The sequence below is a fragment of the Euphorbia lathyris genome, chromosome 6 (assembly GCF_963576675.1).
Source record: "Euphorbia lathyris chromosome 6, ddEupLath1.1, whole genome shotgun sequence".
In the NCBI taxonomy this organism is placed as follows: domain Eukaryota; kingdom Viridiplantae; phylum Streptophyta; class Magnoliopsida; order Malpighiales; family Euphorbiaceae; genus Euphorbia; species Euphorbia lathyris.
The window spans coordinates 17,285,532-17,354,945 of record NC_088915.1 but is presented as its reverse complement, the minus strand read 5'-3'; the positions used below and the strand labels follow the sequence as shown (position 1 = coordinate 17,354,945).

Genomic DNA, 69,414 nt, shown 5'->3' with positions numbered 1-69,414 from the left:
CTTTCACTCGCTCCTGCAACATCCATTAGTTCTCTGTAGTTCCTGACATGAGCCTCAGGATCAGAATTTGGATCCCCATAGTATTTAGGTATCGCGGGCGCTTTGATTCTGTGATCTGGAATGAATTCCCGCAACGAAGGGGCAAAAGGTGAATCGCAGTGGACCTCTGCTCTCGGCCTAGGCGAGTACCCCATTCGCTCCATCATGCTTCGTAATTGATCCTCTAAGTCAATATCGGGTATTCGCCGGACTTCTTCCATCCGCTGCTGGTGAATTCTGGGTGGCATCCATCCGCCCATCGGTGTTGAGACGTGTGCCTGTTGGGGGACTAACCGCTGTCCCGTTATAGGATCAAAGTTCCATGTGTGCTCTCGCCCAGGAGTCATCAACTCCGAATGTCTGTGAGGAAAAGGTTCCACTTGCTGTAGCGAAAGAGTGCCTTGCACTCCTGGCAACGGTTGGGATGGCTGCCAGGTCGGATGTATCGTCGTAATGAGATCTGGGTGCGAGTAGTTGCTCGGGTGGCTGTGTGGGTTTGTGCGACTACTCTGGCCCACTTGATTTGGCGCCTGAGATGGCTGCGGGAGGGCCGATATGACAGGGATAATCGATGATTGTGTTGAGATAACCACAGGTTCTTGAGGAGCAGCTGCCACGGCGGTATTGTGTTCGGCGAGGGCAGTTAGTAAATTAATCATTCGATCTCCAGCCGCCTGGCTCATGTTCGAAGCCAAGACTTGTCCTGCCATCTGCACGAAATCACTATTGGACATTTCCATCTCAGTTTGCACTTGGAATTCCAATAAGGGACTCAATTGTCCCGAAGGACCCGATGAGCTAGGCACCACAGGCTGTGTACTTGCAGGTTGCGAATTCGCAATCCGTGGTCCCCTGGAGTTCATACTGGTTGATCTAGTGGTACCGCCGGTCGTTCGTGATGGTTCTGACATGTTCTTCGCGTACCTTTAACCAAATGTTGGTAAAAAAAGGTCCACCTTCACCGCACCAATGATAACTTGCCGTATCCGATTTGATATTCTCTGCCAGAGTTACCTGCAAAACAGAACCGGAGACAGGATCTACGGAAAAACTCTCCGACGATCAAGTCAGTTTTTGTAAGAAGGTTGGTAATTTGACAATAGTATTGCGAGGAAAATTGTGAGCGCACCTTTTTCCCTCGTTCTTAAGGCCTTTTATAGGTGTTTTTTAGGTAACCGCCGAGGGCGGTTACTCCTTAGTGGGCCACGTTCTGAGGACGGTTCCCCCTTTTTAGGCCATGTCCCTTTCGTGGCTTTCATGGCAACGAACGTGGTTCTGAGTGGGAGTCTTGATGCTCCGTTTAGGAATTCGGGGCGGTTACTCGCTTCGCCCGTTTCCGCTTATTCGGGTCCCATTCGGGGCGGTTACTCGCTGCGCCCGCTTCCTTTATTCGGGTCCCATCCGATCTTAGACCATAGGTCTAAGTATGGGCTGGGCCTGCGAAATGAATATGACCCGGTTTAGCCTCGCAGGTCATCACCGTTCTATAGGATTCTTATCGGTGATTTCTCATCCCCGTCGGGGCGGATCACCGACGGAGACGGGGACGCTCCACTTGCATCCCTAGTATTTGTAAACCTTATCTCCACTTTTAATATTTTATAGATAAAAGTTGAAAAATTAAGAGCCCTTTAAAATTTTCAATTTGTAAATTAAACATTATGATCTTTCAACTTTAACATATTTAGTCATGTATCAATTATAAGTTCATATGAAATTGTCATGTATCAATTATCATATGTGTAGTTTATCTAATTTAACGTCTGAAATTGTATTATTTTTCTTACAATTTAAAATTTATGCTTTACAATTTATTTGTGATCTATAAAAAATGCAATTTGAAATGTGGTTGAATCTTTTATTTTTAGAGTTAATTTTAAATAAAACCTGGTGGCTTTTGTTTTTAGATTGATATCTGTAGTTGGTAAAAAATTTATATTTTCAAATTTGACCGATAACGATCTCAAAATGAAATTTTTTAAGAATGAAATTATATTTTAAGCAATTTTAATTCTTCAACTTTTTAGTTTTGATGTCATTTATGTGTTGTTGTTTTATGAGAGAGAAAATTAATGTTTAGAGAGAGAAAACTCCAAAAATAATGATTTTGAAAAATAAAAAATGTGGTTCCATAGTAAATATAATACTAAACAACTTTAATTCTTAAAAATTTTCATTTTAAGATCGTAATCGGCCAAATTTGAAAAAATAAAAATTTTACCAACCAGAGATATCGATCTAAAAAATGTAAAACCACCGGATATTTATTTGAAATTAACTATTTTTTATTAAAGGAAAATCCAAACCTACGGAGGATTTTTTGAATGAAACATCAAACATGTGAATTCTAAATTAAACTATTTCATAAAGGTTGGATTGAAAAGTAAATTGTAATAGTAGCTTCCAATTTGAAGTATGTGATGGTCGAAAAGGACAAAATCAACGAAATTCTAATTAATTTCATAAAAACTATGAGAATTAATTAATGGATGCGTTAAGACGTAAAATATTGAAATTGAAAAATATCATAAGCTTTGATGGTGTTTGAAATTGAAAATACTTAGTCGTGTTTCTCTTGATTTAATTTCAATATAAGTAAATTAAGTTAAGTTAAGTTCAGTAGCATTCAGTTCAATTACGAGTTTATAAAGCGTTTGATGTAAAGTTTAACTCGTTATCAGATCGATGTTAATGAGAGCTAAACCTAACTAAACTGAGTATATGAGGGTTAAATATTATTGAAACCTATCGTTGAGTTGGATTTTTATGTTTATTTGAGTGTTTTAATGGTCAAGTGAGGTTTAAAAGTACTATTAAATGATCTATTAATAGTTGTAGAAATTAGGCTTAATGCATTATTTGATTCATGAACTTGTCTAAAAAAATTCAATTGACCGTCTGAACTTTCAAAGTGTCTCGACAGCTTACTGAACCTGTATAAAATGTTCAGTTAATCCCATAAACTTGCGTAAAATGTAATCAATTGATAACTCGGTTGCAAAAAAATAAGTTAAATATGAAAGATGTATTACACGCGTCTTAAAAAAATAAAACAACCAAGATTAGAGTAATGCGGTTGTAATATTAAAGAAGACAAATTTTATAATTGAGCTAGTAATCACTTCATTTTTAATCTATTCTTGAATTATGTAATAACATTATAAGACGCGTGGAATACATCTTCCGAGTGATCAATTAATTAGATTTTACACAAGTTTCGGAAACTAACTGAACATTTTATGCAAGTTCAGAGGACAGTCGAGACAATTTGAAAGTTCAGATGATGAATTTTTCCCACTCCACTTCTCTGTAACTTCCCAAGCCATTGAAAGATAAGGAGCTAAAATATATAAACATGGAAAGAAATCAAAATTCCCTAGATTTTAAAGAGAGAAATTGATGTGATTGATTGGTAGAATGAATTGATTAGAAAATGGTGGAATTGAGAAGTAAAAGTGGAGTTTGTATCCACACAGTTATAAGAACAGGAGACAGCCGCTCCTTAATGTTTGAGAAGCACAAAGGAGACACTTTCCACTTCTACCGCCTTTTTTCTTGCTTCTTATTTTATGGGATGTCATCAATTTTCACTTCTCTTTAATTTCAAAATTCAAACTTCCATTACATTTATAACAAATTATTTGGGTTTTGCTAATTAACAGTTTTTTTTTGTCTTAGCAATTGAATTTTTTTTATATATATATTTATGAGATCATGTGTAAAAATACTTTCAACGTTGATACTTAAGAGTAATTTTATCTTTAACGTTTAAAATAGTGCAATTTTATCTATATTGTTAGCAGCAAAGAACAAATTTACCTGAAATAGGTAAGTTTGAGTCAATTTAACAAATAATTTATCAAATTTTTCAATCATTAATATTTTCATCTGCACTTCACATATGAGTCATTTTCTCACTCATTATAGTAATAGATCAAAAACATATTAAATAGATGTGAAAACTTTAAAAAATAGTAAATTATACTATATTTTGTACGAGTTGTACAAAAAAAAATTCAAATATTTCATCGAATTTAAAAAATATTAATCTCTAATTCTACTATTAAGAGCTTGTTTGGTTCAACTGTTAGCTAATAGCGGTTGCGGTTGCTGTTAGCTGTTTGCAGTTGCAGTAAACTGTTAGCTGTTGCTGTTAACTGTTTGTTATTAGTTGTTTAATTACTAGTGTTTGGTAAAATTATATTGAACTGTTGCTGTTTGGATTTAAAATGTCAAAAATGGGCATGTTTTAAATTAATCAACGATGAAATTATAAAAGAAAAAATATGAAAAAATGCTCATAACGTTTAGAACTATGAATAACTTTACTCTTAACGTCTAAAATTGTACAATTTTACTCATAACGCTAGCAGCTAAGAGCAATTTTACGCCTAACATTGGCAAGTTGGGTCGATTTCAGATATTATTAGAAAACATAGATATTTTATTTCATATTCTACATAAATTGTACATACCAGTAGTTCTAAAAAAGAGATTTCATATTTTGTTGTGATTTAATAATAAAATTAAAAATTAATATTTATAAATTTGACGAAATAGTTGAATTTTTTTGTCCAACCCATACGAAAGACAATATATTTTTTTAATTTTCTTAAAAAAATATTTCACGTCTAATTATATCTGAAATTGACCCAACTTGTCAATGTTAGGGGTAAAATTGCTTTTGGTTGCCAACATTAAGGGTATAATTACACCATTTTAGACGTTAAGGGTAGAATTGCTCCTAGCTATAAATGTTAGGGGTATTTTTACACCTTATCCTATTATAAAATAAAATAAAGTGTTACACAAATTAATAAAAATAATCTGTATAAAAAATTTATTGAACTAAACAAAACCTTATTGTTCCGGTAATTATGTTGTAGAAATATAAATAATATTAAAGAATAAACATATTTTGTGGAATAAGAAGAATAATGTTGTCAATAACAAATAACTACAAACAACTGTTTATGAAAAGTTCCAAATATGAGTTTTTCGTGAAACGCTACAGAACGCTGCAGTTTCCAGAAAAAATGCTAAACACTGCGGTTATATAAACCTAACCAAACGCTATATTTCATACGGTTTGGAGTGAAACGCTAAACGTTCATCCGAAAAACTGAAACAAACACCCTCTAAATCATAAAAATTTGAAATGTTTTAGAACCAACTGATATGCAATTGGTGTTGAATCAGAAACAAAATACTTGTGTTTTATAATAGGGAAAAGTACAAAAATAAACCTTGTGGTTTGGTCCATTTTCGAACTGCACCCCTGTGGTTTAAAAGTTTGCAAGTTGGTGCCATGAACTTCATTCTGTTAGCAAAGAGGGGTATTTCAAGGAAACGGCGTTAGAAGTGATGAGCTGGTAAAAAAAAGGCATGTGACTGCTGGGGGCATTTTCGGAAGACAAAAGATGGCTAACTCTTATAAATACACGAGATTACAATAATAAACCCCCAATTTATGAAAATCGAATCCCTAAATCCAAGTCTGTGAAATCCCTAAATTGAAAAGCAAGAAAGCACGAAACAACGGAGTCGATTCTACTGCTGAAATCATCTGGAGAAGTTGGGACGAACTGGTATGTTTGCTAAACCCTAATTTAACTGCTTCGTAATTTCTTCTCAACCCTAATTTAACTTCTTGGTGATTTCTTCTCAACTTCTTCTGGGTTACGATTGATACGTTCTTTGAATTGGTGCGTGTAATCGGTAGTCTGAAATGGCTTCAAGCGTTGACTCGTCTTTGGGTAGCAGAACAGACACTGAGACTTTAATGAAATGTCGATGTGGCTTGATATCCCCTGTTCGAACAGCTTCAACTAATGCTAATTTTGGTCGAAGATTTGTTGGTTGTGGCAGATACAGGAAACAAGCGAAATGTGATTATTTCGTATAGTTAGATCATCCAATATGTGACAGAGGGAGGGAGGTTATTCAGCAGCTGAAGCAAAAAATGAAGGAATGTGAGGAACAGATGGAAGAAGCTTACGCAAGGGTGGTGGAGATGGAGGTGGAACTCAATAGGTGTAAGGTTCTAAATCATAAAATGGAGAAAGAGTTGCAGGCGAAGATTGAGGAAACAGAGGCACTGAAGTTGGAGTTTACAAGGAAAAGAAAATTTGATGTAGTCAACAGCTTGAAGTTTAGTGGATATTTCATTTTAGTAATTTTTGTAGTAGCAATTGTGTTAGGTGTTAATATTTAAAGGGTGGAGGTGATGAAGAAGTTGTCAGGCTAAAAGTTTAGTGTTTTAAACAATATGCAATTACATTTGTGTTTTGAATCTGAATTTTTATAATGGTTATGTTCAGCTTTGTGTAATTACATTTGTGACTATTGGCTTTTGTTGGTAATGGTTAATGTCCACCTCGTGGTCATGGCTTTGTGCATAGGTTTATTTTTGTGCAATTACATTTGTGACTAATGGCTTTTGTTGGTAATGGTTAATGTCCACCTTGTGGTCATGGCTTTGTGCATAGGTTTATTTTTGTGCAAGCGGTGTGTTAATGTCCAGCTTATGCGCATGGTTATTGTTGTGCAATTTATCTGCTTTGTGCATAGGTTTATTTTTGTGCAATTACAATTCGGACAAGTAGCTTTGTGCATAGCTTTGTGCAATTTAGCCTCGTCCAAAAAACAGAGCAAATATCCATCACAATTAAGATACGAAATGACCATTTGCATTACTCCAACATAACAAAAAATGGGTACTACGCAATACATGCGACTTTGTCCAAAATTCAAGCATGCTAAACATAGCAAAGTATGCAGTTGGGTTACAAAACAAAAAACTGTCTACATTGGAACCAAAATAGCTAGAAACTAGCTACAAAATCTAACAAAACATCATATCCTATAACGGTCTAATTTTTCTTGGTCTTTTGTTTCTTCTGTCCGCTAGCATTGGCAATGCCCAGTAATTCACTTGCCCTTCTGAAGTTTCTGAACACACTTGTCGTTTGCTGCGAGGAATGCCTTGTGGTAGGAGTTGGCTGTGAGGAATGCCTTATGGTACGTGCTGGATGTGAAGACTGCCATGCGTTTGGAGCTGGCTGTGAAGCTTGGCCTGTTGCAGTTGGAGCTGGCTGCGAAGCTTGGCCTGTTGCAGTTGGAGTTGCATGTGAAGCTTGGCCTATTGTAGTTTGTGATGGCTGTGAAGCATGGCCTGTTGCAGTTGGATTTGGCTGTGAAGCATGGTCTGTTGCAGTTGGAGCTGCCTGTGAAGATTGGCCAGTTGCAGTTGGGTTCCTCCTAGGTCTGCCTCTCCTCCTTAATGGAGATACCTTGTAAATATACATATCAATCAACTCATAAATTCACCATATAAACCACTTAGCAATGAACTCATAAATTCACCAATTAAACCACATTTCAGATGAACTCCTAAATTCACCATTTAAATCATATAAGCAATGAACTCATAAATACACCATATAAACCACTTATCAATGAACTCATAAATTCACCAATTAAACCACATAACAGATGAACTCATAAATTCACCATTTAAACCATATAAGCAATGAACTCATAAATACATCATATAAACCACACAAACACATTTATATGCACATACCTCTCCGGTATTACCCAAACGTTTATTTCTCTCTTTTCGGAGTCGTCTCTGCCAAGCTGTCTCTCCGGTAATGGCTGCCTTACATCCCCTAGAATTATGCCCTTCCATCTAGCATCTACCACATAGAATTTTACCACGAGCCCTTGTAACTTCGAATGGGTTGCGTGGCTCATCTGCTTGCCTGTTCCTCTTCTTTTTGGGTCGCCCTGATGGTTTCTTAACAACCCATGGATGTATGTCTGGTAATTTAGTTCTCACCCACTCTTCAGGACTAGGGATAGGATTAATTACATGACTATACACTCCTAAGTAGACATCCTTGGAGAAGTATCTATCAACATAAGCTTCAGGCTTCTCTCTATTAGTATATATGGCAGAGATAGCATGTTTGCAAGGCACTCCTGACAATTGCCACAACCTACAACTGCACGTCCTAGCTCCCAAATCCACAACAGATGTGGTGTCATAACAATCCATAGAGTATTTATCTTGACCCGCTGCAGTACAGAAACAGTTCCTAGCCTGAATCTTCAACTTTTCCAATTGCTCTTGATATGCAGGGCAAATATCCCCCTTGTACCTTTTCATCCCTTCTGACTTAATATGGTATCTCTTCATAATCCTTTTTCTTATCCACTCAAACATAGCAAGAACAGGTAAGTTCCTAGCTAACTTGATATATGCATTGAATGACTCACATATGTTATTCTGCAACGCATCCGATTTCGTGTGAATAGAGAAATGACATCATGCCCATGTCTTTGGATCATGCTTCATAACCCAATTGTAAGCAGACTCGTCAAGATTCTTGATTGCTTGCATATGGAATTCCCATGAACGTTCAGTTCCAGCTCCTGCTGCCCTCCACAATAGATTCTTGTATTCTGTCCCTTTGAATTGCAACTTCATGTTCTCCCACATATGCCTTACACAAAACTTGTGCTCTATACTTGGCATGACTGTGTTCATTGCCTCTACCAACCCCTAATATTGACCAAACAGCACACAAACAAAAGTAATCAGATTCAATAAATGACATTAAACACTAACAGTGGCGAATCCAGGATTTGAGGAAGCGGGGGGCAAAATTCTACGTAAAAAATTTTTAGACAAAAAATATAAATTTGTTCAATTTTTGGTGACGAAAAATGCAAAATCGTTCATCTATTTCCGGGATTCTCGGGTTGTTACGCATCAAATATCCTTAACGTTTTGGGTCAGCTGCAATTTTACCCCTAACATCTAAAGTGGTGCAAGTTTACCTCTAATTTTTGTAGTCAAGAGCAATTTTATCCCTAACGTTGATAAATTGGATCAATTTCAGACACTATTATAAAATATAGTTATTTTTTTCTTTATTTTCCACCAATTGCATATCAATTTTGCAATTTTGCATCAATTTTACCCCTAACATTGATATCAATTAAGAATAAACTAAAATTAAGAACAATCTATCAACCAATATACATTAACCTAAAATTAAGAACAAACTAACCATCAAACTAACTAACAATTAAGAATAACAAATTAAGAACAAACTAACTAATTGACAATATCCATAACCTAAAATTAATTTAACCTAACATTTAATTTAACCAAAAATTTAAATTAAAGGATAAAAAAAAATAAACTAACCTGTTTTTGGAGATGGCGGCCGCTGGTCGGACAGAGAGGAGGAGAGGAGGAGGCGTCGAGACGCTGCCGCCGGCGCTGCTGCTGCTGCTGCTGGATGGATGGAGGAGGGTTGCGCTGGAGTCTCTCGCTAGAAGGAAGGAAAGGAAAGAACGTGAGGAAGAGAAGAGGCGAAATCCTTGGGAGTAGGCGATGTCTTTTTTTGTGATGTTTATAAAATCATGCGCTGCGTTTTAGTGGTGTTTGTGAAATAAACAATAAACCAAAACGACGTCGTTTTGGTAATTTTTTTTTTCAGATGAAGGGGGGGCAAATGCCCCCTTTGACCCCCCCTAAATCCGCCCCTGAACACTAATATCTAATTAATTGCAATAGTGAATCAAATTTAAAGACGTACCTTTTGCTGGTCTGACATGAAGACCCATTTGGTCTCCTGTGGTGTACCAAAATCAGAAACCAATAACTCCAAAAACCATTGCCAAGAGGCTTTGCACTCTATGTCCACACATGCAATAGCTATTGGGAACATGTTCTCATTACCATCTCTAGCAACAGCACACAACAGTTGGCCACCCATTGGTGATTTGAGAAAGCATCCATCCAGACCAATTAATGGCCTCATTCCAGCAAAATACCCTTGTTTTTGAGTTGTAAACCGCACATACATGTACTGAAAAACAACAATCTCCCTAGGTATAGCATTTGATGAACTTGCTTCACCTGTGTGTTTCAAAAACTGCAGCTCTGTCTGAATTTTGATCAAGCTTTACAGCCGCTTATACTGCAATGTAAGGTCACCTTCAAAGTGTTTTGCGGCCCTTCTCCTTGCCCTATAGCATTTAGAAGGTCTAACTTTAGTTCCTAACTCCCTCTGGATCTTCATCTGCATTGCCTCCATGCTCCAGTCTTTATTTTCCCGCAAATCTGACATATACTTTTCAGCAATGTAAGCTGACCCAACCAATCGATTGACATTGTCCCTTGGACACTCGTGTTTTGGCTTGAAAGTTTTTATCTAGAATGTCCTTATCCTTCTCATTGAAGATGCATGTACCTTAAAACCACATTTCTACTTGCGTATGGCAGTCACAGTTGTTTTAATATTCCTGCTCAACTTATAATCAAATCCTTGCTTCACTGCCCACTCCTTCAGTGCCTTCCTAAACACATAAACATTCGAGAACCTCATACCCAAAGATAACTTAGGATCTGCCATCCCTGTGACTTCATTAAATTCTTCAAAGTTAGGGTTACCATCATCAGAAGAGTCACTCAAGCTATGCAAGTCATCTTCATCACACGGGCTCTCATTGAATTCTCTAAAGTCTTCTTCATTCAGGGCAGGTTCAGCTCCAGTTTGACTATCACCTTCTTGTCGATCTCCCTCTGCTCTATCAACATTTGTTGTGTAGTTTTGGAATATGTCATCATCACTCCCCTCCAGATCCACAAACTCTTCACTCAAGTCCAATTCAACATCAGTGTTGTCACTATCAAACTCATCCCTCGTATAGTCATAGTTGTCATCATCGGAATCATCTTCCCTAGTGCTAGCATCATTGTTTGATTGCTCAGATTGATCTTCATGTGGCTCATCAAAAGGTGGTGGTGATTGATGAGTCCCAATTGGTGATTGTGGTTCAGTTTGAGTCTGGATTGGTGTTTATGGCTCTTCATATTGTGTCTGTTGATGAAATGGTGATTGCTGTTCAGTTTGCATAGGTGATTGTGGTTCAGTTTGCATAGGTGGGGGTGATTGTGGCTCAGTTTGCATTGGTGGGGGCGATTGTGGTTCAGTTTCAAAAGGTGGTGGTGATTGTGGTTCAGTTTGCATAGGTGGGGGTGATTGTGGCTCAGTTTGCATTGGTGGGGGTGATTGTGGTTCAGTTTGCATAGGTGGTGGTGATTGTGGCTCTGGATTGTTTGGCTGTGGGGCTGGTTGGTTTTCATTGACAACTGCAACAGGCACTACTTCTTGGTAGAACAGATCGTACGTCTTAAGCGGCTTATTGTAATCAAATATGTTGAATATGTCTTTGTCCGATGTTATTTCCTCATACGCTATCTCACCTCGCAGTCCCCATATCTTAAACCATATCTGACAACAATTTGCATAACCCAGCTCAAACCCAATACTTTGTAGTTCAAATAATGACAAGTAGTCCACGTCCGTCTCCTCTATTATCTTAATACTACACCCATTGTAGACCATATCATCCTCTGTAATGTCCCATTTGCCTCCATGATGTATGACTAACTTGACATACTCAAACATTATCACCACCTATACGAAATAAACATGATTTTTAAACCACAATTGCAATTATCCATAAAGACATTAACCAAGACCAACATTAACCAAATAACTCAGCAACAGGCAAACAAGCAGTTGGTCAAAATGAGTAAACATAAACAAATAATCACATATCCAAACAGAGCTATACAAACATAAACTAACATTAAACAGCAATTGCTTGTTAACAGAGTGAAATAGAAAGATCAAAGAAGCACTTATTCAATAAGACATTAAACATGGTAAACGATAAACATGATATACGATAAGCAAAAGTATTGAAACGATAATCAAACGTATTGAAATGATAAACACATGTTCAATCGATTAAGCAACAGTATAGAAACGATCAACGCGGTAAAAGATAAACAAAACAACATCGCGTTTGAAACGAAAAACAAAAATAAGCGATTAATCGATTGAAACGGTAAACATAGGTTCAATCGATAGTTAAAAACAACATTTAGCAAAAGGAGTTCAAACGACAATAATTTTACATTGCGTAACCTACTTAATCACTGTTCAAAACCCATTATATCACTCTGCAAAACCCATTTCCCCCCCTTTTGAAACCCATTTGTATCTATAACACCGAACATGCAAAACAATCATTACGAAGTAGAAAGAATAAAAAATAAACAGAGTAAGCGTTCGAACCTGGTAAAACAGAGTAAGCTGAACCAGTATCCTCGCTTTTCTTACACAACCACCATGTTCTTCTTCGTAAAGATGGTTCGTCTGCGATGTGGAGGTTGAAAGAATTACGTTTTTCAAATTCGTTTGGTTCTTTAAATGTGATGGAAGCTTGAAGATGAAAGGTTTCAGAATAAGAAAAGGTTAGGGATGACAGTTAAGATGGAAATGCCCGAGGAATTAAAGACTTTTCATTTACCACTCCATCTCTTGTTTTCCGAAAATGCCCCCAGCATGTCACGTGCCTTTTTTGCTAACTCATCACTTCTAACGCCGTTTCCTTGAAATACCCCTCTTTGCTAACGGAATGAAGTTTATGGCACCAACTTGCAAACTTTTAAACCACAGGGGTGCAGTTCGAAAATGGGCCAAACCACAAGGTTTATTTTTGTACTTTTTCCTTTATAATAATACCTTAAATTGACTCAACTTGTCAACGTTAGGAGAAAAATTGCTATTGACTACCAATGTTACGGATAAAACTGCACAATTTTAAACGTTAGAGGTAAAAGTGCTTCTGACTATCAAAGTTAGGTGTATATTTGAACCTTATTTCTATATTTATTTGTTAGTATGCACATATTAGTAATTTTATATACTAACAGCAACAATTAATCACAATTTTACCAAACGCTACTAATCAACCAGTTAATGACAAACAACAACAACAAACCATTTATGTAAGAGTGGACAGTCGTATTGTCAATAAAAAGGGTTTGTATTCCCCGAGTACACGATACAACATGTGTCACAGTTCGAGAGGATGTATAACATTCTTAAAGAAGACGGTCTTTCTTGAAAACTGAAAGAGTCTGTATTAGTTTTAAAATAACAGATTAGGTTTATAAGGGACTTCTGACGATGAATGCAGATATTTTGAGACTGGATTATGAAGATTCGACTTAGACAATGATTAGTTGGATCATCCTCACCAAGATTGGATATTTGGTCCATCCTTCTAAAAGCACATTCCTTTTTTTATTAGGTATCCAATAGATATTCAATTTATAAACGTTCAGTATATAAACGTTCGATTTTTAATTCTCTATAAATCTTTGGTGGTTTTGTAAGAACTCTATTTAGAAATTCCATAGTCTGAACAATATGGATTTTGGGTGTTTCTTATCCTTTATACTCTTCATCGATATTATGTTCCAATTGTCACAATTGTCCGCTTTGTTCTTGTGCTGAAAAAGATTCGTTTCATGCTTTCGTTGGTTGTATTAATACTCGTCAAGTTTGGAGTTTTTGAGAGATTGAAGATGTTAGTGACTCATTCAGTTTCTTTTACGATTTATGGGCTTATATTATTAGTTCTAAAAACTCGAGAGATTGAAGATGTTAGTGACTCATTCAGTTTCTTTTACGATTTATGGGCTTATATTATTAGTTCTAAAAACTCCAACCTCATTTGCTTAGCAACTATGATTTTATGGAACATCTGGTCTTAACGAAACAATATGATTTGGAACGATAAGAACGTCTCAGTTGGTCTGATTTTCAGTCAAGCTACTGCTCTGTTTTCGAGCTGGAACCAAGCTCAGTTATGTTCGACGCCTGCTAGTCCATCTTCTCTGACTGCTCGTGCAGCTGCAAAGTGGTGTCTGCCTTCACCTGGTAGTTTGAAGTGTAATACAATGCTGTGATTTTCCTTACTCGATGCACTACTAGTTTTGGTTTTGTTATTGTAGATAATTCTAGTAATCTGATCGCTGCGCCAGCTGGGCTTTTATCCTGTTCCATAGACCCCCTTATTAGCGAGTCTCTTAATGTGCGAAAAACATTGAGTTGATTGAAAAAAAAAACACAATTATAAAAATATTATCCTGAAATCCGATTCTCAAACATTTACCAATGATTTTCATAATATAGATGGGATATATTTTATATTTTATCTCTGATTATTAATCTTTTTATACAATTATCATTAACTATTGTATCAATTCTGTTAATCGATCAACAAATCGTATATTGCATACTCTAATGAGAGCTACCGATTCTAAGTGATTATAAAGTGTGCGATCATGTTACCCACATATTTTTTTTATAACGTTTTGGGTGAGAATTCTTTAGTAAAATTCCATTTTTCTCTAGAAATACTATGCCCTAAATCGGCGGACCCACTTTCGTTAGGATTTGGAAGCAATTACAAAGCGCCTGATTACTGTAATGGAGCCTAGAAAAAATGCTTTAACTTTTCTCATTTCTCTCCTTTTGTCCTCTATATAAACTTTTTACTACTTACTACTATTTATTTCCCCTATAAATAAAATATCACTTTTCCTGCGTTTTTCTCATTTCTCTACTTCTTCTCCCTTTGCTGTTCAACTGATACTGGTGCGTTTCTCTCCATTCTTCTTCTTCCCCTCCTTTCGCATTTATTTCTATATGTTTTCTGATAATTTTCCTTCTCTATTCGTCAATCTCAGCATCTCGTTGCAATTTTTTCCCTCAATGATTTTTGGTTAATGCGAGTGGATTTTCTAGTTGATCTAGAGTAGTGTTTCTTCGTTAGAGGACATGATCTGATTTGATTCATTTTCTAATTCTTAGTTTCAAAATCTAATTTGGATTTGAATTTGAATTTTGTACCTTCAAACAGATGAATTTAGTTTGCGTATTTAATTTTCAGCTTGATTTTGTATTAATTTCTATGCTGCAAATAGAGAACGGTAGGTGAGGATTTTCCTTTTTCTATGCTTTCCCCAGGCTTTAACCTGTTATGTACGCATCTTCAATGGCTATGTCAGAAATGGCAGTGCTCTTTTCTATTCAAAAACTTTTCGCCCAATCCTAATGCCCTTTCTCAATCACTTCATTGCACTTTCCTCATCCTAATTATCTTCTCTATGACGAGCCTTTATATTATTTTTTATTTTAATCAATTATCGAATACTTTTTATTAAATCTGATTATAGTAATTCTTTTTAGTACTATGTGCTTTTGAGTAATTATTGTTGGCATGTTTTGATTAATCAAGGTATCTGGTGATATGATTATTGACTTTTTGAATATTTAGATTGAATTAAAGCTAAAAAGACAAGAGAAAGGGGGAGAAAAAAAGTTGAAAAAGACAAATGATGGTGAGGAGAAGATCGCTGGCTTGCTGCACCTGGGACAGAGGAATTAGCATCGACTTGGATGAGCAAGATGGTAAACATTTTCATTCCTTCCCCTATTTTATTTATTTTTATCCTTAATTACACAAATTTCTTTTTCTCATATTAAATTAACATTTTCTATTATTTTCAATTGAATGTGTCTAAGGATGTTGAAACTTCTCATATCCTAAGGATGTTGAAACTTCTCAATTTAGAAGAAAAAAAACGATTATCATTCTGAATTCAGAGTGTTAGCTAGCTCTCTGCAATTACTTAGAGTGGCATACTAATTTGCCTACTGAGATTTAAAGGGTTAATTCATGAGACACTTTAGGGGCGGATGCAGGGGATCAAAGGGGCATTCCCCTTTAGACGGTGCAATTTTATCCCTAATGTTGGAAGCCAAGAACAGTTTTACCCCTAAATTGGGTAAGTTAGAGAAATAATAGTGCCCGAAATTGATCCAATTTATCAACGTTAGAGGTAAAATTGCTCTTGGCTACAAACATTAGGAGTAAAATTGCTCTTGACCCAAAAACGTTAGGGGTATTTGCCCCTCCCTCAAATCCTGGATCCGGATAGGGTTTTTCTGCTAAGTTCAGGTTGTTGATGGTAAACTTTGTTTTTTTAATGGAAAACTTTGTTTTTTTTAAATATATAGTACTCCAGATTCCAAATATTAAAAAAGATGGGCATTTATTTGTTAGGAATGACCTAACCAACACATGGAGTGAACAAAAATACTAGTAGAAATTAGTATCATTATGGAGTAGTTGATAAGATGCAGAGTAGGTAGTAAATTTGTTCACATTTTTCTGGACAAACATGTCACAGAATGGGGGCTTCTTTATTAGTATCTTAAAAACTTTGAGTATGAGATGAGAGATGGGGAAGAAGATAGAAACAGAGAGGGACCCATGAAATGACTTAACCGTAAGAGAGAGGGACCCATCAGGTTCTCCCATTCTGATACTGATCTTCTGCATCCATATTTGATTCTATTTATAAGGTGTGAAGAAGGCATTTATGATGCCCTTACAGAGGAGTAAATGTCCTTATGTCCCTCTCTTTGACTGCTAGATCCACATTTTAAAATTCAATTCTTTTGACCATGTGTCCTTATACAAATCATTCGTCTTGCGTTATTTGCGCTAAGAGTTTTTTTTTTTTTTTATAAATAAAATTTAAAAGGGGTGTTGAATTTTAAGAGGATATATTATTGAAAGAAGAAAATTAAAATTAAAATTTCCGAAGTTTTCAAGATGATTGCATAAACCATGTGTCTTGTGTCTTGGTTTTCATAGATTTCTAAATCTTAGTGATTAAAATGTTAAACAATTATGACTTTAAGAAGATAGGTTTTAGGTAGTAGACTATAGAGTTTGAAATGAGAGAGAGAATGTGTAGTTTCTCAACTTGGACAAGCTGAAGAGTGTTAGACCATAAGTAGCATGTGATATAGATAAGACTCACATGGAGGTCATTGTCCATGACAAGTCTACAATATATAAATGGCACAGACTAGATGACCCACCCACTCATATACTAGGATTTTTTTTTTTAATTTACTGTTGAGATGTCAAAATTACACACAATCATATTACATATTACATGAAATCGAAAAATTTTAGTGTTTTAAATTTAGTTTAACAGCTAAAAAGTAATTTTTGGGTTGATACGGAATCAAGGACCGATTAGAGGGGTTTAGGGGGAGTTTAAACACCCACTGGTCATCGGTAATGCCGAAATTTTAATGAAACTTTTTCATTTTGTGTAAAAACACTAAAAACTATTAATTTAGCACCTATAAATTATTATACTCTCAGTCAATTCTAAATCTGTCATTGCACGAAGTTAGAATGTAAATATTTGAATTAGATTAGAGTTGACTTGATACCTCAAAAATGAAACAAAATTAATATTTAAAATTATTATAATATTTTCTCATATTTTTAGATGTTAAAATTAATATATAATCAAATTACAATTATTAGTTGCATATTGAGTCCTTCCATTGTAAAACATGTCATTCTTAATAGATGTATACGCGACTTATAAACACATTGCACAAACTCAATATGATATCAACGGTATTAATATGATAATTCAAAAATGACCTACAATATTTAGAAATATTACGATAATTTTTTACTTTTTTTTTGAAACCACAATTTTTTACATTATTAAATGTTGGTTGTGCATAACTTTTGGTGACCATATAATTCCAAAAAATTCTATATTTTTTATATATATGTATATTAAGAAAAATTAGATGTCATAATTTTGCAGAAAATAAAAATGGGAGTATATTGTATATATTTTGAATATATTAAACTTTTTCAGTCCAAGGAAAATATTTTTAAAATGTCTAGGTTAAAGATGCTAAATTGGACAAACTTCAAAACAATTCATATATACACACAGTTGCTGGTGCTGTCATTTTCTTCATTGCATGTCAGATAGGAAAAGGTTAAATGCAATGGCATTATTCACAAGTTATGAATGAAAAATGTACAATTTATGTTCCCTCCCTCTGCAATAATTCCTCTGCATTTACACATATCACTCACTCTCTCTATTAAATGTGACCACATATATATTTATAGATCATATCACATCACTATCATAACACTATTATAAACATGCTAACTTGGATTTATTAACAATTCCATCTAATTTAAATTTTGAATTCTAGCTAATTGGACCTTGATTCAAAAACTAACCAAAACGCACACCATTTTATTTTTATTTTTTATGTAATGTGAAAAGACTGGAGCTGAAATCTTTGACTTCAATTTTGAGGAATCTTTAACAGAAATAAGTTTTTTTTATCAATATATTTTTTAATATGATTTCCAATGATTCTAGATATCCAAATTCTAGCAGAATTTGTTTTTAAAATTTTTCTTTTAGACATTTTTACTTTTTCCGGTATTTTATAAGGAAAAAAGTTACTCTGTTTTGTGTGGGGTTGATTCTGAAAAAGCCAAGTATATCCAACAAACAAAAGTCTGTAACGATATGAAAGCGACCTGGATAACGATTATTGTAAAATTTAAGTATAACTACTAAAGGAGTTCTCATTATTTTATTTTTTTTATCGTAAAATAATAATAAAAAAAATTCCTGAAAAAAAAAATCTGTATCTAGATTAACTTTTAATAATAAAAAAATCTGTATCTAGATAAATTTTAATAATAAAAAAACCTGTATCTAGATTAAAAATAAAATAACTTCTGAAAGCACCCGACCACATTGCTACTAGTACACCTAGCTTTTGCAAATTTGATAGCTTCTAAACCAAATAAATAAATAAATAAATAAAATAAAATACAAACAAAAAAATGCATAGCTTATAAATTCGGGTAAATTACATCCATGGTACCTGAATTTTGTCTTTACTTTTGTTATGATCCTTAAACTTTAAAACATAACATAAAAGCACCTAAATTTTGCCCTTTACTTTCTCTCTAGTCCCCTTTTACTGTTGACAGTTAACCCTAAGCTGATAAAAATGGTATTCTAAGCAACTTTAATTCTTGAAATTTTTGGTTTTGAGATCGATATTATTTGGTTATGAGAGAGAAAATGGTTGTTTAGCGAGAGAAATTCCCTAAAATTATAACTTGGAAAATCGAAAAAGATGGTTGTAGTTCTTAACATTTTAGTTTTTAAACTTTTTCATTTTGAGATCGCCATGTTATTTTGAGATCGTCAACCATCAAAAGGGCAATAAAGAAAATTAAGGGTAAAAAATTTCAGAGGCTTTTATGTCCGGTTTTGAAGTTCAGAAATCATAAAGAACATAAGGGCAAAGTTGAGGGGCCACAAGTGTAATTTAACCTAAACGCATATTAAATCTCTGAGTTCAACCCAATCCAAGGAGGCATTTATAGTTGATACTATGTGATTTTGACTTTTGTGTAGAAGGATTTGATGAACTAAAGACATGTTTATATGTTTACTCATTTCAGGGGTAATCACATATAATGGCCTTGAGAGTTGCATTGCAAGCAATCAATCTTATGAAAATGAAAGTGGAACTGGGACAACAAGCCAAGGAGATGGATGTATGAGTGACTCCATGGACTATGATGATGACTTGAGCTGTTCATCAAGTAAATCATTTACTTCTAAATGGTTGAACAACACGAAAAAGGGCGGTGATCGGAATTCAGATGATTGGGAGCTCTCCGAAAGCCCCAAGCATTTTCATGTCAAATCAAAACCAGATTATTCTGTTCAATTTTCAGATGTTGAGACCATGAAGGAAACATTCGCCAAGCTGTTATTAGGCGAAGATATAACCGGAGGACGAGATGGCCTCACCGCGGCACTATCATTATCAAATGGTATATCAAATCTTGCAGGTATAGTAGCAATTTTTCTACTTTGTTATTCATCATTGTATGGATTTTAGAATATTGAGTTCACTCCAACTTTTGTGGATTAACGCAGCTTCTGTTTTCGGGGAGCTTTGGAAACTAGAGCCTCTGCCGCAAGAAAGCAAGAACAAATGGCGACGAGAAATGGACTGGTTTCTGTCTCCTACAAACTATATGGTTGAGTTAGTACCTACAAAGCAAAACGGCGAAAATGGCCGAACAGTGGAGGTACGTTTTGTTTTCTTGGACTCAGAGGAGCAAAACAATGTTTTATTTTAGTCAATTTGTTGAACAAAGATTTGATTTTGATGTTGATTTTGAAGCAGATAATGACTCCGAAAACTCGGGCGGATATCCATGTGAATCTACCAGCTCTTCAGAAGTTAGATTCTATGCTTCTTGTAGGTTATCCTTGTTTTTTTCCCTAAAAACTTAACATTTATTCAACTGATGCGTCATTCTCATTCCATGTGTTGCATTAATTTCTAAATTGCTTACAGGAAACACTAGATTCGATGGTGAACACCGAGTTTTGGTACTCGGAAATAGGCAGCCGTGCAGAAGGAAGGACTAAAAGTGGTAAACAAAGTAAGAGATGGTGGCTTCCACTGCCACAAGTACCCAAAAATGGCCTTTCTGAGTCGGAAAGAAAGAACTTGCTCAATAAGAGTAAGGTGGTTTACCAAGTCTTCAAGGCTGCTAAATCGATCAACGAAAACGTTTTGCTCGAAATGCCTGTACCGAACATTATCAGGGACGCATTACACAAGGTAAGTATACTAATACTACTCTCTCTGTTTTTGAATTGAAGTGATACCTTTGGTGCACAAGATTTATATCTTTTGCCCATGTTTACAGTCCGGAAAGGCGAATCTTGGCGAAGAAATGCACAAGATCTTGACAGATGACATGAAAACAGCTGACGATATGCTGAATGCTCTCGATTTAAAGTCCGAACATAGTGCAGTTGATGTTATAAACAAGTTGGAGAGTGCCATAATTGCATGGAAAGAGAAGATTACCCCACAAACAACCGGTAAATCCCCGGTTAGAACATCATGGTCCTTGGTTAAAGACACAATGTCCGAGTTCGAGAAGACCGAGTCATTGTTAGAGAGAGCAGAAGCCCTTGTACAGCAAGTCAAGGCGCGATATTTGAACCTCCCGCACACATTTCTTGAGGCTACAAAAATACAATACGGAAAGGTAAGTTCGATAATCGATAACTAGGCATTTACTTATCAGCATTAAGCTTATAATTCAACAAACTTATCGTTCCCTTTTATCACGTAGGACGTCGGACATTCCATTTTAGAGGCATACTCAAGAGTTGTCGGAAACTTGGCTTTCAGCATATTGTGTAGGATGGGAGACATTTTCCAGGAAGACGCTTCGAGCAATCCGAATTCTCCTCTAGCAATCTGTTGCTTCCCTGGAATTTTAGAAACTCCACTTCATGTTCTACACAAACCACACTCTCTAGTTGATCAAATAAGCAAAACGGAAGGGAAGTACCGTGATTCCGATGCGAGTTACGCTTCGGATATCAGATTCTCTTACAGTGAAGAAGGTAAAGGAAGCTCAGTTAGTGCAACACCAAGTAGAAGCAGAGTTTGGTGCATTGGAAGAGAAGCTTGTATAAGTGTATCTCCAAGTAATTCACCATGATAAATACAAGAGGCTCATTTTGAAACTATGTTAAATGGGATAAGAAGAGATTACTTTTGGCTTGCTCTTTGTAGAGTTTGTGTGACGGATTCAGGATTTACGGATAGGAGCGCTCCAATAGCTATGTGTTTTCCGATGATTATTGGGTACTCAAGTTCCCTCCCGACCCCTTAGATCCGTCCCTCTGCATATAGATTATAGTAGCTTGCTACCCATGGATGTCAAAATTACAACACAACTATTGATCATGTATATGAATATGATTTATAATAGCCAGTAACAACCAAATCATGGTTTTTTTTTTTTCATTTCTAGTTGTTTTAAGGTTAAAGCTTATGAATTTTTATAGTTAGATTGATTAAAAGAGTTATCAAACTACCAAATGAAATTCAAAATTTTCTTTTAGCACTTTTCAGTTCTTAAATTCATTCAATCCATTTTGGATTTTTAGATTCATTCAAGTTTACTAATTGTATTATCTTGAATGACGATTCTCAAGCGAATTATTGGATTATTTTTCATCAACCTCTCTTCATCGCGAGGCATTCTCTCCAAGAAATGAAAGAAAGATGCGATCTTAGATCTAGTCTTCTATATCACTTCTTTTTGCTGTTTTGTTTTAAGTGTCAATAGCTTCATATCACTCCTATAGCATTACCCTTTTTAATTGAATATTGATCAGGCGCTTCCACAACTGTTTGGATTCGTGAAAATAGTGACCACACATTCGAAAACTTTTACAAAAAAATGACTCGGAATATGTAGGATTGTTGGAGAAATAACCGCAGTAAAGTCTATCATGACCTTCAACTTTGTTCTGATCAATGATACAATGATGCATTACTTACTATAAATTTCTTAGCGTTTCATGATTTTGAAGCCTATGTCAACGGATTTCCACAAAAGCTACAACAATATTTATTGTAGTTTCATTTTCTTCATTTTCTGTATCAAACATTTCAATTATAAGTCATATGTTGTTAGATATAACAACTTTTATAGAATTACTCAAAGTAAAATGGTGATGAGTTTCATTGTTTCATCAAATGTATTCATAAAATAAAAATATAACCGTTGAAATATGATCGTTAAAATATAAACGTTAGAATATGATCGTTAAAATATTGTGATTGGAACACAACCGTTAAAATATAGTCATTGAGATATAACATTTAAAAATAATCTCATCAAATTTTTATGAATAAAAAAATAAAATAGACAGTAAGATAACTAGTAATGTTGAATCATATACACATTTCAAGAAAGTTAAATTTAGTTTTGTAATATTCTGGAGAGCCATTTGGCTAATGATACTGACACTGGCGGAATCAAGAATCGAAAGTTTGGGGGCTCCATTGCATGTAGAAAAAAAAATTTAGTTCACAACTCATTTTTAACTTGTCATTAATGAAATTTTGGACCGCAAATTTACAAAATAAAGAAAAATCTACTATCTCTTATTAAGTACTTGTAAGTTGTTGATTTCCTCTAACGATACATGTGTATAATGCATTCAAATTTCAAAGATCAAGCTAAAGCTAAATTTCTCAAATTGACCTAAAAAAACCTAAATATGTAGAAATAATAATAAAACCATAAATTTAACTAATATAGTCTACCTAATTAAATAAAATCAATCTAATTAAACAACAAATTAACTTATTTAAGCATTTTAATCCATATCTAATAACTAACTTGTAAAATTGAAGCTTAATATGTTATACTTAATCGAAACTTAGTGCCGATTTGGCTCTCTTTTTCATAATTTTATTTATTTTTTTACTCCAAACACAATAATAAAAGTATTTGGTTAGAATTAAAAAATAATCGGTGATATTAACTATTTGGGAAGGAAAATCAGTTATAACTTATACTAACAAATAACAAACAGTTAACAAATGATATGCATAATTAAATTAAATAAGCAGTGGTTACAACAGAGGAAAAGAAAGAGTGAAATTTAATTAAATGTGATATTATAGATTATTATTTCATCCAACTATATTATATTTATAGCCCACATGTTATATAATTATCATTTAATTCTAAGTGGATATTTTATATATTTTTCCATCATACATCTTAAACTTTATCTTTTCAATGAGGACTTATTTAATTTAACTATACATATCTATATTTTTTTGTTTTTAGTTGTTTGTTGTTAAATGTTCACAAGTTTTTTTCCTTCCAAGATAGCTAATATCACAAATGGTTTTTCAATTCTAATCAAACAAGTTTCACATATTAAGCTTCAATTTTACTAGTTATTGTTTTTTTTTTTTTTATAATACAAGTTAGTTATTAGATGTTGTTAGGTTTTTTATTTTATTTTTTAGTAGGTCAAATTGGAAAAATTGGCTTTGGCTTGAGCTTTGAAATTTGATTGTATTGTACACTTATATTGTTAGAGGAAATCAACAACTTAAAAATGAGTCGTGAACCAAATTTATTTTTTACACACAATGGAGCCTTCTAAACTTTCTGTTTTGGCTCCACCAGTGATTAACCCTATATTGTATGAATAAATCTTTTTAATAATGTTTCTGTATTTCGTATCTGTATTCATGACTGTTTTATTTAAAAGCTATTTTATGAAAGTTATATTTTAGAAATAATGTTATACTCATAAAAGTATATATGACCATCTCCATCTTATGGGCCAGGCACAACCTTCTCACCATCCACAAAATTTAGAACAGACTAAAAAAATGGTTGTGATCACAAATATCACTAATATTACCATTACAACCATATAAAAAAACAGTACCCCTGTTGAGTAAAGATGAAAATATTACACACCAACTGATTTTTTTTGGGTTGGGTTATGATTAAGATGTTAACATGAAAATGATACAAATATTAAAATTATTATCATATTATCTCATATTTTTACATGTCATCTTAATTAATAAAAGTAATAAAACTACAATTATTCTTGCAAACACGACTCAAGCTTCTCATATTTTTACACGCCGATAACAAAAATACATGTGAGTTGAAAACACATTGCACGACTCGAACTCAAGGGAGTAGGAGAAGAGTGTACAAGGAGCTCTCCCGCACAGGGCCCCAGATTTAAGAGGGCCCAATTTTTTATTATTATACAAATCTAAATAAATTATTGTTATTAATTATTATGTGAATGTTAACTTATCCAGAAAATTAACGCTCTAAGAGTATTAAGAGGCCCAATTTTTATTCTTATTATACTAATTTAATTATTTTTATTATATTTATTATGTTAAAAATCAAGTTAAAAGTATTTTTGTGTTTCATTTTGTAGAAACATTTTTATTATATGAAAGTATTAATTTTTTTAATGAATATGACCCAATTTTTTTCTATTTAGCAAAGGGCCCCAAAAATGTTTAAGACGGCCCTGCTCGAACTTTTCATATTTTTAGATGTCATTCATAATTTAGATGGCCAGGGTCCAAAAGTGACATTAATTATTTAAAACTATTATTATATCTTCGTATATTTTTGAATGCAACTATTAATATATGTACATACCGAAAATGTAACTCGAAAACACGATACGAAATGCAACTATTATTATATCTGCTATTAGATTTTCCGGAGACATATTTCCCCATTGTCCAAAGAGACAAAGAAAAAGTGTAAGAAACTAAAATATGATGGGTACACTTGGCAAGTCCAAAGAGACCTATTTTTATTTCTTTGACAACATAGTCATTACCATGGCAAAACATCCCCACATTCATCATTTTTTTGTAAGGTACACTTTTTGCGTTCTGTTGAGAAGAATAAAATAGTATTACCTCGTGAACAATTCCATGTTGGAAGCAAAACTAGCTAAGTGATTCAACGTGTTGATAACAATATATTGTGCTATTGCTAATGAAGATTTTTTTTGATTAAAGATTGGTTAGCGAGGAAGAGTAAGCGGCGGACATCCCAGCTATGCTGGCACCCCCACCACAGACTCAAAAAAGTCTCGAACCAAATTTATTAAAAGAGTAAATAAATGTCATAATACAAAAAGAAAAAAGAATAAAATGAAACTAAAGAATTAGGAAAGCGATAAACGCAACGTCCTACACGATCATGAAAAAAGACCGATCCACAAAAATCTGGGACAACATCCCACCAAGTCGAAGTTGTTGCCGTCCGTCCATAATTTGCAAGCGAATCCGCAACATGATTTCCTTCACGAAAAATATGAGACACCACAAAAGCCACAGAATCGATCTGATTTAAACAATTGAACCATTTTTGTCTAAGCAACCAAGGGACCGAACAAGATTTAGATTTGAACATCTGCACAACATACATTGAGTCGCTTTCAAGCCAAATTTTCCGCCAACCTTTGCTGATAGCCATGTCAATGGCGTAAATAGCAGCAGATAGTTCAACAAGATAAGCAAAGGAACTTTTAATCGGAAAGGCAAACGCACCAAGACACATGCCAGTATGCGAGCGATAAATACCTCCGCAACCCGCAGGACCAGGAGCACCCATGACAGACGCATCAGTATTGATCTTAATCCAATCCCTCATAGGTGGTTGCCAAAAAATCGGAGTAATGTGCGGAGCCTTAGTAAGACGCTTTTCAATCCTGAGCTCACCTAAGATTTGAAGTTCAACTAGCGAATTCCAAACGGAGCCCCGTCCAGTGTGAGCAGATTCACGAACAGCTCCCCAAATCCATCTCATCGTGATGGAAGTATCAACCCTCTCATCCTCAAAAATGGACCTATTACGAGCAAGCCATAGAGCCCAAATTGTATTAACAATTGCAGCCGCCCATAAATCAGCGATTTGAGTACTGAAACGTTGAATAACAGCATGATCAACTAGATTCTTAAGAGTCGAGTCTGTGTTAATTCGTCTTCCAAACAATGAGCTAACACCATGCCAAATAAATTTGGAAAACCGACAGGAGACAAAAAGGTGGTCCAACGTTTCAGAATCTAACAAGCACAAACTGCAACGAGAAACAACTTGACAGCCACGCAACTGAAGCTGATCATGTGTTGGCAAATACCCAAGATAAGGCCACCATCCAATAAGCGAGTGTGCAGGAGGAACACTCTGACACCTTAAAAAATGACTCCAAGGCTGTTGAGTAGGAGGAGATCTAAGCCAAGCGTACAAGAGCTTAACAGTTAAAACCCCACTCGTAGCAGGCTTCCAAACACAAATATCAACATCGTCCCTACCCCGCCTAATATTCCGCAATCTATTCTCCACATCCGCAGGTAACACGGGCAGTATTGCTAATGAAGATGATAAAATAATTATTACATTCCATATTTTGTACAAAAGTCATACTATGGCTTTCTATTGTATAAAGTGGTTTTATATATCTTTCCACTGTATGAATGAAGACTTTGTTAATTGTCTCCATAAATTTCACATTTTTATTCATGATCAATTTTGGAATAAAGGAAATGTTGTATATTAATTAATCTGTAAAAAGTTTTATAATGCACATGTCCAAATTTACTATACCATAAATCAAATAACGCAATGATATAAGTAGGAAGGAACATTATTCTATTCTCTTGAACTTACACGATATTAAATTTCCACATACCATTTGATCATATCCCTTACCCACATACATTCCTCACTTAGATAAAACAAATTTCTTAGACTCTAAAACTATCCTAAAACCATTAGTGCTTATGAGATTCATAAAAACAAGATTCTTGCGGATATCAGGCACAAGCAAAACATTTTGTAATTTCTTTTCTTTTTCAGAAATCATCTTTAGAATCACATTGCCTTTTCACTTCACCTTGGAAGTAGCACCATTGGTCATATGGATCTTCTCCCCATTCTGACAAGCAACTAGTATCAAACCACCATTCTCTTGGATATGGATTAGCCAATTGACTTTAGAAATCACAAAACATGGATCGATGTCAGACACATCTTGCATAATGGCTTTCATAATATTCATCTCATTTGGCTTGACCCTCTTTGGTAGCCTATAATCAGATGACTTGTGGCTCTTTTTGTTGCAATTGGGCTTTTTGGAAATGCCACCTTTTGGTTCGAGCTTCGACCTAGTTTGAGGTTGTTCATCTTTCTTGACCTCCACCGCATTAGCACTAACCATGTTTTGGTTGGCAACATTGGAGAATTTTTTTTCTCCAAGTTTTTGTTGTCGCCCTCTATGAGGAGTCTGACAATAAGCTTTTCAAGAGTCATTTCCTTTTTGTTTATGCTTATGATAATTTTTAAAATCTTTCCATTTAGGTGGTAATTTTTCAATTATAGCAGTCACTTAGAAAGATTCACTTATCACCATTCTTTCACCATGCATCTCATTAATAATGTGTTGAAGTTATTGCATTTGACTTACAACTTTCTTAAAATATACCATGTTATAATTTAGAAATTGACCAACTAACAATTTCTTAGTAGCAACATCCTCTGATTTATATTTATGGTACAAAGATTCCCATAGTTCCTTTGCCGTTTTCTTGACAATGTAAAGTGCATTAGTCAAGCCATTTAATATATAATTCTAACAAAGGAAGTCAAAGTGTTTCTATGCCTCAATATCTTTGAAGGTGGTATTAACATCTACCTCATCCTCTCTAATGATAGGAGGAGAAGTTGAGTAAATGCTTCGCAATGAAGGACTTAGGATAGGCCGAGACGATCTTAGGGATCAAGATCTACAGAGATAGATCCAACCGACTTCTAGGCCCGAGTCAGACATCATACATAGACAAAATTCTTAGAATGTTAAACATGTATAAGGCTAAGAAAGGATTCGTGCCTATGGGTCAAGCTTGGTAAGAAAGATTGTCCTCAAACAAAGTAGGACATGGAGAACATGCAGAAGATTCCTTATGCATCAACTATATGATCTATCATGTCCATGTTATTTACAAGGCCCAGTGTTGCATTTGCACTGAGCATGACTAGTCGGTAACAGTCAGATCCTGACGAGGAGCAATGGAAGGCAATCATGAAGTACCTTAACCGTGCCAAGGATGTTTTCTTAGTGTTTGGTGGTAAAGAAGAGTTGGAAGTATCAGGTTACACTGCCGCGGGTTTTGAGAATGATAAGGATGAAAACCAATCACAATCTGGTTAAGTTTTTCTCCTGAATAACGGTTCCATTAGTTGGAGGTCCTCAAAGTAGCCCACTATTGTCGATTCTACAACGGAAGCTCAGTACATTGCTGCATTCGACACTGCAAAAGAAGCAATTTGGAACAAGAAGTTCAAAACTAATTTAGGAGTAGTTCCCACTATCTTAAGCCCAGTTAATGTTTTATGTGATAACAATGGTGCCATAGCACAAGCACTAGAGCCTAGGTCACAAAAGATATCCAAACACGAACTTAAAAAGTTTCACCTCACTCAAGAGATCTAGAGAAGAGGTGACATTACATTGTAGAGGGTTGACACCAAGAACAATGTCGCTGATCTGTTTACCAAGGCACTTGCACATCGCCTATATGATGGTCATACTATTGGTAAAACGGATCAGTGATATTATTCTCGGTGTCAACCCTTTGCAATGTAATGTCACCTCTGCTCTGGATCTCCCAAGTGAGGTGAAACTTTTTAAGTACATGTTTGGATCTCTTATGTAACATGGGCTCCAGTGCTTGTGCTATGGCACCATTATTGTCACAGAAAACATCAACTGGGCTTAGGATAGTGGGAACTACTCCTAAATCAATTATGGACTTCTTGATCCAAATTGCTTCCTTTGCAGCATCACATGCAGCTATGTACTCAGCTTCCATTGTAGAATCAACAATGGTGGCCTGCTTGAGGACCTCCAACTAATGGCAGCGCCATTCATGAGAAAAACATAATCAGATTGTGACTGGTTCTCATCCTCGTCAGTCTCAAAATCCGCGTCAGTGTAACCTAATACTGTCCTCTTGACCACCAAACACTAAGAAAACATCTTTGGTACGGTTAATGTACTTTAGGATTGCCTTGATTGCTTTCCAGAGCTCCTCATCAGGATCTGACTGGTATTGACTAGTCATGCTCAGTGCAAATGCAACATCAGACCTTGTACATAATATGGAGTACATGACATATCCTATAACTGATGCATAAGGAATCTTTTGTATGTTCTCCATGTCCTACTTTGTCTGAAGACAATCTTTCTTACCAACATATGACGCATAGGCACGAATCCTTTCTTAGCCTTATCCTTGTTGAACCTTCTAAGAATTTTGTCTATGTACGATGCCTATCTCAAGCCTAGAAGCCGGTTGGGTCTATCTTTGTAGATCCTGACCCCTGAGACCGCCTCGATCTCTCTTAAGTGTTTCATTGCAAAGCATTTACTCAACCGCTGCTTTACGCTTTATAATGTTGGTATATCGCTTCCAATGAGGAGTATGTCATTGACATACAACACTAGAAAACTAGGTAGGCTCCCACTAACTTTCTTATCTGTATTAATCCATATTCAATAATGGTTTTATTGAATCTCTGCTTCCAAGACTTAAATTCCTACTTCAATCCATAAATGGACCTTTGAAGCTTGCAAACTTGTTTAGGATACTTCAAATCGATAAAACCCTCAGGTTGTGTCATGTCACATCCTCGTGTAACTTTCCATTTAGAAAAGTGGTCTTAACATCCATATGTCATATCTCATAGTCATACCATGCAGTTATGGCCATCACTATCCTAATGGATTTGAACATAGCAACTAGGAAAAAGGTTTCATCATAGTAAATTCCTTGATCATTTTTCCACCAGTCGCCCCTTGAAGGTATTATCGGCCTTCAGCTTGAAACAACACCAACAACCTATCGTTTTAACACCCGAAGGTGGATCCACCAAGTTCCACACTTGGTTATCATGCATAGACTGCATCTCATCCTCTATGGCTTTACGTCATTGATCTGAATGCAGGCTTTTAATAGCCTTCTGATATGTCTTGGGCTCCTCTTGATCAATGACCATGAAGTCCCCATCATCAGTCAGGACAAAACTGTACCTCTTTGGTTGACGATGTGTCTTATCAGACCTTCTTATGTAACCGGTTTAGCCTCAGGATTTGTATTGATTCCCAAAGGATCCTCAGCAGTAGCCGCAGGAGTTTGTGAGTCACGAATATTTTATTCTCAGCTCGATTGTGGAAGTAATAACCCTTAGTTTCCTTATGGTAACCCACGAACTAGAATTTGAAAGATTTGGACTCGAGGTTTACACTTGTCAATTTCTTGACATGTGAATCACAACCTCAAATATTCATGAATGAAACATTGGGCTTTCGGCTCGACCATAATTCATATGGTGTTCCTTCAACTGCCTTGCTTGGTGTATTATTAATTATGTGAGCAACAATTTCCAAAGCATATCCCAAAAGAAGATAGGGAGAGTAGCATGACTTATCATTGAGCAGACCATATCAAGTAAGGTCGTGTTCCTCCTTTCTGACACTCCATTCCATTGGAGTGTACCAGGAGGAGTGAGTTGGTATACAACCCCACACTCTCTCAAGAATGAGTCAAAATCTTGGCTCAAATATTCACCCGCTCTATCAGACCGGAGTGCTTTTACTTTCTTGCCAACCTGGTTTTCTACTTCATTTTTAAAGTCTTTGAATCTCTTAAGAGTTTCATACTTGTGCTTCATCAGATACTTATTAGACCGCATACATCCAATAGCTCTGTGGCCCCTTTACCAGTTTTGGTGAAAGGTGCCTTTGTCATCTTGCATCCCAAACAAGATTCACACATGTCATAAAACTGAATGTCGAATGACCCTAGCACTCCACTAGAGTGAAGTCTAGTTATGCGTTTCTCGTTTATATGGCCAAATCGACAATGCCATATATATATAGGATTTAATTCATTAGTCTTAATCCTTTTTGCATTTATGTTATAAATTGAATTACTTTGTTTTGTTTTAGATCAAGAATATATAAACCATTTTCAAGAAATGCAGTTCCATAAACAATGTTGCCACATTGAATAGAAAATTTACCATGTCTAATATTAAAAATAAAACCAGAAATATCCAACATAGAAACTGAAATAATATTCCTACGCCATCACATGTACAAAATAACAATCTCCCATTTCTAAAACTAGTCCACTAGGCATCTCTAAAGGAATACCTCCGATCTCCAAGGCCTCTACATGAGCACCATTACCAACTCGAAGATCAACTTCACCAGATCCCATCAATCTCCTATTTCTTAGTCCCTACACATTTGAACAAATGTGAGTACCACATCCAACATCTAAGACTCGAGATGTAGAAATAACAAGAGTAATTTCAACAACATAAATACCTGAAGCGGCATCCTTGCCCTTCTGCTTCTCCCTTAGCTTTGAACATGTGTTCTTCCAGTGTCCCTTCTCTTTGCACTCATGGCAGATATCATCTGGCAAAGCCAACCTAGCCTTAGGACTTGCCGCCTTCCTAGCCATTGACTTGGCCTTTTGGGCCTTCGCCTTGGACTTGGATTTTCCTATAGGCACATTGCCTTTGTTTACCAGCAGCACTTTAGGAATCCTCTTAAAAGATTGCTCAGCAAGCTTCAGCATGCTGTGCAATTCAACCACAGACTTATCAAGACCTTGCATGTGATAGTGCACGATAAACTGATTGAAGGACTCATGAAGTGATCCTAGAATTATGTCAACTGCTAGTTCGGCAGGTAGTGGTGAGCCAAGCCTTGATAGTGTGTCAATATAGCCCTTCAACTTTAGCACATGCGTGCTAACAGAAGTCCCAGGTTGCATATCAGTACTGCACAATGCCTTTATTGTCAGGTATCTCTCCCGACGAGCTTGATCTTGGAACATCCTTTTGAGTTGATCCATGATCTCATAGGCATGTTGATCCATGAACTGTATCTGAAGATCAGGAACCATGGTACCAAGCATTATGCATGACACATCTATGTCGTCCTTGACATGCTGGTCATACTGCGCCACCATTTCAGCAGTGACACCTAGACCGAAAGGACGAGCTGCTGGCAATGCAGCATTCAGTACATATTCCTTAGACTCGTATCTAAAAACTATTTGCAAGTTCCTAGACCAGTCCATGAAATTTGTCCCTGAGAGCTTTTCATTTTCCAAGAGTGGTCTGAGTGAGTTGTTGCTTGTTGTAGCCGTTAAGTATTTCTTCTGTTGCCATATCTTGAAATTCACACTGGTGAATTTCTCCGGCTGTTCATTGTCGTTCATGGGCGTTGCCACTGGTAACATTAGGTGCGAAGCTTGGGGAGTGACCGATTGGTCATTCTTCAAACGGAAACCACTTTGAGAGTCAAATCCATCACCATTAAAAACCTCAGTCATTTCTGAAATTCCAACGGATTAAGTGAATAATTATAAAATGTTTCATTAAGAAACAAAAATAAACAAGATGTTTTTTGTCCAAGGAGTCATTAAAAAATCCTTTAGTCAAGGTATTCCAAAGGTAAGGTATCATGTCCGCCTCTTAAAGGAAAAATATTTTTTTTATCTTAAGATCAATCCAAAAGAAACGAATAGAAATAAAGAAAAACAGAACTTATAAAATACTTTTGAACCTTTCAACAAGAACAAAAAAATGAAAAATGAATTGTTGAGGACTGCACGAAACAATTCACTTAAAACAGAATTTGTTCGCTATGGAGCAATCGTCTCCCACGATACAACAATACATTTAGTTAAACTCAACTAGATATAAAGAATTATCACAAGAGAATAGAAGCAAGAAGAGGCTCCAAAAATAAAAATAAAAATCAATGTACAAATTAATAGGTCTCATATGTTGGATTTGCACCCTCGACGTGTGTAAAAGTCTTCTAGTTGGATTTGTACCATTGAAAGGTCTCATAAATAAATAAGGAATGTGAGATAATTAATTTTAATTTATTTTCCTAAATAACATCATTGTAAGTGACTTATTTGGAGTATAAATTCTCATATTATTTATCCGTTTTGAATTTATAATATATGATTGGAAATATCACATCTCACATGTGTTAAGTTTAATTTCAAATGAACGACGACGGAAGAACAAAGCTAGAAGAGAGACGTTGATTGAAAATATGAAAACTCATGTTGAAATTGGAAAATTTGAAAGTAATATGCTTTGATTTTTTAATTAATTATGATAATTTTAATCTTTTGTTCTTTAAATTAAATCTCATTGGTTCTTTTTATTATTGTAGTATCTCTAAATTTTATCTCCTTCCTTTATTATATTTCTAGTATTCCTAAATAAATGTCTGCTGTAATTATTTTAGATTTTTTTCACTTTCTTCCAGAATCAGTCGACTCGCCCATTCAATTTCGATTCTGATCGATTCTGCCTATATATAGGGTTCGAAATAGAGCCGACTCGACTCGTTGATAACTACTGTATGTTTATGCCATAAACATAGAGAAGTTTGCAATTATTCTTAGATAATTTCTGTCTCTTTAGCACTTTATCAATAGATAGGGTTCGAAATAGAGCCGACTCGACTCGTTGATAACTACTGTATGTTTATGCCATAAACATAGAGAAGTTTGCAATTATTCTTGGATAATTTCCGTCAAGTCAGCTATATTTCGAGCCATCTCTACAAGGAGAATAGAAATTGATATGAATCGGTGATAATCCATGGAATCAATTGAGTCAACGAATTATGGAAAACAGTGAAAAAAATAAATAAATAATTATGGAGCTATATTTTTATAGATTTTATATAGTATTATTTCAATAATTTTAATACGCTTGAGACTAATTTTTTTTTTCCCTATCCAACTTTTGAAAATTTATCCTCTGCCGCATTGTTAAAATTAATCCCAAATTTAAAAGCCTCGCTGCTATGATCTCCAAATCTTGATTTGACGACTACAACAGTGTTACTTGACTTGGTTTTTCTTTTTTCATGATCAACAAACAACAAAAATACTTCAACATCTTTAATTTCTAAATTTCTATCCGTATGTCAGTAAACATGCCAAACATATGGAATCCAAGCAAATTTACGCAATTTCGTAATACAAAAGGAAGAATAGAAATTACTCTGTGAAGTAGCAAGAGGTTGCGTACTAGAAGTAGTCTGACCTGTAAATTGATCAGAGGAAGGAGAGACTCGACTGAGCAGATCTCGTTCTCGCTTGAATACGTATCCACCAGGCACCGGAGTTTCACTCCGAAGAAACAGAGTGGTGTTGGTTTTGGATCGTTCGGAATGAGTATGAACGCCGGCTCTGTATCCGTTTCCGGATTCGGGGCTAAGGATTGGGTTGGGTTGGAGATCGGATTCTTCATCGGAAGAATTAGAATAGGCATTGCAGATAAGATCCATGGATGCGACTTTGTGAGAGTATAATTGAATCAATTGTATTTGGCTTAATTTATTAGGGTTACAGAAAGTACAAATATATAGGATAGAAACCTAAATTGATTCTAACTCTAATCCTAGAAATACATGATAAGAAAAGAGAGAATTAATTACAATGGAATTCTAAATTATATCTCTTCTGGTAGAGTTTGAACTAATACCAAACAGAATTTATTTGGTTTATGCGCTTATGGACTGAAGTAACTGAAAATAACGGTTACATTATATTTATGAATATTGAATTTTGTCTTTAATTTTGATAATTCAGTCGTTATTGCTATTTACCATTCCCAAATTACTTATTACCGTCCCCATTTCGATAATTTTTTCTTTTTTATAAAAAAAATCGACCAAAATTTGGCGGATCCGGCATCCGCCTAGACCAAATTTTAGCCGATGCAAAATCGTAAACTTTTTAGTGACGAAAAATACTAAATCGTCTAATTTTTTGTGACGAAAAATGCAAAATTTTACAGTTTTTTGTGACGAAAAATGCAAAATTGTCATAAAAGATATACATTATTTTCATGATTTCTTTGATAAAAAAACGTAAATTTTAATGTTTCTGACTTGTAATCATCAATTTTCGGGGTTCGAGTTGTTGCACATCAATTATTTTCATAATTTCAATTATTGTTGTTCGGGTTTGTGATTTTGGAGAAAATTTTCAGTTTTTGATCAAAAGTATGAAAATGGCAAAAAAGTCCAAATGGAAGCGGCAACTAATGAAAAGGGATAGTATTTAGCAACCCACTTTAAATATTGCTTTGTTATGGGAGATGCAGTAAAAATGGTAATTGAGAACTGAAAACATAATTCTATCACAAATATAGTTTTAAATAATATTGAGCAGAGGGTTCAGTATCAACGTTTGAAGTATGTAAATCAGTATAGTTCTCCTAGTTTTCTTGTCTACAATGTGGATGCATGTGTATTTGCCAACGATGGATATAACTCTTTTGGTTTTTTGTTCGTGACCAATTCGGATATTGCAGTTATGTTTCTTTCTACGGTCTCTTCGACCTTGAATTATCCGAAACTTTGGCATTTAAAGAAGCCTTTAGTTGGATTAAACTCAAATAGCAGTGGAGTTGAGCTTCAGTCTGATTGTTTTTCAGTGATACAAGCTATTAACAATCCTGTTTCGATTTATTCTTACCTCTCTGATGTCATTCATGATTGTATTATTTTACTTAGAGACATAGACAATTGTTCTATCTCATTTATTAAACGTTCAGCGAATGAATACGAGCAGTCACCGTTAAATCTGTGCATGGTGTGCGAGACTATCTGTTTTTTAATAATATTCTTTATATTGATTTGATCTAATAAATTTATTATTTTTCATAAAAAAAAGTTTTCAATAGTTGTATTGATGGGAAGTTTTAATTTTTGGTTTTGAGGATATAAATTGTCAATTTAAAGTTGATTACTTTTATAAATGATTTTTATAGGCTTAATATCTGCCCAGCCCCCTCAAGTGGTCCCAATACTAAAACTGAACCCCCGAACTTAGACTTGTGACAACTAACCCCTTTAACTTGCTTATTTGCAACAAACAACTCCTCAAATTGCTCAATTGGAACAAACAATTCCTCAAGTTGCTTATTTAGAACAAATAACTACTAAACCCAAAAAAACATTCAACATAATATTACATCGGAAATAAAAGATTTCAAAATATCGGATGCTATATCTAACTAATCTACTGATACATTAACTAAAGGGCAAAAAAACTCCTAAAACAACCTATTTAAGGGTTTATTTGTTTCAAGTAAGCAAGTTGAGGGGATTAGTTGTCACAAGTCTAAATTCGGGGAGTCAATTGCAGTATTGGAACAACTTGAGGGGGTTTGGAAGGTATTAAGCCATTTTTATATTAATGAAGATGTAAATTAAGTTATTTATGTTAATAATGATCAGATTATAGGTCTGATTTTGTTTTGTTAAGCTAAACCTTTTGAATTGTTTCTAAAACTTAACATTGTGATTATTCAGAAATCAGGTTTATTTGGTTTGAAACTAGGCCTAATACACAAATAACCCCCTGAACTTGTCCAAATGTTGCAACTGCCCCCTACAACTTTCAATTGTAACAACATACTGTAAGTACAAAAGAGGAACAGAATAACTTATCGGAATGCAAACGCTGTGTCGTGGACAGAACCACTGCGTTGAAAACGATTACGGCAGACTCTGGTGCAATCTGGAAGTCCGATCGTCAACCAAGGTTAACACAGCAAGCGCCGTCCTAGTGCACTCTAGGGCGAAGATTTGGAACAGCAAGTTTTGAATGCCCAGAGAAGAAATATTGATTGGTGATGAAAATCGTAATTGTGTGTAAAAACTATATTTCCAGAAACTCTTTTTATTGAAGTTGAAAAACTGAACGTTGTAGTGGGCAACGTTGTGGAGAGAAAAACGTAGTGTTGAGTAAGAATAGGGATAGTGGAGATAGACTTGTAACTTCTTTAGAAATAGTCAAAAGGTTTAAAATATTAAAAGGCCAAAAATAAAATTCGGGCCCAGTCCAGTCGGGACGGGCGGGCGTCGCGCGAACGAACGAACGAGCGCGCGTGTGGTTTATTTTGTAAAACCCACTTAACATAATTTAATAACACATAAAGCCCAACCCAATTTAAACCTTTCAACTTCCTCACAAGTTTCCCATGTGGGATACATAAAGTAGCAAGAGTAGTGACAAATGACTAAAAGACCATTTTCCTATTTCCCTTAAATCTCCAACAATCCCCCACAAATGGCTCTTTAGTAAAACAGTTTGAAAATAAATCTTTTCTGGGCATAAAGTTACAGATTTTAAAAACTTAAGCATCAATATCTTTCGATTGAATTGATACATAGTGTTGTGAGGCAACATGTTATAGTTTTAGAAGTGAATTGCTCTTGAACTTCTACAATTGTAACTGAGACCCTCATAACACGTTAAGAAAACCTTTAAACAAAATTTTGCTGTTCCGCGATAAAAACAATAGCGCTTTTAATGGCCATGCGCGCACCTTGGATCTCATGAGTGCTCTAGAAAGACAGCCCAAAGTCTTTCATAGAAGGCGGCCCACCCTCACACACATGTAGGTGATCTCCATAAGAGATCATTAAGAGTTTCTCATAACTCAACCTCAAAAGGAGCATCCATCAAGTTCATATAAATGAACCACCACACCACGGGCTATGGATTATACACACACTATCACTAGTCATAGGAATGGGTAAAATATAGTGTATAAAAAGATAGTATGGTTTCGTTTGACCACGTATGGTATCCACCATATTTTCTTTAATCAGTGGGCTTTAGGCCCATTCCCCTCGACGTTTCTAGAACCATTCTTCTAGGTAACCCTTTGGTGAACGGATCAACTAGATTCTTCTCTGATCTCACAAAATCTAAGGCAATTACCCCATGTTTCAAGAGTTGTCTTAATGCACTATGTCTAATGCGAATGTGTCTTTTCTTTCCGTTGTAGACACTGTTTTTTGCAGTACCCATGGCTGCCTGTGAATCACAATGAAGTGAGATAGGTGCATTAGATCTCCCCCACAATGGGATATATGCCAATAAACTTCTCAACCAATCTGCTTCTTGACTAGCTAGTTCTAGTGCTATAAATTCTGATTCCATGGTTGAGCGTGCAATACAGGTTTGTTTACATGATCTCCAAGAGACGGCACCACCACCCAAAACGAAAACATAACCATTAGTGGAACACACCAAATCATTTTTGGATGACCAGTTTGCATCACTATATCCTTCTAAAACAGCAGGAAATTTATTAAAATGCAAATTAAAGTTCATGGTACCTCTCAAGTATTTAAGTAAACGACGAAGTGCATTCCAATGTTCATCATTTGGATTGTGAGTATATCTAATCAATCTATTTACAGCATATGCAATGTCAGGTCTAGTATGAGTCATTAAGAACATAACACTCCCAATAATCTTAGCATATTCTTCTTGTGAGACACTATGTCCTTTATTTTTAGTAAGACATATGCTAGGATCATAGGGTGTTCTAGCTGGCACTACATCAAAGCTATCAAACTTTTTCAATAACTTCTCAACATAATGTGATTGTCCTAAAGAAAAGCCATTTACAGTTTTTGTAATTTTGACACCAAGAATTACATCAGCTTTTCCTATGTCTTTCATGTCAAATTGTGATGATAAGAAGGCTTTGGTGTTATTTACTGCTTCTAAATTAGTGCCTAAGATAAGCATATCATCCACATAAAGACATACAATCACATAATTTGATCCAAATGATTTAGAATAAACGCATGTATCTGATCCATTAACTACGTACCCATCAGAAAGTAGAGTGGAGTTAAACTTTTCATACCATTGTTTGGGTGCCTGTTTCAGGCCGTACAATGACTTCCTCAGTTTGCATACCTTATCTTCCTGACCGGGTACAACATTTCCCTCAGGCTGTTGCACATAGATTTCTTCTTCTAAATCACCATTTAGAAAAGCTGTTTTTACATCCATCTGATGTACCACCAAATTATGTATTGCTGCAATTGCAATTAAGATTCTAATAGTAGAAATTTTAGTAACAGGAGAGTAAGTATCAAAATAATCAATTCCTTTCTTTTGACTATAGCCCACGACAACTAATCTAGCTTTGAACTTTTCAATGGATCCATCAGGTCTTCTTTTCCTTTTGAAGATCCATTTAAGTTTTATAGTTTTGGACCCTTTAGGCAAGGAGACTAGATCCCAAGTGTGATTGACCATAATAGAGTCTAATTCATTTTTTATAGCCTCTTTCCAAAAATTAGCATCTACAGAGGTCATGGCCTCGCTATATGTCTTAGGATCTTCTTCTATTAGATAGGCAGACATAAAAGCATCATCTATTCTATCTGAATTTTCTAGCAGAAAGGAGGAAACAAAGTCGGGTCCAAAACTATTAGCTATTTTTCTTCTTTTACTTCTTCTAGGTTCATGTTCACATTCATCATGTTTGTTCAAATAACTAGAAGCTGGAGAATCACTAGCAGGCATAGAATTAGAGGGACCAACATTATCACATAAAAGATTTTTCTTCAAAGGAAAATTATTTTCAAAGAATTCTGCATCTCTAGATTCACATATGGTATAGTCATTTAGTGTCATAAATCTAAAGGCAGCACTATTAGAAGCATATCCAATAAAAACACAATCAAAGGTTTTTGGCCCTATGTTGGGTTTTCTAAAAGACGGGAAAGCGACTTTAGCAAGACAACCCCATACTCTCAAGAAATTTAAATTAGGCGAAAACCCCTTCCAAAGCTCATAAGGAGTTTTGTCCAATTTTTTATGAGGAACTCTATTTAAAATATAGCATGCAGACAAAACAGCCTCCCCCCACATATTATCAGACATACCAGAGCTAATCAACATGGCATTCATCATTTCCTTAAGCGTTCTATTTTTCCTTTCAGCTACACCATTTTGTTGTGGTGTATATGGCGCACTAGTCTCACGTATAATGCCATTTTCTTCACAAAAGGTTTTAAGGAAATTAGTTCCATATTCTCCACCTCTATCAGATCTAAGCCTTTTTATTTTTCTATCTAACTGATTTTCTACTTCCATTTTATATTTTAGAAACATACTTTCAGCCTCATCTTTTGATCTTAAAAGATATACTTTGGTGTATCTAGAGAAGTCATCAACAAAGGTCATATACCATCTTTTACCACATCTACTAATGGAATTCTTAAAGTCAGCTAGATCAGAATGAATTAATTCAAGCAATTCAGTACTTCTCTTAGTAACAGATAGAAAAGGCTTTTTGGCAAATTTAGCTTCTACACAAATAGAACATTTTCTTTCGTGCTCAGAATTAACAATTTCAATAACATGCATATTTTTTAACCTTTTAATAGAAGCATAATTCACATGCCCTAATCTACCATGCCAAACATCCAAAGACTCACATAAATAAGCCGAACCAGAAGAACTTGCATTAATTCCAACAGAGTTAACATCAATAGTGTTCATGATAAAGAGTCCATCACCTAGGTACCCTTTCCCTACAAAGGTCCCATTCTTAGTAAGAATCACTTTATCAGCCTCAAAAGTAATTTTTAGACCAGCCTTATTCAATAAACTACCAGAGATAAGGTTCCTACACAGTGAAGGCACATACAAAACATTATTCAAAGACAAACTTTTTCCAGAAGTTAATTTAAGTAAGACTGTTCCTTTACCAACAACACCAGCAGTTGCGGTGTTACCCATGTAGACGCACTCTCCATCAGCAGCATCTTCAAAATGATGAAACAACTCCCGGTTAGAACAGAAATGTCTGGTAGCTCCAGTGTCCAGCACCCAGTCAGTTTTGTTTTCCACCAGATTCGATTCTACCACCACAGCAGCAATGATTTCACCGTTCTCCACCAAATTGGATTGTCCGGTAGGCTTTGAGTTTGCATTCTGATTTGAATTCTGCTGGTTCTTCCTTTGGTAACATTGAAATGCTCTGTGCCCGGGTTTTCCACACACAAAGCATTCAATCTTTCGCTTTTGGACCTTTCCATGTTTGAAGGACTTATTCTGGTTGAAGCCTTTCTGGGACTTAGTTGCATTGCCTTTTGATCTGTCTTTTGAAATCACAGCAGATTCAACCACATTAGCATTAATAGAAACAGAAATAGAGGAAAGCTGCTTATCTTTAATTCTGTTTGCTTCTTCAGTTCGCATATGACTGACAAGCTCCTGAAGGCTGAAATCTTTCTTTTTGTGCTTCAGGTGGTTTCTGAAGTCACTCCAGGAAGGAGGAAACTTCTCCAGCAGAACGTTGGCTTGAAGCATGTCGCACATATTCATTCCCTCACTGAGAACCTCAGCAACCAGATTCTCATATTCGTGAATCTGATCAATGATCGGTTTCTGATCAACGATCTGATAGTGTAGCCACCTGCCAACAACATACTTTCTTTTTCCAGCATCATCAGACCCATACTTATCTTTTAATGAGACCCAAATTTCTTTCGCAGACCTTTTGTTCACAAATATATCGAACAGTGGATTCGACATATGATTTAGGAGATGTCCTCTGACTGTTTTGTTATCTTTTTCGTATTTAGCAGACTGGTTATCGTATTGCTGAACAATAAGGGACATAGCAGGACCGTTTGGGTCGACAGGGGGATCAGAAAGAACAACATAATCAAGGTCTAATTGTTCAAAAAATATAAGCATTTTCTGAGACCATCTTTTGTAATTGAGACCGTCTAATGGCTCTAATTTTGAGAGATCGGGAATATTTTTCGAGATTAGAGCAGACATGATGACGGACAGAAATAATCGTTTTCAAATTGTAAGTACAAAAGAGGAACAGAATAACTTATCGGAATGCAAACGATGTGTCGTGGACAGAATCACTGCGTTGAAAACGATTACGGCAGACTCTGGTGCAATCTGGAAGTCCGATCGTCAACCAAGGTTAACACAGCAAGCGCCGTCCTAGTGCACTCTAGGGCGAAGCTTTGGAACATCAAGTTTTGAATGCCCAGAGAAGAAATATTGATTGGTGATGAAAATCGTAATTGTGTGTAAAAACTATATTTCCAGAAACTCTTTTTATTGAAGTTGAAAAACTGAACGTTGTAGTGGGCAACGTTGTTGAGAGAAAAACGTAGTGTTGAGTAAGAATAGGGATAGTGGAGATAGACTTGTAACTTCTTTAGAAATAGTCAAAAGGTTTAAAATATTAAAAGGCCAAAAATAAAATTCGGGCCCAGTCCAGTCGGGACGGGCGGGCGTCGCGCGAACGAACGAGCGCGCGCGTGTGGTTTATTTTGTAAAACCCACTTAACACAATTTAATAACACATAAAGCCCAACCCAATTTAAACCTTTCAACTTCCTCACAAGTTTCCCATGTGGGATACATAAAGTAGCAAGAGTAGTGGCAAATGACTAAAAGGCCATTTTCCTATTTCCCTTAAATCTCCAACACATACCCCTTAACTTGTCCAATTGTAAAACACAACTCCAAATTGCTGACATAGACTGCAATTGAAGAAACACGTAAAATACAAAATCTGCAACGCTCGTGGAGTATGATAATCAGATCTTTGGCGTGATACGAATCTGGGGAAACTTTTTTATGGTTCCTTCAAATACGGGGTAAAAAAATTCCCAATTTGGGGTTATGTTTTACAATTGGACAAGTTTAAGGGGTAAGTTGTTACAATTGAAAGTTGAGGGGGACAGTTGCAACATTTGGACAAGTTCATGGGGTTATTTGTGTATTAGGCCTTGAAACTATGTTGTGTGATAACAATAATGCTTTCTACATGGCTTTTTCGAAGTTGTTACCGGGTAATTATTTAGCTAGAAATTAAAAGATTGTGGAGATTAGAGAGGCTTTTAGTTGGCCCAAAAATTATGGCTTGGACAGTTGAAACTAATGCAGCAACAGTGGTCGAGCATCTTAGACAAACGCATTTTTGGTCATCATATGGACTTATTTTAGAGGACTGTAAATCTCTACTTTCTTTTTTACATGACGTTAGTGTCAAGTTTGCAGGTTATTTTATGATGTGAATACGAACTAGCTAAAGATGTAAATTCTATGCCAGAACTTATGGAATTGTTGGATTAACCACCAAATTTTGTCTACTTTGTACTTTGATTTGCATTAATATATTATCTTTTTCTTCAAAAAAAAAAAAATCTAAACATACAATTTAGCGGTTAATAACAATTTTACCCATAACATTATAAATAATATAATTATACCATTTTAAGATATATAATTATACTGCTTTAAAAAAAAAAATATATATATATATAATTATACTCTTAAAGTTTACAAGTTGAATTAATTTTTTTACTTGCAATTATATTCTAAATCTTTATAAATTTTGTTACTCCATTCATACGTCATATTATTACTTATCATAGTAACAAATTAAATATAGCGTACACATGGAAAAAAAGTTAAAAAATATATCTTGTCTAAAAGTTACAAAGCTTAAGAGTGTAATAAAAAAAAACCTAATTGTTAAGAAACTCTCGTCTTCTTAATCAAAGTTCCAGAGCTTTCTTTGGGCTTTCTTTATTGATAAATTTTTTGTTGATATATTATGGTAGATGCGGTATTTTATTATTTGTTTGTAGTTTTTTGTTCTTTCTCCATTTGTTGGTGGTTGTGATGTGTCCGTATATGGGATGTTGGCGTCTGTTGAGTGTTATCATGTTTTCCTTCATGGAAAAACATAAATTTTTTGTTTAAGATCACATAGATCTGATCTGACTCATTGGAAGATCTCGAAGTATTCTTGGAGAAAAAGATTATGAAGTTTATTATGGGTGGAGCGTGTTTCTCATGGCTGTGTCAAAAGCAGTTTCAAACACTGCATACTATTGCTCTATCACGATCTATGATATTGAAGATGCAGATTCAAGCTTCTCTAATATACTTTTAAATTGTAATTTTTTAATTACTTATACTAAGATGTATTTTTCTTATAAATGACACAATTATTTTTCTTCTAAAAAAATATAATAAAATCCCAAATCTCATTCCGATAACATTGGGAGTATAGCATTTCACTATATCATTTTTCCTTTCACATGACACAAGATACATGACAGACATTTGTTTTCATGTCGTCTGAATATTTTTCGTGACAGTATTTTAAATTTGTCATCTGAAAGCGTAATTAAAAACGCGCTCGATCCACATGTGGCGTTCCGATGACAGAATCCTATCATCCAAAGAAAACGTGCGTTTTTGTTAAATTTCACTTGCTCATCAGATGACACCTGCAATAAATGACTGTCATTGTATGAGGAAAACAAAAAAAAAACGGCAAATGAAATTTCACTTACGCGGCCATATACCAAATTTAGGCGCTCGATGGTTTGACTAAAATTTCAGCTCATATATAAACCCTTTCTCTCATCCAAAGCCCCATTTTAGGTTACACAATCTTCATCCCTCTCATCTCTCTCTATATCCATGGTTGATTCCTACATGCAATCAGTGAGCTCGAAACACGGTACTGGTAAGGATCTATTGATTTTCATTGTTCCTTACTCTATCTTTTCCTCATCCGATTTACTTTTGTGTATGTCGATTTCAGCAGCTGGAATAAGGATCTATTGATTTTTAGACCTATCGTTGAAATGATTAGATCTCTCGCTTAGATACACTGATTTTATTGTATTCATTGTTAGATTCATGGCTGAAAAGCTTGAGTCTTTATCTTTTTTAACCTAGGGCAATATAGTGTCTGATGCTGAAGATGTTTTGATTCCTTTTTATTTGAACATAATATTTGCAGGGATAATAAGAATGATACATGGGAAAGGCTGACTGAAGAGATTGTCAATCAGCTCTTGCGTTTAGCATATGGGAAGATTTCTTTAACTTATTGAGTATATATTATTGTTATGTTGGTTTGAACTGATTGGTTGCATGTATGATGTTGTCGTGGGTGGTGCTGCTGATATAGGTTTACAATATATCTTCCACTTGGCTTGTTATCTGATTGAGTATGTGTATGTGTATGAAGCATGTTGGCTTCTTTATACTTAATGTTCTGTTTAGGAAGCTAGAACTCATTGAGTATATGTATGATGTTGTGGGTGATGCTACTGAGATAGGTTTACAATGTACCTTCCACTTGGCTTGTTATCTGATTGAAACCATTAAGAATGGTGATGAGTTTTCGATGCTACCAGCATAAGTTATGAACTTGTGGTTAGAGCATCGCAAACTTCATCATCGTGCTCACTTTTCAACGATTACAATCCAAGTGGCAAGTATATTATAAAGGGTTATGTATGTGCATTGCTATTAACTGCTTGCTTGAATACCTTAACCATGCATGGAGTGATTGGTATGAATGTGAGTTATATTGCTATGAAATGATTGGTATGTGCATTGCTATAGAACTATTTAGGAAGCTAGAACTCATGGGAATACTCTTATACCTACAAGCTATACTGCTAGAACTGATTGAGTATGTGTATGAAGCACATGTTGGCTTGTTTTATGTTCTGTTTAGGAAGCTAGACTGATTGAGTATGTGTATGAATGTTCATTGGGCATGTAGCTCATTAGGCATAGTCTAACAATATAAATGTTCATTATGATATGGGAATACTCTTATAATATTCCTTTTCACTTGGCTTGTTAATGTACAAAAAAAGAATTCAGCATGGTGATAGGTTTATGATGCATTCAGCACAAAGAGAGTCCCTTGTGGTGACAACATTATAAACCTCATTACCAAGTTCATTGTTCAACGACTACAATCCAAGTGGGAGGAACATTGTAAAAGGGTCAATTTAGGCTGCTTGCATGTTCTGATATGCCTTGCAAATGATAAGATGTCTTTTGATATGACTTGAATATATATATACATACAAACTGAATAGCAAGCTCTACGTTGTATTACAAAAGGGGGGGATGAGTGTTGCCTTTCGGTTGTAATTGAAGTTACAAAGCTCCTTTACTATCTTGACTAAGAGAAAGGAAATTTTGAATTCGAATGAGAACCACATTTGGAGCTCACATTGCCTTTTGATTCTCTTTTCACTTAGTCAAAATAGTTTAGGAGATTTGGACACCCTCATATCCACCTTGCATACTCCTCAGTCCATCTCTAGGCGAGCACATCATACACTTCCCTGTTACTGAGGTATTGTTCAGCAACTGCTTGTTGCCTAGGAAATGGCACCTCAATGTGGGGTTGTAGTAGTAGATCATATATGTGCCACAACAGCTACAAAATGCATAGAATAATTAGAAAATAAACATGATTAAGTGTTTATCAAATGAAATAGATAAATGGTGGCATATCTATACCGTGGTACTGGGAAAGGGAGGGCGAGTAAGGAGACGGGGAAAATGAATCATCCATTGAGGAGCCACGCTAGGATGATAAATCTTATTCCGGAAGCAAAACTGAGAATAAGAAGAGACATTGATTAGTGTATGTGTATACAATGTCATGTAGGTTCATATATCTTAAGGAGATAAGTTAATATTACTGTTGGAGGTCTGTTTGGGAAATCCGGAGGGTAGCTGATTCTGATTTCAAATACACCCCTTTCATATGGGGTGTACTGTGGGCCTTTTATTCTGATCGACCATTTGAAGAAGTTATCATCTAGAGGACTTGTTATCATCCAAGATAAGAAGAATCATTACAAGTAAACAGAAGAAACCAGGAAGAGTTGAAGAACAACATATGGATTGACATACCATCGATGGCCAGAAGCCATCCTGGGCTCTCAATGTACAGTTTCTCCATCTCAGCAATTATCTGTTGTTGAACAAGTGCAAGGTGATCCATTGTATAATGTAAGTTTTCTGGGCTGAATGGACACTGAATGATTGTGATGCTTGTTATTTATAGTGATATGATAGTGGTGGCTAAGTGAAAGGTCGTGAAAAGGGAAAGGTCTTTAATTAGTGCGGTTAGGGTTATGTGTAATGATGCTATGTATTAATGACCTGCATTGGGTTTTGCAGATACCAAGACTTTGTGATTATAGACCTAATAATGACTCCAAGATATGGATACATGAATTGATCGATTTTATTTCAGAATTTGGATATATATGTATTGGTTATTTTTTTAGTTTTAATTCAGGAATGTATGTGTACAAATGTTCATATTTGAGTATGTTAATTATTCAGGTAAAAACCAGAAATCCATATGAAGAAGAAGGCAAAAAGTGACATTTTAATTTTAAAAAATGTCATATAAAGAACAATAAAAAGACATTAAAATAAACGAATATGTCATCTGAAAATAAATCTTTTGACATGATTGATTAAGACATATGCCATCTAAAACAAGCTATGACGACAGAAATTATTATACGAATGTCATCGCAAATTAAATATGCCAATTTCCCACACGTAAACTTGACGGTTTTAATTATTAGTATGTCATATGATGTCATTAAAGGTGATGGTAATAATAAATAAGCTGCATCGTAATAAAGATTAATATGATAGTACGCAAATAGGATAATGTCATGTGTCGTACCATCACATGACAGAACCTAACCGTCGTCTGAAGGGGCAACAGACGATAGCGAGTCCCGTGATAGATTTATATCTCGCGGGACGACGGTTTTTAACCATCGTCTAAAGGGGGTTTTGGCGTAGTGTTTTGTAAAATTGTATTTCCATTCCAAATCTCATTAGATATAGAGGGGTAAATTACACTCATATTCATTGAAATTTTATCGTTAATATTATGTTCATTAAATTTCAAAATGAAATGTAAAAGTAATTCAACTTTAGTTCATTAACATGATTACACTTATATCAGTAAATGACCTCAAAATAAAAGTGGATAACCTCAAATTAAAAAAGATCAATAATTAAAGTTGTTTCGAATCAAATTTATTATAAAATTACATTTTCAATTTTTCAAAATAACTATTTTTTGAGTTTTCTCTCTCTAAAACATTCTGTTGGATAAAAATATTTTTTTTTGTAAATAAAAATATTGGTATAAAATTAAAATAAAGTTGAAAAAGAAATAAAAGTGAAATAATGAAAATAGAATAAAAGAGAAAACCAATTCCAACTCTTATTTTTTTAGCATTAGAGATCTTAAAAAAAATCTAAATTTTCAAGGCACCAAATGATGGAATTTCTTACATAAAATCATGCATCTCCTTATTGAAACGAAGTCAATGAGTATTTGTCGAGCTCAAACAGAATCATATAGAGGGAGTTATGGTAAATTGAAAATTGTTGTTTACAACTAAAATCGACGCCCATTTTTCAGCACCACATCACCCCTTGAAAGCCTATTTTTCGAAGCACCAAGCAAATGAATTGTGCTGCAACTACATGAAATCTTGCATATACTGACTGAGACAAAACTAGAGAATATTTAGGGAGCCAAAACGAAGTCGAATTGAGTGAGATATGATCAGTTGAAAAAGACATATCTTCAAAAAAAAAATGTGGTTTAATTTGCAAATCCTATTTTCCAGCTCGCAACCTTTACTAACCTGTATTTTTTTTTGCTTCAATTCTTTAAAATTAAAGTATTGGGATCATGAGTAGTGATTATAGAAAGTCATAAGTGATACGAGTTAAAAATTTCATCTATAAATTGACCATCAATTCTTCATTTCAAAACCCCAACCAACAGAAACCAAAACTGAATACAAACTTTTTCTCTTTCAAATTATTTTTAAAATTCTCCCTTCTAGCCATCAAATCTTGTTTTCCAAGCTTTAATCTTCATCTTCAAGCTCTCGATTTCGTTTCCTAATGTTCAATTCAAACGCTTCATTAATATACTATTGTTGTCTTCTCCAAAGCTTCAGAATCAACACTCAACTCAAACTTCCAATTTCATTTTTATAACTTTTAAATAACCAATATTACTCTTAATTTTATTTTTCAAACCTTTAATTTGCTCCAACGTAATTACCCATCAATCCAATCTCGATTCTTAAATTGGTATATGTTGAGTTAGTATAATCACGTGAACAGCACATGTCATAGAGGACACTTGTAATGTTTTGATTGGTTTTTCTTTTTGTGTGTATGTTGCCGTTATATATAAACGGATTTTCTTTTCCTTTCAAATCACTCTGTAATTCCGATCTATTTCTATGAATAAAAAGCTTCAGCACAAGCTTTTCTTCATGGTATCAGAGCATTGGTTGTTGATCCGGTGATCGGAGAGGCATGCCACCTAAACAACAACGCTCATATGCAGCGATTGTGAAACGATCTGTCACAAGTGAAGATCCGAGTGATACAGAGGTAGAAGACGCGATTGCAACAGATTCGTTGAAGTCAGATCCAGAAGAAGTTATGGCTACGGGCACTCAAGGTACGAACAATAATCAAGATAATACTAACTTGATTTTGACTAGTACTGTGTTTACTGGTGGAAACTACATCATATGGAGAAGATCTCTAATGTTAGACATGAACGCTAAGAGGAAGTCAAAGTTTATCCTCACCGATGATAAACCGAAGGATAATACATCCGAGGAATATCTCCGGTGGAAGGAAAATGATGATTTAATCATCTCATGGATTTTAAACACTTTGCACAAGGGTGTTTGTATTTGCGAAAACGGCTAGGCAACTATGGCAAGAACTCGAGCAGAGGTATGGCGAGAGTAATGGACCTCTGATCTTCAAGTTACGCAAAGAAATTAGTCGTATGACGCAAGGAAATCTATCCTTAGTTGATTTTTTCAACAAAATCAAGCAGAAATGGGATGAATATGGAGATATAAAGCCTCCTATCACTTGTTCTTGTGGTGAGGCAATGAAGAAGATCCTGGATCAGGTTGAGGAAGAGAAATTGATGCAGTTTTTGTCTGGCTTGAATTCTGAGTTTGATCATATTCGTGATCAAATTCTTATCACTGAGCCTTTACCTACAGTGAATCGTGCATTTTCAATGCTTAGTAAAGTAGAGAAGCAGCGAAGCATGGATGATGATTCTAAGCCTGAATTTGTGAACAACACTACTACTAATCATAAGTCTTCGTCTAGTGGAGGAAACAAGTATACGAACAAGAAGAATGGAGGCACAAATCGTGAATATCAAAGCAAGGAAGATAAATTTTGCACTCACTGTAGAAAAAGTGGTCATGACAAACAGGAATGCTTCAAGATTATAGGCTATCCTGATTGGTTTAAAGGCAAAAAATCTGGAACTAAGCATCAAGCTCATGCTGTACTTGATCATAAGTCTCCATTGGATGATTCTGATGAAGATTATGAAGATGACAAACAGTCAGTTAAGTCTATGGTGCAAAAGGAGATACAAAAAGCTTTGAAGGGGAAGTATGTTCAAGAAAACAACAGTAAGGGCGACAGTAAGGGCGATTTTTCAGCTTTTGCAGGAGTTAGTGCTGCAGGTATGAAAAATGCTTTTGATTCTTATGATAATTGTGCTTGGGTGGTAGATTCTGGTGCTACAACTCATATGACATATCATAAGAGTTTGTTGCATAATGTTGTTCAACTTGAGAAACCTAGAAAAGTTTATTTTCCTACTGGAGAAGCACAGTTGATAGACAGTGTAGGAGATATTGTTTTTGATAATGGTTTTAAATTGATGAATGTGTTATATGTCCCTAAGTTCCAATACAATTTAATGTCAGTCAGTAGATTGTTAGTTGATCAGAGAATTGGAGTTAGTTTCTTTGACAACTATTGCATATTGCAGGACCAGGATGGTAAAAGAGTAATAGCTGTTGGCAAGTTGCAGGGAGGTCTATATTACTTAAATAAGGAGTCATTTGGTGATGCAATTATAGATAAGTATAATCAATCTTCTGATTATTCCAGTTTATGTGTTGGTAGTAAAGATAAAATTGTGGATGTATGCACTTGGCATTTGAGGTTGGGACACTTGTCTGTTACTAGAATGCAACATGTGAAAGACATAGTTTCATTGAATAAAGAACAATTATGCAATATTGCTCATTGTGATGTGTGTTTAAGAAGTAAACAAGTTAGACATTCTTTTAATGACAGTGTTACTAAAACTGAGCATATTTTTGAAGTGATGCATATGGATGTTTGGGGACCATATAAACAAAAGGCTGTTACTGGGGAGAGATTTATATTGACCATTGTTGATGATTTTTCTAGGGCTATGTGGGTAGTATTGTTTAAGTCTAAAGATCAAGTTCCTAGTCTAATAGAAAGTTTTTGCAATTTGGTCATTACTCAATTTGAAACCAAAATCAAAACAATTAGGACTGATAATGGAACTGAGTTTTATCAGCCAACATACTCAGTCTATCTTGAAGAAATTTGGTATTATACATCAGAAGACTTGTATACATACTCCTCAACAGAATGGTACTGTAGAGAGAAGGCATAGAAGCCTTACTATGGTTGCCAGGGCTTTGCTTAAACAAGCTCATTTGCCATTGAAATTTTGGGGTGAAGCAATGTTGCATGCTGCAGTGATTATTAATCTGTCTCCTACCAGGGTTCTTGCTTGGAAGACTCCCTATGAAATGTTATATCAGCACAGTCCTGATTACAAAATGTTGAGGGTTTTTGGCTGTCAAGCTTATGCTGTTAATACTGATGTTGCTAAAGGGAAATTTGATGATAGATCACATCAGTGCATCTATTTAGGCTGTTCACCAGGACAAAAAGGCTGGAAGTTGTACAATATGACTACACATAAGATATGTGTATCTAGAGATGTGGTGTTTGTGGAAAATATATTTCCAGGTTCTCAGCTGCAGAAAAATTCAATCCCTACAGAAGATTTTGCACCTCCCAGTCCTGAAAATGAAGTTATTTTTGAGGACGAAATAGTGAATGAAGAAGAAGGGATGACTGATACGCAACAAGAAGACTCACAAAATACAGATGAAGTAGAAGAGGAAGTGTTCAATCCTGCTTATTCTCCACAACAACAGTTACCTGTATTAAGGAGATCCACCAGAATACCTAAGCCTCCAGCTTGGACGGCTGATTTTATTACTAACCTTGTTTCTTGTTCATTATTTTCAAGCAGGAATCCTACTTCTTCTGTCTACACAGAGTCTTATACAGCTTTCTTGAGTAATATCACCATTGTTGCAGAGCCAACTACTTATACAGAAGCTTGCAAAAATGTTGAATGGATAAAGGCTATGCAAACAGAATTAAATGCATTAGAAGACAATGGTACTTGGCAGTTAACCACCTTACCAAAAGGGAAGAAAGCAATATCGTCCAAGTGGATTTTCAAAGTCAAGTATAATGCTGATGGTACCTTAGACAAGTATAAAGCTAGATTAGTGGCAAGGGGATATAACCAGAAGTGGGGAGTTGATTATCAGGATAGTTTTTCCCCTGTAGCTAAGGTAGTCACTGTTAGAGTATTCTTGGCTGTAGCTGCTTATCATGGATGGGAAGTTTATCAGATAGATGTAAATAACGCTTATTTACATGGATACATTGAAGAGGAGCTGTACATGGTACCACCTGAAGGGTATGCGAAAGCGCAGAAAGGGGAAGTGTGCAAGTTAGTAAAATCTCTTTATGGCCTCAAGCAAGCAGGGCGTCAATGGAATAAGGAGTTTACTTTTACACTGCTGAGTATGGGTTTCAGTAGATCTGTTCATGACTATTGTCTATTTGTGCGAAGGCAAGCAGGTGAATTCCTGGTGCTTATTGTATATGTTGATGATGTGCTACTATCAGGGACATCAAATGTTCAAATTGAGGAAGTGAAACAAGCATTACATAAGGCATTTTCTATAAAGGACTTAGGGATTGCTAAGTATTTTTTAGGTATTGAGTTTCTAAGAGCAAATGATGGCTTTGTGTTGTGTCAGCATAAGTATATACGAGATATGTTAAAAGAAGCTGGATTGCAGAATGCAAAACCTGTTAGCAGCCCCTTTCCATCAGGAGTGGAGTTTGGGGATTCAGGTTCAATCATACCCAATTGTGATCAGTATTGAAGGATTATTGGAAAACTGTTATATTTGGGGTTTACACGGCCTGATATTAGCTATGTAACACAACAATTAAGTCAGTTTCTACAAGCTCCATCTCAGATGCATTTTGACACAGCAATTCATGTACTTAAGTACTTGAAAGGCACAATCACTATGGGATTGAGTTATTCCTCAAACACTGATATGCAGTTGAAAGCCTTTTGCAATAATGATTATGATGAACAGGTATTAATGAATGCGATGAAAGTGACAGCTTATAGTGATGCTGACTGGGCAAGATGCAAGCAAACTAGAAGATCTGTAGGGGGATATGGAGTTTTTCTTGGGAAGTCCTTGGTTTCATGGAAGGCCAAAAAGCAAGCTACTGTCAGTAAATCTTCTGCTGAGGCAGAGTATCGAGCCATGGCAACAACTTCATGCGAAGTAAAATGGCTGACTTATATATTAGAAGATTTTCAGATTGAAGTAAAAAAACCAATCCCACTGTATTGTGATAATACAGCAGCAATTCATATTGCTGAAAACCCAGTTTTTCACGAACGCACAAAGCATTTGGACATCGATTGTCATATCGTTCGAGAGCATATCCAGAGTGGATTATTAATCACCCATCATGTGTGTTCTGAAGATCAGTTAGCTGATATATTCACCAAACCATTGTCTTTTGCTCAAATGGAGCCAGTTCTGCAGAAAATGGGGTTAATCAGATTGCCTGTACCAGACTTGATGGTGAGCAACGATAAGAAGAATTCTCACGTGAGGAGGGGGTGTTGAGTTAGTATAATCACGTGAACAGCACATGTCATAGAGGACACTTGTAATGTTTTGATTGGTTTTTCTTTTTGTGTGTATGTTGCCGTTATATATAAACGGATTTTCTTTTCCTTTCAAATCACTCTGTAATTCCGATCTATTTCTATGAATAAAAAGCTTCAGCACAAGCTTTTCTTCAGTATACCCAATTCCACCATAGCTGCATCAACTTTCAAACTTTTGAAACTCCATTTTTACACAGACCCAAACTTTTAAAATTTATTTTTCTTCACCCAAGCATCACTCAAAATCTTCAATTTCTCCAATTGCTTCATGCTTTAATCAGTTGAATTACTTTAGTTTTTGTTTTGCGCCAAATTACCAATTTGTTATTTTCAAGTTTCTGCAATTGACTAGACTCCCTTTTTGATCGATTCTCTACATTTGATTCGACCTCTTTCCAACATTCGTGGAAGTTCTCGAGTTATATTCCCTACATTCCCATTTGTTCATCCACGACGATCATCATCGGTAATCACGAAGTTAATTTCAACATCACAACATTTGAATTTGCTATTTCACTTATAACTTCAAGTTTGTCGTTTTAATTTCAGTTTGTTATAACTATTCATTTATTTACCAATTTCAATTGCTTTAATTTAATTTGTTTAAACATAATTTTTCTACGAAATTAACATATTAGTTCGGTTGTAATTATTGCTTTCCTTTTTAATTCAGCATTTGTAATAAAAAAATATTATTAAAATCAATAAAAAGAAAAAATTCAAAATCATTTGGAAATCATTTTAGGTGCAAACATTAACCAAAATATTAAAAGTCATTTGGAAAGTCACTTCCCTAACCATTTTCCATCAAATCCGCATACATCAAAGTTGAATCCGACATATTTCAAAAAATCACTAATATGTTCATTTTTTTCTAACCAAACAACACTACTTAAAATTAATTTGACAGATTAAGATTGTTTAGAATATCATTTCCATCAACTTTAAAATGAAATATTACGGGTGGTTAAGATAGAGTAATTTTTATGTTAGAAAATATAAAATTGAATAATTTTTATGCTATTTAGATTAATATTCGTATAATTAAAAGTAAAAAGCAGTATGACACTTCTTTAAAAAGAGAGCTTAAGAAAATGAAAGATGAAGATCTCGAGATGATTTTTACCTAGTTAAAATTCAATGGACTTGAGCGAAAATTAAACAGAATTTGAGTCTGTTTATTTTACATACTGTTTATTATTTGCTATTCCAGTTTGCTAGTTTTGCTTTGTTTGTTGTTGGAAAATAATACTTAGAAAAATAGAGATTTCAGGTGAGTTGGCCGACCAAATGTTTAATTTTTTTTTTTTTTTTTTTTTTTTTTGAGAATTACGTTTAAAACCTTTTGAGGTGAAAAGGGGAACCGAAAAACCTGTAAAATTGCAACCAAACAGCCCTATTATGGTTAGCCGCGGCTACCATACCCTGCATTCGTATTTGCGGAGTTTTTGATTTTGTGTGCTCGGAGAAACCCCGTTGTTCCATTCGTCGCCTCCTTTCTCAGTTCAGTTGTGTAGCCACGCAATTAGCGCATGGTAAGAATTTGAAATTGCCCATTTGTAACTTCCATTGATCAAATCTATATCTCTCATATTGATTTTCTACTTTGCTTGTGAATATCATTCTCCTTTTCCCTTTCCCTTTCAGAATTGATAGAACCCAAATTATGGGCATGCCAAGATTTACTCGCCCTAAGACAATTGATGGCGAATTGAGCCCTAACCTTTATGTAGCCAATTGTGGACCTGCTGTCGGAATTTCTTATGACATGATTAAATCGGTGTTTAGTAGCTTTGGCCAAGTGAAAGGTGTTTATGCTGCTGATGAGAGTGGTGTTCGTGTTATTGTTTCTTATTCTGAAGTGGATTCTGCTCAAGCTGCTCTCACAGCTCTTAATGGACATCCTTGCCCTGATCTTGGAGGACGCTCTTTGCACATCCGTTTTTCAGTTCTTCAACCACCTGACGAGGTATTCATTGTCTACCTTTTCTTGTTTTACTTGAAAGGCTTTTGTGTTGATTAATTTGCTTTATACCCATTTGATTATGTCTGAATTTTTTCTCCTTGAAATTTTGACTGTTCTATAGTAAATTTATGTATTCTGTTACAGAAGTTCCCCTTGACTGCTGTTCCATTACATTGTCTTTACTGAATTGTGGCAATATCTTACATGTGAGATTATTTTCATTCTTATAGTGCTAGAAATTTCTTCTGATTGGAATGTGTGAATCAGCGTGTGATTGATTTTAGTAAAATAATTCAACAAGCTGAGGAATTTTTTTTTTTATATATGTATGACTATTTGGCTCATTTCTTCTCTGATTACTCTTTTTTCCACTAGGCTCTTTTTAATCACATTCTAGGTTTCTAAGGACCTCACCATTGAGAAGTAGATATGCTAATAGGTGAAATGATATGCTACTGTTTGTGATAGAAGCCTTAAATCAATCCCCCTATTTATACTTCTAAATAGTTTGCATTTCTGTTTAGAATCAGGTGAAAGATTCCATCCCAGTGTCACTGGTAGCTTCAGAAGTAAACATTCCAGGCCTATACTTGTTGCATGACTTTGTTAGTGCTAAAGAGGAGCAGGTTTGTGTATTCTTTGTTTGTTCTGTGGGATTAATACTCTACATTACTATTCGTATTTCTTTCTTTCTTCCTATATAGTTATGCTTATCATACTAGATATTATTTTGTTTTCCTCAGGAACTGCTTGCTGCTGTTGATGAGCGGCCATGGAAGAACCTCTCTAAAAGAAGGGTTCAACATTATGGATATGAATTTCGTTATGAGGTAATTATACTTTATCCGTCACTTTCTTTTACTTCCATGATTAGTGTATGCAGTCAATGCATGCACATAGCTTTGGTTGTCCAAACAATTCTACAAGTTTCTTAACTTTGAAATATTCTAGCTTTCAGGACAGCGATACAAAATGACTCTGTTATTTTCTGCCTTTTTATGCGGACTATAACGGTTAAAAATCTAAAAATAAAAAATTAAACAGAAGGATCAAAAGGTTAACAGTGACAAAGGATGGGGGCAAACTCCAAAATTCCAAACCATACTACTTGGGGTTTGTTAAATTTCTAGAACTCAGTGGGGGCAATTGCCCCCACTGCAGATCGGTCCCTGGGGATGACTATTTATGAAGTTCAGTGGCCTAGGAATATGGTTATGGAAACATTGTTAAGAAAAGTTCTATGCTCTTTTCTGATTAGAAAATAATGTTAAGCAAACTGGGTAGACAATTGTTATCTTAATGGTTAAACTGGGTAGGTGTTTGACATTTTTGCTTTATATCTTTGATCTTGTTTATTACCTATGATGAGTTTTGACAAATTTGCCCCTATTAAAAAATGTCCTTGCAGAAGTGTTCTATGATTTGATTATTTGATTGAGCGGTTGTGTTGTCAATTTTCTGATAATGTGGTACAAGTATGCTTTGATTATCCCTTTTAATCAGTGATGTTTTCTGGACTTCAGTTGTAGTAAATACATTTAATAGTATGTAGGGTTTATACCATTTTGTTCTAAGAATCTTCAAAGATCATTAATTTTCTTCACCTCTGCCATAGACGAGAAATGTTGATACGGAGCAAAAGTTGGGGCAACTTCCATCATTTGTTTCTTCAGTGGTTGAAAGGATCTCTACATTTCCGGGTCTTGAGGCTTCTGCAAGTGTAGTTCTGGACCAACTTACTGTATGTTATCTCTTCCTCTCATTATCTACATACGTGTTCTTTGTGATAATGCAATCAGTCGCCCTTCTTATGTTAAGATGAAATGAAGAAGTTTATTTACTATATATAGAACAAAAAACATTAATTTGATCAGAAGATTGTGATTTCTTATGTTTTCCATTTGAGTCTGAAAATTAGTAATCATGTTACAGGTTAATGAGTACCCACGTGGGGTTGGTTTGTCCCCTCACATTGACACCCATTCGGCTTTTGAGGGATTAATTTTTAGCCTTTCATTAGCAGGGCCTTGCATAATGGAGTTCAGGAGATATTCAGATGGGTCATGGGATCAGAAATCTGCATCCAATAGTGATATCAAAGTTGAAATTCTTGACAATGGCACACATCTAGCAAGGAGAGCTATCTATCTTCCTCCACGGTCTATGCTTTTATTATCTGGGGAAGCTCGTTATGCGTGGCAACATTACATTCCACACCATAAGGTATATCATATTTATTACGGCGTTCACTCCTGGATTAATTGTCCCACTCTATTAAATTCAGGAAAGGTATTTATTTACAAGAATTTAAAATTCAAGGACCAATATAGAGATGAGTGCTTCAAGTTTCAGGATGAAGTTTGAATATAATCTTAAAAACAATCCCTTGTTAAGGAGTAAAATGACTAGATTCGGATACGGAGCACTATAACATCTCGCTTTTGTCTACGATTACAACACTTGAATCGAATTGATCATCTTTGTTCACACTACACACTAAGAAGGCTTTATTCGATTCACCCCCCACTTGCTTTAGTTAGCATTGCTCATATGATGTCGCTTCTGCGTTCTCGGTCTTTTATATGCTTCAGTACTTCATTGTGTGTATGGTGTCTAATCGTTGCTTCTGAAAGATCATTGATGCTTATATACAGATTGACATGGTAAATGACAATGTTGTGAGAAGAGGTTCGAGAAGGGTATCATTTACACTTCGTAAGGTATGCAGGCTTTAAGTTTCGAGAAGGGTATTACATGTGATTTCAGTTCATACTCTACCGTTTATTTATATTTTTGCAATCTGAAGTTAAGTGATTTAATTTGATCTCAAGTTATTATTGATGTAAAAGATGCTTCGATATGTATGCAGCTTGATTTTCTTCACCTTGCAGGTAAGGGAAGGACCTTGCCAATGTGAATATCCTGAATACTGCGATTCTCAAAGTTAAAGCTTGTTTCAGTATCATTTTGATTATGAATTAGAGAATCTACCCTCTGATTTCACATGAGGTAAGATATAGGGATCATTCGATGCGATCTTTGACATACAAGAAACGAAAAGGTAATCCATTTTGCCAAGGAAGTAGAGTTATAGAACAGTCTATTAAGAAAACAATATGCTGTGTTTTAGTTCGGCATTACCATTGTCCTAGAAATTTCCAGAATTTTGATTTCAAACTAAGATATATACAGCATTTGAGAAAATTGCAGAGGACCTGTATAATGAGTGAGTTTTGTTATTACTTTCCTCCTTCTGCAACCAAGCTTTTTCTTCCGTCACGAGCCTGTGTAATAATCTTCGGTATGAAGCAAAATAGCCAATGTTACTTTTCGGTCTTATCCCATACATCTATCTGTTTCCGCAATCTCACCTCAACATAGAGCAGCTACGAACCAAAATAAGATGCTTCAGAAGAGAAGGTACATCCAATACATGCATTCACCTGACAAGCTAAACTGAGCCTACCAAGGGACTTACTGGCCGAACCGAACCAGCTCACTAATGCGATTCCATACAAGAACTAGCTCATTAATGCGACTCCATACAAGAAATTTCACACGCAACCCTCAATGCCATGCTTGGCCAGCTCTACTATAATGAAAGCTGTCTGTGGAGCTCTTTTTTATTCTGCTTTATGCAAAAAAGGATCTTAGTGCCCTTTTTCCTCTATTTCAAGTGCCAAACGAGAGGACTCAATTGTCGATTTGATTAGAGCTTTCCTCGATTTCAAGTGCCAAAAGAGAGGATCCTACTGGCGGGTCGGTTAGGCTTAATTCATCTTTAAAATAAGCAAGATTCTAGGGTTAAATGTATCATTGGTCACTGAATTTATGCAATTTTGTTCACTCCGGCGATTTTAATGGTTAAAAGGCATCAGAATGATGATATAGTTGACATATTAGTATAAGTCAACTCAGACCTCTGATCAAAACGACATGTGGCAGCCACGTGTTAGTAATTTTTATAAAAAAAATAAATTTTGAGTTTTTTCCATAAAAATAACCGATACATGACAACCAAGTTGTGCATATATGGATGTCATACGTCGTTTCGGTCGGAGATTTGAATTGATACATGTTGATGTGCCATTAATATCATCATTCTAATGTTTTGAAATCGTTGGAGTGATCTAATTGAGACAAACTCGAAATTGAGTAATTTATTAAAGATAAATTGGAGTTGAGTGACCATTCTAAGATAAATATGTAAGTTCAACAACCAACCAACAGTGCATTTAACCTCAAAATTCTGTCTAAAACATTCCCTCAAGTATTGGCTAGAACTGAAACTAATATCAAAATTTCCAATTATCAATTGGGATCGGCAAAAATAACACTTCCAGGCTTTATAATTTTTTGGGGCAAGTAAAAAATTGGGTTAGTTACTTAGAACTCATATTTATTTTAAATAAATACAAGTATGTCACAAGGGTTTTATTAATTCTCAAATTTTCAAATGCTGCTAAACTTATATTGTATTGGGTAAATAATTTATTAGTTCTTTTTTTTTATCTAACATACTGTTAAATTCTTTAATTTTTAAAATACATTATAATGTTTCTATCTTTTGTCAATATTAACTCTTTGGTCTTTGATCTTTTTGATATTTTTTTTAGATTTTTAACCGTTATATTTGACATAAAAAGATAGACAGAAAATAACAGAGTAACATGGTCATTTTGTATCGTATTATAGCTGTTTTGTAAGCTAATATATGTTCAGTTCAAAATCTAAAAAAATAGAAAAATGACCAATTGGTTAATATCCAAAAAGATAAGAACTTTATAATGTGTTTTTCAAAATAAGGGTAATAAACAATGTGTTACATAAAAAGGTAGAGACTAATAAATTATTTACCCAATTATATTGAATACTTACGCCTTCAATTTAGACGTCCATTATCTTTTTCCAAAACAAATTCCATTATCTCTTAATATAATCAATTTAAATAAAAGTTATTCTCTGAGAATAAATTGAAACAATTTTTTTCAGTTCACTATTCATATTCCTTCTTTCTTGATTTCACTGATAATTGTTTTCTAAATTAAACATCTGCTTGTGTATGGAAATTATTGTTTTTTTAGCATAAGAACTGAATTATCCATCTACCTTTTCAGAATTGACATATTCTTTTCCAGAATAAGTTGAAGCTTAAAGGCTGTTACGCTCATCCTTACCGTTCTACATAATAAATTTTCTTATTCGTACCTCCTGACAAATCTTCGGAAGATTAAGGTCGTACATACAACTTTCCTGTAATACCCAATATATGTATATAAAATAAATGCTAAAATGAATAAATTAAGAGTTAAAGCTAAAATATAATTATTTTTGAGAAATTTTTAAAAGATATTATAAGTATAAGGACTAAATTGGAATTTGATCTTAATTGAGGAAAATAAAATTTGCATCATGCAGACTTCATCTTCCTCATCTCAACCTTCTCCATTTCATAAACATAAAGAACAATCTTCTCTAACTTTGTTCTTCCTCAATTCTTAATCGTTTTTCACGATTTTTATACCGAAATGAAGCTCTCAACTCCAGCTACAAGTACATGTAAGTTTTATTATTAGATTTTGAGTTTTTTTAAAACCGTTTAGAAAGAGAAAATTCGTCACTTTTGCTATTCTCTCTCTGTCCTATGTTCATTTTTTTTTGCAATTCTAACACAAAAAATGGACACATGGGGTCGATTTACCTGTGGGTACACTAGATTTTGATGCATGCAACGAGTTTTGAGGGTTAATCGGAGCTACACCGGAAAAAGTAAAAAATCTACCAAAATTTCACTTTTCCAGTCAAGTTTGGGTGTTTTAAGCCTGCAAAACGTGACGAAATAAATTTCATTATTTTCCTAAACCTATATAAATTTTAAAAATAATATTAGCTCTTTTAGATACTCAACCGGTAAGAGGAACAACAATACCTGAAAACTAGGACAGTCAGCTAGGAGCAATTTGTGAGTTAATTATATGTTATGCATTTTTAATTTAGCATTCGTAATAAACCATTTCATGACATTTCAAGTAAAATATTATTTTCACTTATAAAAGTGTCTTATTATTTATAATAATTTATACATAATCATTTGTGGCTAAATATGTGTTATGGACATGCTTCCTGGTGAGCGGCATCAGGACCTTGTGCGCACAGTTACTATCGTGTTATTGGATATTGATGATACTGATGTTATGATTTATGCAATTAGCTCGATTGAGTTATTCTCGGGCTATATGTTATATTGGAATTAAGTGAGGTTGGGTATAGAATCAGTTGAGTAATTCTTGGTCCTCCAAACGTCTGGGTGCATGGTCGGTTGAGTTATTCTCGATCCCTCAATCATTGGATATAAGAGAGCCTTATGGTTATATTTAGAGGATTGAAAAGTTGGGTATTAAGGTTTAAGGTCCAACACGTATTAAACCACCTATCCGTTTATTTATAAGACAATTTTGTGATAAGAATATTGTGTGACTATTTATATTATTATTATTATTGTGTGTTGACATCAATGTTAAATTACTCATGCATTGCATATAATTAATTCACTACGGGAGGTTTGGCTCATTTAATTTTTCAGGTGTTTAGAAGTGTGTTGCAGCCCACGGCCTTCCTCTGGACAACACATCTATCTTGTTATGTACGACTATTTAAGAATTATATTAAAATTTATATTCTAGACCGTTGTACCAGTTTGAGGATTATATTGTGTGTTTCTTGAAGGATTTAATATTAAATTATGTTAAGACTATAAGTAAGGTTGATCACATACTATATTAAGGCTTACTATGGGTTCTGGTAGTTTGAGCTTACCCGTTCCCTAGCGTTGGTCACGGTCCGTGAGATTGGTCATGACAAAGTTGGTATCAGAGCCTAACTTAGAAATTCTATGACCTAGGATGATAGAAAATCTGGTTACTGCAGAATTAGGATTGCGAATTCGTCTTTGATAGTCTTCTTTAGTTAAAATTCATCATGTCGTAAGAGTGTTATTTTCTAATCCTCCTTTGTTTATTCTCGGAATGAGGCAATCCAGATCTCTAAAAAATCAAACAGAACCAATCATTCAACCTGTAACAGAAAACCCTGATGATGAAATGTCTGTTCATCAAGTAAGTGGTGATCTGCCACCACTAATACTTCCTCAAAAGAGACGAGGCAGACCTAGAAGGTGAATAAACCAGAGGGTTGAACAATTGAAACCACAAATCAATCGAGTAGGTGGACAAGAAGGACAAGCGTCAAGACAAGTTCCTCCACAATTCCCGATAAATTTTTAACTTCAATCAATTTTTATCTAGTGTTGAAATGATGCAGCAAATACTGATAAGACATGGAAAAAGAAGTGGTAGTTCTGGTGGTTTGGGTGCAGTCGAAAGATTTGCCAGAATGATGCCTACTATGTATGGTGATGTATCAGGAGATGCGATGGACTACCTAGATGAAGTGGAGGGAAATGCTAGATTTCTGAAAGGCAACGATTGTGAAACAATTCAGATGGCAGAATACCCATTGAAGGGTGATGCATCAGTATGGTTCAAGGATAATATTTTTCCTCAAAGTCAGAATATGACTTGGGATGAATTTAAAGAGTTGCTTAAGCAAGTTTTTATCCCTTTCAGTTACACTGAAGAGCAAAGGAGGAAATTTGCAACTTTCAAAAGATAGTAATATGTCAGTTGCAGAATTTATACGATCGTGTCTGAGATTGGGAAGATATGTTCCAGAAGTTATGGCCAATGAAAGGATAAAATATTCTATATATATTTCTGGGTTATACCTTTATGCATATCATGTCAGTGACCCCAGGATGCACTTTTAAGTAGTTGGTGGATACAACCCGTCATATGAAACTTGATTTTAATCAATAAAGGGTAATTCATCGCTCTATTCAGAATCCTAAGCCCAAAGATGGTGATCAATCTTCTTCAGTTACTGGTGAAAATATGGGTAACTTTCAAATGGGAAGCGCACAACCTTTTAGACAGAGGTTAAGATTTCATAAGAAGAGGCGATATGGTCATAGGCATGGCAGAGGTTTCAACCAGAGTGGCAGTGGACAGAATTCAGTTTCAAGCCACATCAGTTCTTGATCAGCCTATAGTTCTTGCAATATCTGTGGCAGAAATCCGCATGGTCCTTATTATACTACACCTGGTAGTTGTTTCAGATGTGGTCAGTAATGGGCATATGGCTAGACAGTGTCCAAAATCTGGATTTCAACCTACTTTTTCTCAGGGATCCTCATCTAATGCTGTTAGACCCAATGTTCCTATACAATCTGGAAATCCTTATGCACTAGTTCAACTTCAGAATGCCCCTAGGATACATCAGGGTCAACCGAGTCGTTTTGCTGGTAGAGGCAGGACAAGTGGAAGGAATCCTCAATCTAGACAGGGATAAGCTAGAGTGTTTAAGCTTACTCCACAAGATGCTCAGACTTCGAATGTTGTTATTTCAGGTACTATTCCTATCTGCCATATTTATGCTACATGCTTATTGGATCCTGGTGCTACACATTCTTTTATTTCTCCTTGCTTCGCTACATAAATAAATAGAACTCCAGAAAGGTTAGAGTCATCCTTATACGTTGCTACTCCACTAAGAAACTCGGTGGAAACAGATCTTGTATTTTCTTCTTGTCCTGTTATAGTAGAAAGAAGAGATCTACTAGCAGATTTGATTCTGTTAGATGTGATTGTATTTGATATCATCTTGGGAATGGACTGGTTATCTCAATATTTTGCCACTTTAGATTGTCGTGGGAAGGTGGTGAGATTTAACATATTGGGAGATGTTGACTTTGAATTCAAAAGTAATAAAGATACTTCCTCTTCGATTTTGATATCAGCCATAGAAACTAAAAAGTTGTTGCATAAAGGGTGTCAAGGATATTTGACCTTAGTCAAGGACACAATGGTAGATAGCCAATATTGAGATAACCAATACATTCCTAAGATGACATCAAATAAAATCACATCTAACAGAATCAAATCTGCTAGTAGATCTCTTCTTTCTACTGTAATAGGACAAGAAGAAAATACAAGATCTGTTTCCACCAAGTTTCTTAGTGGAGTAGCAACGGATAAGGATGACTCTAACCTTTTTGGAGTTCTATTTATTTGTGTAGGAAAGCAAGGAGAAATAAAAGAATGCGTAGCACTAGGATCCAACAAGACTGTAGCATAAATATGGCAGATATGAATAGTACCTGAAATAACAACATTCGAAGTCTGAGCATCTTGTGGAGTAAGATTGAACACTCTAGCTTGTCCCTGTCCAGATTGAGGATTCCTTCCACCTGTCCTGCCTCTACCAGCAAAACGACTCGGTTGACCCTGATGTATCCTAGGGGCATTCTGAAATTGAACTGGTGCAGAAGGATTTCTAGATTGTATAGGAACATTGGGTCTAACAGCATTAGATGAGGATCCCTGAGAAAAAGTAGGTTGAAATCCAGATTTTGGACAATGTCTAGCCATATGCCCATTACTGACCATATCTGAAACAACTACCAGGTGTAGTATATAAGGACCCTGATGATTTTTGCCACAGATATTGCAAGAAATATAGCCCGATCCAGACCTAACATGTCTTGAAACTGAACTCTGTCCACTGCCACTCTGGTTGAAACCTCTGCCATGCCTATGACCATATTGTTGGTCCCTTATAACTTAACAAGTTAGTTCCAAGGGGGGGGGGGGATAGGAACTATTTAAAATTTAAGTACGTTAAGGCTGACTTCTTTTTCTTTAAAAAAGGATTACACAGCGCGCTGAGTAAATAAGACACTAGCTTAGTCAACTGGTGACTAAGTCAGTTTCTTTCGTTAAGTCAGCAGATAGCACTTTGAGTCTATTCCTGAACTCAGATACTCAATACACACAACTCAGCGTGACCTCTTTACTTGGTCAGTTTTGTTTAAGCAAGCAATATATATATTAAGGAGTTTAAGGTTAGAAAGATGTTACTCAGCAGATTTATCCAGGTTCGGCCTCTAAGCCTACGTCCTGTCCCCGGAACACGTTCCGAGCTTTCGAATTCTCTACTGAGCTCTTTAACGGTAGAGCATCAAACCTTTTACAACTTAGAAGCTGAGTATAACAAGAGTACCTTCCTCTATACCTCTACTCACTCCTAATCTCTCGCTGAGTACTATAACCGAGTACTCAGCCTCTCCTTTCTAATCTCTAGAAATGATAAAGATTTGTCCTAAACAATAATTGCTAAGACACTTTAGATGATTGAATAATCACTCTAGACTTTTACACGAAAGATATAGAATTTGGTGTAAGTATTTGCTTTGCTTTTTCTCGCAAAACTTGAGTAGAATTTTGGTCAGCGTAATGGCTTGATAAAAGTTCTGTGTTGAATGAAGCATTGAAAGGCCCTATTTATAGAGACGTCTGAGACATCAGTCATTTCGAATTTCGAAATAACCGTTGGAGGGAAACGGTTTCATGTCGTTGTCACTCAGTCTTGCTCAGAGCTATCGGCCAATCAGATTTGAGTATCTTCTGTCCTCGGTCAGTGTTGAGCAGCTTTTAGTCAGCTTGGCAGAATGTCTCTCCATTTATGGTAAGGTCAACTAGACAGCGTTCTGTGTCTTCTGAACTTTACCCAAAGTGGAAACACTTTGTTTGGAAGTTGTTCTTGCTCAGCTGCTGTCTTGTACTCTTTGTCGATTCAACTCAACAGCTTCGTTACGAAGTTGTTCATCGAAGGTCTTCTCGATCCTTCTTCCGCTGAGCTGCGTTGTGTACATAACGACAGCATTTTGCATACGCGGGCCTAGTTGTCTTGATCTGTTTGACTTGGGCTTTAACTTCCGTATTTGGGCTTTAAGCCTTTTAGTCTTTATGTCTTATAAACAATTTAACTCAACATTGAACAAACACATTAGTTAAATAAATCAAAGCATTTAAACTTAGTGTGTTTAGAATATATTTAATTTTACTTAAATAATTTTGTCAAATCAAAATCATGTGGAAAGGTGTTTCAACAAATTCCCCCATTTTGATGTTGGCAAAACTATTCAGCGAGGAACTCAGTGTTGAGCTCCCCCATGGTAGTTGACCTATTATTACTTAGCAAACTCCCCCGTCAGGGTTGAGCTACTGACTTAGTTTTACTCCAAACATTTTAAGGTTTAATCGAGTAAGTCTAAGGTCGGTTTTCAGATATAGGTCAGCTCATGGAACATATTCTATTTTACTCAGTATTAAGCGGAAGATGTAACATTCAGAGAGCACTGAGTAATCATTTTGTTCAATGGGTCTTATGAGACAGTGTTTTATAAACATACAAGACAGTGTCAAACATATTATCAGCATTGGATACAATCAACAAGTATTATAAGCATTAAACATAGTTGATGTATTTGAAGATACATAATAGCATAATACTCAGCATCGTATGAAATAACTCAAGTTTGGATAAAAGATGCAAGTATTGTATTGAAATAAAGTAGTCAGCATACATAGCAAAAGATGAGCAGAAATGAACATAGAGACTACAGACTAAGTAAAAAACTAAGCTAGCCTATTTCTACTTCTTCTTCTTTTGCTTAGACTGACTACTTCTAGGAGCCTCCTGCTGAGTTCTAGCTTGTTCTTTCTCCCCCGTTTTGTCAGCATCGGGAGGAGGAGGAATTCTAAAAGAGTCGGTTAAGACCGCGACAGTCAGTACGGCGGATAGCTCCTTAAGTTTGTCGGCACTTTCATTGATGCCGTCGAAGACAACAACGCCTTCATCCAAGACCTCTTTAGGTATACCGAGTTCAGCGGCGCTGAGCAGACTCAGTATGTAGGCTTGAGACTTACCTACCCAAGTAATTGTATCTGACAGTGCAGCAAAAACTTGATGAAAGGTCTTCAGTAAGGCTGAGTCATAATATTGACGCTGGATATTGTTATGACGAACATGGGTGAAGATCCTTTGGGAATTGACCAATATCTCATTTTGCTTCATTTGGTCAGTATCCATCTCTTGCTTATTCAGGTTCAGCAAACGAATTGCTTCGCTAATTTGCTCCACTGAGCATTAAGAGTAGGAAGCCAGCTGATGGTTGGTCTTGGTTTGCTCAGTGTGAAGTTGGGCAAAGAGCATCTTAACTTCATCTGAAGTTGCATAGTGAGTGTTCGTAGCTGACAAGGTCTGGAATTGGCCTTGAAGAGTGTTAAGATGTTGAACCGTTGTCAGTTGGAGCTCAGCCAGCTTCGATATTGAGTCCTGCTTGGGCTGATGTGATTGAATTGTGATCATATCACTTAGCAGATCCTTCAGTCCCTTAACTTCATTTAGAAGCAGAGTGACTTGGGACAGCTGAGCTGATGTAGTGTTAGTAGACCCAGCAGAAGGTTCAGCGTGTTGATGAAGATCCTTGATTAATGACTGCACCGAGTTGATTAGTTGTCTACCAGACTCGGTGGCATGCAGATAGCTGAGTGATCCTTCATCGTGTTGCCTGGTTTCCTCAGTTTGACCAGTTGGTGGAGGAGTCGGAATTTTTGCGGGGATGACATGGTCAGTGACTGGAAGTGTGTTTTCGATCTGCACTTGGTTTTCTAGAAGAGATGATTGATCGGCAGTAGTGATTGTCGGTGAAGTAGTAATCCTAATGCTGTCAGTGCTGACAGGGGCAGGAATGTTCTGAGTCAGCACAATGCTTGGAGCAACAGCATTAACGAGAACTTGCTCAGTCTGACTTGTAGAGTTGGCGAAAGCACTCAAGTCGGCTTGTTCCTTTTGTGAAGAAACAGAGGCTTGCTTTTCAAGAGAATCTTGTTGAGAAGAAGGGATTTTCTTACTGAAAAACTCCAGCTTAAGAGAAGAAGGATCTTTAGTCGGCTTTTGAACAGGAAGGTCAATGACAGTTTTCTGACTTGCCTTTACTAATCTTCTTCTGCGAGGAGGAGGAGTGTCAGCTTGGATAGACTCTCCTGAGTGAGAAGGAGAAGTTTCTTCTTGATCAGCATTGAGCTGGTCAGCTTGTTCTTGTTCTTTATCTGCAGCCAACTCAGTATTAGTTGGCTCAACAGCTTCCTCTTCACTAGCTGTCTCCTCAGCGTCATCCTGACCGCTTTCTTCTTCTTCTGCTTCCTCATCATCCTGATCTTCGTTATCTAATTCTTCTTCCACCTGAGTGATGAACTGATCATCCAATTGTACATCATCTTCTTGATGCTTAGTTTCAGTTCCCTGACACTGTGTGAAGTGAGAGTCACTGGGATTGATGAAGTCAGTGGGGATAGCATCAATAGGGGTCAGTTCTGAAGACTTCTTCTTCTTCAGAGGTTGCTCATCAGCATCTGTTCTTTCCTCTATTTCAGGCTCATCTTGCCTGCTTCTCTTCTGAGCTGACTTTGGTCTCTCCTGGCCTTTTTGAGCAGCTGACTTTAGCTTCTTGGCCTGAGGCTCAGCATTCTTTGAAAGAGTCCCAACAGCTTTCCTTTTTCGGGCAGCTGGAGCTGATGCGTAAGATCTAG

General features: G+C 35.4%; 3 protein-coding genes across 6 annotated transcripts; 2 read left to right on the top strand and 1 right to left on the bottom strand.

Moving 5' to 3' along the window:
* Positions 1-14,445: 14,445 nt before the first annotated feature.
* Positions 14,446-21,719, top strand: LOC136234185 (rop guanine nucleotide exchange factor 14). 2 transcript variants are annotated; one of them, XM_066023973.1, is made up of 8 exons: positions 14,446-14,579; positions 15,262-15,395; positions 19,318-19,713; positions 19,802-19,956; positions 20,055-20,129; positions 20,229-20,498; positions 20,587-20,934; positions 21,022-21,719. In XM_066023973.1, the coding sequence occupies exons 2-8, from the start codon at positions 15,320-15,322 to the stop codon at positions 21,394-21,396; spliced, it is 1,695 nt and encodes a 564-aa protein (XP_065880045.1). In that variant the 5' UTR covers positions 14,446-14,579; positions 15,262-15,319; the 3' UTR covers positions 21,397-21,719. The 2 variants fall into 2 exon arrangements, with proteins under 2 accessions (XP_065880045.1, XP_065880046.1); XM_066023974.1 differs by lacking the exon at positions 14,446-14,579 and having other exon boundaries at positions 14,818-15,395.
* Positions 21,720-31,434: 9,715 nt separating this feature from the next.
* LOC136234047 (uncharacterized) lies at positions 31,435-34,778 on the bottom strand. 2 transcript variants are annotated; one of them, XM_066023801.1, is made up of 3 exons: positions 34,378-34,778; positions 31,658-32,677; positions 31,435-31,568 (listed from the first exon to the last, which is right to left on the bottom strand). In XM_066023801.1, exons 1-3 carry the CDS (start codon positions 34,661-34,663, stop codon positions 31,555-31,557), a joined length of 1,320 nt encoding a protein of 439 aa, XP_065879873.1. In that variant the 5' UTR covers positions 34,664-34,778; the 3' UTR covers positions 31,435-31,554. The 2 variants fall into 2 exon arrangements, with proteins under 2 accessions (XP_065879873.1, XP_065879874.1); XM_066023802.1 differs by having other exon boundaries at positions 34,420-34,778.
* Positions 34,779-55,340: 20,562 nt separating this feature from the next.
* On the top strand, positions 55,341-59,166 carry LOC136234270 (alkylated DNA repair protein ALKBH8 homolog). Of its 2 annotated transcripts, none has more exons than XM_066024094.1 (8): positions 55,341-55,493; positions 55,606-55,927; positions 56,455-56,550; positions 56,668-56,754; positions 57,540-57,665; positions 57,857-58,147; positions 58,579-58,644; positions 58,816-59,166. In XM_066024094.1, exons 2-8 carry the CDS (start codon positions 55,625-55,627, stop codon positions 58,870-58,872), a joined length of 1,026 nt encoding a protein of 341 aa, XP_065880166.1. In that variant the 5' UTR covers positions 55,341-55,493; positions 55,606-55,624; the 3' UTR covers positions 58,873-59,166. The 2 variants fall into 2 exon arrangements, with proteins under 2 accessions (XP_065880166.1, XP_065880165.1); XM_066024093.1 differs by having other exon boundaries at positions 56,449-56,550.
* The last annotated feature ends 10,248 nt before the right edge of the window (positions 59,167-69,414 follow it).

Excerpts from the sequence above, each read along its gene's own strand:
- LOC136234185 (XM_066023973.1), top strand. The coding sequence starts at position 15,320 with ATGATGGTGAGGAGAAGATCGCTGGCTTGCTGCACCTGGGACAGAGGA. Across the intron at positions 19,714-19,801 it reads TGGTATATCAAATCTTGCAG|CTTCTGTTTTCGGGGAGCTT; the intron begins GTATAGTAGCAA and ends GGATTAACGCAG. Across the intron at positions 20,935-21,021 it reads CAAAAATACAATACGGAAAG|GACGTCGGACATTCCATTTT; the intron begins GTAAGTTCGATA and ends TTTATCACGTAG.
- LOC136234047 (XM_066023801.1), bottom strand. The coding sequence starts at position 34,663 with ATGGATCTTATCTGCAATGCCTATTCTAATTCTTCCGATGAAGAATCC. Across the intron at positions 32,678-34,377 it reads ACCTCTTGCTACTTCACAGA|AAATGACTGAGGTTTTTAAT; the intron begins GTAATTTCTATT and ends TTGGAATTTCAG.
- LOC136234270 (XM_066024093.1), top strand. The coding sequence starts at position 55,625 with ATGGGCATGCCAAGATTTACTCGCCCTAAGACAATTGATGGCGAATTG. Across the intron at positions 55,928-56,448 it reads TTCTTCAACCACCTGACGAG|AATCAGGTGAAAGATTCCAT; the intron begins GTATTCATTGTC and ends ATTTCTGTTTAG. Across the intron at positions 57,666-57,856 it reads TAGTTCTGGACCAACTTACT|GTTAATGAGTACCCACGTGG; the intron begins GTATGTTATCTC and ends ATCATGTTACAG.